Consider the following 60948-nt stretch of genomic DNA (forward strand, 5'->3'; position numbering starts at 1 on the left):
TTGTAAGAATGGGGTACCCGACAAGCACTAGGTGTTTCCAGCCTGTCCGCCTCCTTTCCCTCCTCCTCAAACAATTTTAAGTCCCTTAAACTCCCAACTAACGCCAACGCCCACACACCACCCTTCCACGGTCTGGCCCGGCACCCTCTGACCTCTCTCCCCTGCTCGCTCTCGGTCAGCTGCTCCAGCAACCTGGCCTCCTCGCTGCTCCCTGAACACACAGCGCCTGGCTCTCGCCTCCACCCCGACAGGGACGCCCGTGCTCCAAATCCCTCACCTCCTTCTGCTGCTTTCTCACATATCACCTTTTCGGGAAGGCCTTGCCATTCCCCCTCCCCAGCGGGCCCTGTATTTTCTCTGCTTTATTTTCTCCTGGGCACTTATCCCCACCAAACCAGCTACTCTACTGGTTTAACTTGCCTCTTTTCTTTCTTTATTTTTTTATTTTTTTATTTTTTAACACTTGTTTATTTTTTGAGAGACCGACAGAGACAGTGTGAGCAGGGAAAGGGCAGAGAGAGAGGGAGTCACAGACCCCAAAGCAGGCTCCAGGCTCTGAGCCGTCAGCACAGAGCTCGACGCGGGGCTTGAACTCGTGAACTGCGAGAGCATGACCCGAGCGGAAGTCAGATGCTCAACCAACTGAGCCACGCAGGCGCCCCAATCTTGCTTATTTTCTGCTTCTGCCACGGAAATGTAAGCGCCGTGAGGATAGAAATTTTTGAATGTTTTGTGCGCTGTCATTTTTGAAGTATAGCAGGTGCCTGAAAGGTATTCGCTAAATGAATGAGTGAAGGAAGGAACGAGAACAGGGTGTGAGTGGACAGTGGGGCAAAGCGAAGCTGGAATGGCCAGCCAGGCCTGGAAGGCCTATCAAGGGCAATGGGCTCCCTCTTGAGAAGCAAGGACTCACCGCACAATTTCAACCACATGAGGGGAGCAACACGATCACATCTTCCTCTTGGGACAGATCAGAGGGGAAGAGTGAGCAGAAGTGGGCAAGTTGAGGCCACGAAGGATGAGGGCAGCCAAGACAAGGGAGAAGTGGGCGTACCAAGAGATAGGCAGGCAGTACGCGCAGATGAGTTTGGTTGGGGATGGCTTTGGACGTGGTGGTGGGAGAAGGGAGGAGTCAGGCTGGTGTCTGGCTTGGGCAGCGGGAGGAGGTGAGGGTCCTGGAGCCCATGAAGCTCGTGAGGCTGCAGAGATCTCAGGAGTCCAGTCCGGACCCAGGTGCAGGAGGGGTGGGGGCGGCCATCTGGCCATGGCTAACACGGAACCTCTCGCCTTCTGCCAGTTCTTCGCCTTTATGACCACCCTGCTCTACATTCTCCATGCCTTCAGCATCTATTACCACTGAAGAATCGGGGAGCCGTGCCGAAGGGAGAAATGCCCTGTGAACACCTGGATGATCGGCTCCCAAAAGTAGTTTTCAACATCCACCATCTGGATGGTAAACGGAAGATCAACAAAAACATCGATGGGATGGACAGGCCAGCTTTTCAGGCTGAGTGACCAGATCGCACTCTGGCGTCTGTTTGGACGTTGTAATTCGTTATGGTGAATATGCCAAGGCTGGGGGAGGGGGGTTGTTTGCTTGTGTGTCTGTTTGGCTTGGCTTTTGCCTGGGAAGGTAACTGTCTCATCTGACAAGGAACCTCGCTCTATTGGAAAACTGATATCCGAAGCCCTCGCCGCCATTGAGAATCCCACATCTGCCATCGTCACGTCTGTTTGGGGACTCCGCCCCAGCACTGAGTGAGGTTCCCTGGAGCAGGTTCACGGGGACGTTCAGTCTTGTTTTCTTAAAATCAAAATGGTGCTGTCAGTGCCTTTCAGATCTGAAGATCCACAGACCTTGCAAGTTTGCATGGCTCTGCCTTTGCTTTCGAGCTGTGGTCCAAACCCGCCCTCCTTGCTCCCCCCCGGGGGAAGCTGACAGGGACGAGCCACACTGAGCCCCCACTCCACTCCCCCTTCCCTTTCCGCCCCATCTTCATAAAAGCAACGTTGAGGGTAGATTTGTGGGGAGAAATAAGTCACTGACTCTACAGTTATACAGTAAGACCTGGCAGAGGGGAAGGAGGGTGGGTCCTGCTTCTACTTCCCCGTAATCGGGCTGTCAGAAAACTTCCAGGCCACAGGACACCTGTGCCAGAGATCCAGAAACCCACCCCTAAGGACTAGAAGCCTCCTTCTCCCTCAGGAAAGACCATCAAGGAAGGAGGCAGAACATTCCACGCAAGGATTCTCCTGTGGAATTCTGTCCCACCTCGTGGGACATCTCAGGAGGCAGGAAAGGACCCCATGCCAGGGTCTCTGTTTTTCCACATGCACCTGTTCCCCCTGCGTCCCCTTGACTGGTGCCAGCAGGGGCCTCATGCGGCAAAGACATTGGTGATTTGGGGGCATTCTCAAAGAAAAGGCTGGCGTTATGCACACAGACACATAAAATCGAGGTGCTGTTTTCAAAGTGTTTTCCCGAAGAGAGCCGTGCTCGCAGACATATCTTCATCTGCGCAGGGGTCCAAGCCCCGTCCTCTGTCTCTGCACTGGGTTTCCTGACCCAGGCGAGTCGGGCGCAGCCCCATAACTGCATGTGTCTGCTATGGTTTTGACATGAAATAAATTATTACGTGAAAGGGACTAGTCTTAGCCAATTCCAGGACTTACGGTTTTGTACCAACTTTTTTCTGCCCCCGGGGGCTGGGGGTGGGGACAGGGAGCCACCAAAGAGAACTCTCTGGCTGCAAAATCCGGCATCGTTGACCACTCCCTTTCTCACCACGGTGATATCTTGAAAAGCCACCATTTATCTCTCACTTTGTTGCCTGGGATGATTACTGTTCAATATTTACTGAGTAGCCGTATCCAAATAAAAGCTGTTTGTACAGTAAAAAATACTGATGGTCACTTTCATGACGTTAGCAGCTGGGACCGGCCGCCATCACACACATCCATTCCACACCCGGCCTTGCTTCTGGGGCCGCTGAAAGGGAGGCCCAGCTCGTCTCCAGGGCTTGGGGCTCATGTCATTCCAACTTCTGTAAGGACAGCTCAAGAGCAAGTTCCAGAAACTAGACGCACAGCTTGGGCACAGCTGGGGGTGCACTAGCTCGGCCTGGGCGGTGAAGAGGCCTTCATAGGCAGAGTGGACCCCTCGCCCAGCCCTCTGCCTCATGTTCCCACTCTCCCTGATGGAGTGCTACTTTTCCCCCTTGCCACACTGCCAAACACCCCACCCATGACAGACACTGGACATGGCCCTGAGCCCCGCTCCCCCAAGTTCACCAGCAGCAGCCGCAGGGCCCAGCTTGCCACCACCTTCCAGCCTTAGGGGGCAGCTCTCCTATCTGTGAGGGGTCTCCCCAAGCTCAGCGACCCACCGGTCCCTCTTCACTGGGTATCGCGGGACCTGGGTCCCCAGAGCCAGGCACTGCCTCCAGGAACATTCGGCCAGTCCTCCAGCCATGGATCAAATTCTGTCCCTCCCTGCCCCCAAATCCTTTACTACTGTCAAAAATAAAGTCCAAGACCCTTGGGAAGTGGCTGCCTAGGCCCTAAATGCAGGTGTCTTACCCCACGTCCAGCTGCTCCCCTGCCCTACCCCAGCCCAGCGCTCCTGTGTCAGAAGAGCTACTGTGACCGGCTCAGTCCTGCCTCCATGCATGTGCTGAACATTCTGTTCCCTCCTCCTGGGAACACGAAGCTCCTGTCCCTCTTGTCTACATGAAAAACCCTTGTTAATCTTACAGGACATCTTTCTCATCCCCCGGAGTTAACCTCAACCCCTCTGCACCAGGGGCATGTCCCGCTGCCCACTGAGTCACCCCGTGTGCTACGGGGTCTCCCTGACTAGACCATGAGATTTCACGGGCAAGAGTTTGGCCCTTGGGTATTTTACCATCAGGACCTCCCTGGCCGGGCCTCACCAGCCTCAGCGCTGAGCGCTCTGCCCCACACTGTTGACAAGGATGGGCACTTGCAAAGGCCATAGCTGGTCCGCAGGGACTGAAGGCCGAGCTGGCTCCCGAGCCGTCCCTGTCTTCACCTCCAACCCACAGTCCCATATCCTGAGCAGAAGGCTGTTCTCTGCTCGGCCCTGACTCCCAGACTACCATGTGGCAGTTTCGCTCCTGCCATCCTAGAACCCTAGGCCAGCTCTGGTGGCTTTGTGGGGCCCTGCTGCAGGCGGCACACATATAACCCGAGCTACCTGGGGCGGCTGCCTTGTTTTCCATCCGTTCCTGGTTCTGAGCCCAACACAGAGTCGGGCTAATGAAAGGTATTAAGGCCCCTGTAACAGGGAGCTCTTCTGAAGCAGCTACTAAAATCTTGCCTCCAAAATGCCTGAGCCAAACTTGAGAGGCACCTAGCCAGATTTGGGGGCCGGGATGGCAGCTGTGGCCTTGAGTATGACTGGGCAGGGGTCCTCTTTATTCTCCGCGTGGAGAATGCCGGCAGCCAGGCCGCCTCCTTCCTCATGCCTTTGTTGCCTTATGTGGGCACCCACTCTGACCTCTAGGAAGAAGGAAATGCAGGGGACAATTGTCTCAAGGCCAATTCCACCAGGCAGGCTACCTGCCCGGGACCCTGAATTGGGAGATCGTGGAGGTCAGGGAGGAGAGTCCAGAGGATGCTGCGTCCACATCTTTCTGTGAACTCGGGCAAGACGTGCCACAGTTTCGAAACATGTTCTGTCCATAAATAGGGACGCACGGGTTTCCCCACCCTATAATATCTAGGTGCAATACATCAAGATAGAGATCAAGGTGAGGTCATGTCAAGGTGAAGTTAGGTACAGGTCCTGTTAGGTCAAGGTGTGATCATACCAAGGTGTAGTAACGTCAAGGTGCATTTATGTCAAGGTATGTCAAGGTGCACATAGGGGACAGGTGCAGCTGTGGGGCACAGGTGAAAGCAGGGTCAGCAGTAGGTTTGGGAGCCTATGAAGTGTAATCATTCCTGGCTTGTGTAATGGAATCTGGCAGGAACCCATGAGGCACCCCTGAGATCATGTCAGTTCCTTCTGCAATGATAGAAAACAACCTCATCATCACCAGAATGATAGAACTATTTCTCCTTTTGGAGTTAAGACTCCTTTTAATGCATTATCATTCAAGAGCCCGGCCCCACTGAGGTGGGTAACAAGTTGAAAGAGTTCAGTGCAGGGGCTCCTGGGTGGCTCAGTCGGTTAAGCGGCCGACTTCAGCTCAGGTCTGTGAGTTTGAGCCCCACGTCAGGCTCTGTGCTGACAGCTCAGAGCCTGGAGCCTGTTTCAGATTCTGTGTCTCCCTCTCTCTGACCCTCCCCTGTTCATGCTCTGTCTCTCTCTGTCTCAAAAACAAATAAACGTTAAAAAAAAAAAAAATTTTTTTTTTTTAAAAGTTCGGTGCAGTTACCCAAGTATCCCACTGGGTGGCGTGAGGGCTCCACTCGAATGAGGAGAGGGCCTTCCTGAGGAGAGCAGGTGGTCAGAACCAGAAGTGGCAGGTGTGGGATCTTTGGAGATCTCGCCAGGGAAGACTTCTCCTGCACAGGGAGTGACACAGAGGTGTCCCCTGCCTTCAGAACTCTGCCCACTGCCTCACACATGGGGAAACCGAGGCCCAGGACAGACTGTGCCTTTGCAGTTTTTATGTTGAATCAGAGCCCAAGGGAAGGGGCTGGGCATTGCATAGAGGTCCCGTCTGTCCCTCCACTGTCACTGTGGTGAGATGACGGCTGGGCCCAAGCCATGAGAAAAGGTCTGTTCTGCCTGGAAGGGGGGATGAGGGGCTCCTGTCTGATGCCCTTCCTTGGCCATCACCACCCCCTGTGCCCCCTTTTTGCTCTGCTATGTTCACCGAATGCCCAGAGCCCTCCTGGGCCCCTGGGTGGCGAACCTGCACTACAGAGGGACACATGCTGGGCAGGAGCTGAGCTACCCTGGCAGCTCCCAGGAGCAGGGAGGATGTCAGATCACAGGCTTATAGGAGGAGAATTGCAATGTCATAATACGGGTAAAAACTATCCTATTCCTTTAATCAGCTTCTGTGTATTCGGTATACGTCCGGGTTTCCAGAAGCTACCAGTGGCACCCCCAGCCTGATGAGCACCCCAGCCTCCCCCTGCTGCGTTCCTGAACAGACACGTTTATGCAAGTGGTTCAGAGCCCGCACCTTGCTATTTGGCCATACCCGTTGCTGACATTCTGTAGCCGAATCCAAAAAGTGTCCACCCCAGCATGCACTGATTCCCACAGTCTCAGGCATGTGCCTTCTGTCTACCTCAATCTACTTCGTATCTTGAGGGGCATGCAGAGATGCCCTCAGAGGCCCTCTGGAGCCACTATTTCGACAGGGAGGGTGGAAGGGAAAATCAAGGAGGGAGACCGCCAGGCCACTTTTGCATAGAGAGGGCAGGTCATGAAGCCCAAGTCAAGCCCAGAGGTCCCTCCAAGCCAGGCTCCTCTGGTATGGATTCAGGAGACACAGAGGTGGAGAAGCTGGGCAGAGCCCTGCCGGGGTACAAGCCTTCTGGGAGCAGCCGTGATGTCTGCTTTCGGCGAAAATTCAGGTTTAGTTCCATTACGTGCATGTTTGCTGTACCTCTGCTGCATGACCGGCCCTGGCCTGAGCCCCCTCACTCTCAAGAACTCAGGAATGGGGTGTGGCAGGGGCCAGAGGGCTCATATCCTTTGGTGACAGGGCACTGACCCCAACTGGAAGCAGAGGGGAGGAATTTACAAGGGGTCTCCTAGAAAATGGGACCCCTAGGAAGTTTCCAGGACGATCAGTGGACAACCACATGCCCTTCCCTGGCCTAGGGTCACCTGGCTGGACTTCTAAAGGATATGATGCGGCCAGGTAGGGAGGGCAATTGGGATAGGGAATGCTGTAAGGAAGTGTAAGCTTCGGGAGCCAACAGCAGCCAGCTTGGCTAGGGTGAGAACAGACTAGTAATCCCTCCCATGCAATCCAGCAGACGTATGAATGCCCCTGGCTCTGGGGGGACCCCTGTCTGCAAAGTCGTAGGCTTCCCACAGGAAGTGGCTGGCTCCCCTCGGGCCTAAAGGGCAGTCACAATTCCTGACAGACCTTCTGTGCTTTCAGGGCTCAGTTAGGCCAGAATATTCTACAGCTCCAGGTCAAAATACTTGTGTGGCTGAAACCAGCCAGACTCCCAGGATCTCTGACCGGTACAGTTGAAATGAAACATTTGGCGTTTATTTCACAAGTAGAAGTGAAATAATGCTCTAGAAATAAGTTCACGCTAACGTGCAAATGGTTAACACCGGCCATTCGTTCCTTGGCAAATGTTTGTTGAGAACCAGTTGGCTAGCGGTCAGAGGCTTCAACCTGGGCAGTTGACTCCTCCTTCTGGTCCCTCTGTTGTGAGAATGAAGTAAAATACTAAAAGTATTAGGGGACACATTACATGTAGAATTCGTATAAAACATCGACGTAGAGTCTTTTCAAAAGAATTCGTGCTTGCATGTATGTCCATACTTTTCTGCGGAAGTTTGTTTGCCTGAACTGGCTACCACCAATTCCTCCCCAAGACTTTTAGAACATTCCTCAGTTGAGTGAATGGAATTGTCCCCAAGGTCTGCAGGTGTCTGACCTTCCCAGTAGGCACCCAAGTGTCCATCTCGGAAGGGCTGCACACGAGGTCAGAAATATTTAGTTATTAGGGTCTAAGTGTCCAGAAGGAATCTCATAAGTGGAATTTTGTGCATGTGATGTATTCAAGATTTGGGATTCTCAGACGCTTATGTATAATTGCATTAACTGCTTTAGACCGGAGGCTTTAGGCAGAAATCTAAGTTTCTAAATAGCGTTGGAACATTCAAGAGAATGTAAAATTCACTGTATGTCAAATTCAATATTTGAAATTAAAAGGCTCAAAATGACTTTATGAGACCATTGAAGTATTTTATTTTATTTTTTATTTATTTTTTTTTAGTGTTTATTTTTATTTTTTGAGAGAGAGAGATAGAGTGTGAACAGGGGAGGGGCAGAGAGAGAGGGAGACACAGAATCCGAAGCAGGCTCCAGGCTCTGAGCTGTCAGCACAGAGCCTGACGCGGGGCTCGAATCCACAAGCCATGAGATCATGGCCTGAGCTAAAGTCGGCCACTTAACCGACTGAGCCACCCAGGCACCCCTGAAATATTTTAAAATGAGAACATGTATATTAAACTTAGAAAGACAGTTTAAAATACTGGAAGGTATTAACTAAGTTTCCTTAACTAAGTTTTCAATAGAAGCCAAATGCTGATAATCCAAAATTACGAAAATAATTCCATGTACAGTATTATCAAAAAAAAAAAAAACACTTAGGAATAAACTCAAGATTTGTACACTGAGGGGTGCCTTGGTGACTCAGTCTGTTAAATGTCCAACTTCAGCTCAGGTCGTGATCTCACAGTTTGTAGGTTCGAACCCCACATCAGGTTCTGCATTGATGGTACAGAGCCGCTTGGGATTCTCTCTCTCTCTGCCCCTCCCCACTTGCCTCTCTCTCGCTCGCTCTCTCTCTCTCAAAATTAATAATCTAAACAAATTTTGCACACTGAAAACTACAAAACATTAGTGAAAGAAAAATTTTAAAACCTAATAAATGGAAGACATCCCATGCTTAATGGGTCAGAAGATTTAATATTCTTTTTTTTTTTTGAGAGAGAGGGAGAGAGAGAGAGCAGGGGAGGGTCAGAAAGAGATGGGGGGGGGCAGAGAGAGACAGAGAGAATTTTAAGCAAGATCCATGCCCAGTGTTGAGGCCAACGTGAGGCTCAATCCCACAACCCTGGGATCGTGACCTGAGCCAAAATCAAGAGTCAGATGCTCAACCCACTGAGCCACCCAGGTGCCTCAGAAGATTTAATATTCTTAAGATGACAATATTCCCCCCAATTAACTGACAGATTCCATGCAATAAAAACCCAATGGCAGTTTCGGCAGAGATTGGCAAGCTGACCCCCAGTTCATATAGAACCATAAAGGACCCAGAATAAACAAAACAATTTTGAAAAAGAAAAACGGAGCTGAGGACTCGCATTTCCCAATATCAAAACTTACAACAAACAATAGTAATCAATAAAGGAGGGTGCTGGCAAAGGTTAGACATACAGATGAAAGGAATAGAATTGAAAATGCAAAATTAAAACCTCACATTTATGGCCAGCTGATTTATGATAAGAGTGCCAAGACAATTCAGTGGGGCAAAATCATCTTTTCTTTTTTTTTTTTTTTAATTTTTTTTCAACGTTTTTTTATTTATTTTTGGGACAGAGAGAGACAGAGCATGAACGGGGGAGGGGCAGAAAGAGAGGGAGACACAGAATCGGAAACAGGCTCCAGGCTCCGAGCCATCAGCCCAGAGCCCGACGCGGGGCTCGAACTCACGGACCGCGAGATCGTGACCTGGCTGAAGTCGGACGCTTAACCGACTGCGCCACCCAGGCGCCCCCAAAATCATCTTTTCAACAAGATGCTGGGACAACTAAATACCCACATGCAGAAGAATGAAGGTGGAGCCCTACTTCGTACCAGATACAGAAATTGACTCCAAAGGGATCAAAAGCCTAAATATGAGAGCGAAAACTACCGAAGTCTTATGAGAAAACATAGGAGTTAATGTTCATGACCTTGGACTAGGCAGTGGTTTCTTCAATGGGGCACCAAGAGCATAAGCAAAAAAATAATAATGTTAAAAATAAATTAGACTCGGGGCGCCTGGGTGGCTCGGTCGGTTAAGCATCCGACTTCGGCTCAGGTCATGATCTCACGGTCCGTGAGTTCGAGCCCCGCGTCGGGCTCTGTGCTGACAACTCAGAGCCTGGAGCCTGCTTCAGATTCTGTGTCTCCCTCTCTCTCTGCCCCTCCCCTGTTCATGCGCTGTCTCTCTCTGTCTCAAAAATAAATAAACGTTAAAAAAAAAATTTTTTTTAATAAATAAATAAATAAATAAATAGACTCGAAAATTTTAAAGTTCATGCTTCAGAGGACACAATTAAAAGGGGCACCTGGGTGGCTCAGTCGGTTGAGCGTCCGACTTCAGCTCAGGTCACGATCTCACTGTCCGTGAGTTCGAGCCCCGCGTCGGGCTCTGTGCTGACTGCTCAGAGACTGGAGCCTGTTTCGGATTCTGTGTCTCCCTCTCTCTCTGACCCTCCCCCGTTCATGCTCTGTCTCTCTCTGTCTCAAAAATAAATAAACGTTAAAAAAAAAAAAGCCTAAATATGAGAGCAAAAACTACCAAAGTCTTATGAGAATACCTAGGAGTTAATGTTCATGACCTTGGACTAGGCAATGGTTTCTTCAATGGGGCACCAAGAGCATAAGCAAAAAAATAATAATATTAAAAATAAATTAAACTCGATGAAACTTTTAAAGGTCATGCTTCAGAGGACACAATTAAAAGGGGCACCTGGGTGGCTCAGTTAGTTAAGCTGCTGACTCTTTTTTTTTTTTTTTTTTAATTTTCTTTATTTTTGAGAGAGCTCAAGCAGGGGAGGGGCAGAGAGAAAGAGGGACAGAAGATCCAAAGCAGGCTCCGTGCTGACAGCAGTGAGCCTGATTGAGGAAAACTGGGCAAAGGGCACACACGATCTCTCTGTAGCATTTCTTACAACCGCGTGGGAATCTACGATGATCTAAAACTTAAAAGTTTTTGGTTTCCTTTTGAAGGGCTTTGCATCAGGAGACGGGAGACTGAGATCTGGCCATGCCGTTCCTTTAAGTCATTGTGTGACCCTGGGCAGGACACCTCTTCACTTGCATTTCCCTTTTGGCTTCTTATGTGGAAGATACAGGTTTATGTGTCCCAAAGGCGTCCTTCATAGCCGTGGAGATGCTGTGCCCTGAGGCCACAGATGATAGGCTGCACAGAACAGACAGGCCCCCCCGGGGTGTGCCCTGTCCCCGCAAGGGTGAGGGGTGGTCTCGGGACCAGGCAAGGCACAGGATGTTAGGTGCTGGGGGAGTCCTGGCCTGGGAGTCGCTTGCTACTGTAGGGCTCAGGGACAAGCTAGCCTAGGGCCAAGCCGTTGGCATGCCTGCTCCCTGTGGGAGGCAGAGAACCCGGCCCATGGCAGAGCCAGCCGGGAGCCACAGAGCGGAGAGTGACAAGAGGGCTGCTGTGGCCACGTAGCTGCGCATGCCGGCGTTGGCAACGTGCTTGACTGAATTGGCCAGAGTCCAGCTGGAAAACAGAGGCCACATTAGGTATTTCACAGAGAGAGGACTGAATTCAGCGACTTGTGACCAGTGGTGGGGAGGAGAGGTAACCCAGAGATTAGTAGCCGCAGGAGGTAGGCACAGCCTGGGGGCCAGAGGAGGGGGGGGGTGGTGGTGACCCCGCAGCCCAGGAGGGCATCACTGCTGACCCTGCTGCAGGGGAAGTACCAGAAGCCCCTGGTGCCCACAGCTGCCTGTGGAAGCCAGAATGACTTCCCTGACAGAGGGGGAGAACAATGGCTTCCCCGCCATGGCCACCACCACCAAAGCCTGAGAGACAACGCAGAGCAGAACAGAGAAAGGCAGGAGAGTTGCTGTTTGAGAAGTTGTAGTCTCCAAATATACAGCATCTCGTTTACACACGTGGGTGTGCAAAGACACCCCCCCCCCACATACCTGCTGTTTACTTCACTCTGGATGTATCTGCTCTCTAGAATATTCATCTTCTTGGGGTGCCCGAGGCGCTCTGTCGGTTAAGTGTCAGACTCTTGATTTCAGCTAAGGTGATGATCCCAGGGTTGTGAGCTCTGGCCCCGAGTCAGGCTCTGTGCAGAGCCTCCTTGAGATTCTCTCTTTCTGTCTCTCTCTGCCCCTGCCCGACTCACGCATGTGTGTTTGCTCTCTCTCTCTCTCTCTCTCAAAAATAAATAAACACTAAAAAAATTATTCAGAATAGTCATATTCTTACCTTACTTGACTCCCAGGAGTCACTGGTTTTCTCAAAAAAAAAGTTCTCATTTAGAAACAATAAATTGTAGGCATTGTAAGAATATCTTAGAAAATTCCGAGACACAAAAAGTGAAATTAAACATCACCTGGAATGCTCCTACCCAGGGGCAGCCAATGTTAATATTTTGGTGCTGGCTGGCCCTTCCTGACTGTATTGTAAATGTGACAGAGAGACAATGGGGTCTTGGCAGCTCCGTGGAGAGCAGTAGGGGTCAAGAATCTGCACGACAGGAAGTCTAGCCAGTCTTCCTGTCTCATCAAAGGGGAGTTCTGCTGCTATTATTAGTCTGTTGCCCACTTTGATGGCAGAGGGGAAAGGAGGAGGGTGCTCTCATACCAAACAAAGGGGGCATCAAGAGACTTGCCACAGAACTTGGTTGCCACAGAACTTCTCCTGGAGTGGGGGGCGCGGGGGTGGGCACCAGGCAGGCAACACCAGATCTGTGCCTGGAAAATCTAAGAGCAAGAGCTGTGGGCAGAGCTGCCTCTCCAGCAGAGGCAGGAGAGAGCAGTGCAGGGAACACCTGGCTTTGGTGGGCACCAGAGGCAGCGGCAGGAATGAGATCTCCAAGGGGCCGGGGAGGACCAGAGAGGCACAATGACCTCCCCCAGGGGAATCCAGGGTGGATGGACGGCCAGCAGCCCAGAGCTGAGCTTTGCTAACAACCAGCAGAAGAGGAAACCCCACTGGGGAACCACAGGTGGAGTTTCCCAGCACAGATGCACAACATGAGAGAACGGCTGCCCCGGGGTGGTACCCTGACGGAGAGGACTCTGGTGGCCTGAGATTCTGTCTTTGTCCTCTGCTTCCCATGCACACTAGTCTTGGGCGGACGAAAGGGGGTGGGGATTGGTGGGGGGAGGTGCAGAGAGAACAGCTATCTGGTAGAACAGCTAAAGTGAGGAAGAGAGAACATTCGTCCCCCAACCCAGCGGACCCGGCAGGCTTCCACCTCCAGGTCCTGCCTGGGCTGGGGAGGCAGACGTTTTGAATTGGGTAAAGGATTGCAGCTTTGCTTCCGGACCGGACTGGATTTTTTTAATCCCTGAAAACTAAACCATTCCTTGCTCTCTCAGAGCCACATGCTGCTATGGAGCAGTTGAAATGAGGCTGGTTGGAATAGAGGTGGGTGTGCAATAAGAGAAAAGGACACACTGCATTTCAAAGACTTAGAATGGGGGGCAAGAGCGTAAGATAGCTCAATAATTTGTATATTAATTACAGGTTTAAATGTTAAGTTAGGTATATATTGGGTTGGATAGAATGCATACATTATTAAAATAAATTCTACTTGTTCATTTTACTTTTCCTACTGTGGCTACGGGAATGTTTAAGCTCCTGTTCTCTTTCTCTGGGGAGGTGCTCCTGGGAAGAGAGAAGCCAAGAATTCACCCGGGAGTGGGGAGGAAAGGCTGGGTGGGCATTCGGAGGGACAAACAGGGGAAGGAAGCAAGTTATCCCTACTTTTCCTACCAAGCCCAGCTCTTCCTACAGACGGATGTTCACTGAGCAAAGAGCAAAGCAATTGACCAGCAGCCACGTTTTAATTTCCCTCTGTCCCTTTCATTCACTCTTTGGGACTAGTTCTTAAAAAATTTTTTTTCAACGTTTATTTATTTTTGGGACAGAGAGAGACAGAGCACGAACGGGGGGGGGGCAGAGAGAGAGGGAGACACAGAATCGGAAACAGGCTCCAGGCTCTGAGCCATCAGCCCAGAGCCGGACGCGGGGCTCGAACTCACGGACTGCGAGATCGTGACCTGGTTGAAGTCGGACGCTTAACCGACTGCGCCACCCAGGCGCCCCTGGGACTAGTTCTTACCCGGTTGAAAACCCCCAGCAGGTTGTCCCGGTCATTCTTAGGTGATAAAGCCTGGCTCCAACCCCTCCCCCACCCCAGACTCCCTGCCCCAGCCTGCTGCAGCCTTGGAAGGGATGGCCTGGCAGGCTTCTCCCCTTTTCTTCATGCCCCTGCTTACCAATGCACTTTCTGACCCAGGAAGGAGGACAGAATGGCCATGGGAAGGACTTTAGGGGACAGGCCCTGTGGTGTGATCTGGCACTGGCAGAAGTGGGAAGCCACCTTTTTCTCAGACGGGTGTTTTCGCAACTTCTATGGAGATGCCCTTCAGGCGCACCTTTGGCCTGCAGACCCTGACCGAGGGGGATGTGGCTCTGTCCACACCGGCTGCTTTCTAAGGAAACCTGGGCCGCCAGTCTCAACCCCAGCCCCTCCAACTCAGTCCTCTTCCGCAGGAGCTGAAAACCACTTCAGCCCCATCCCTTGCTGCCTAGCCCGTCTGGTTCACGGCAAACCTTTCTGGCATCCTTTGCCATGACCCACTTGGGCCCCCACGTGAAAGCAGGCTGTCAGTCTGTCATTCCCTCTCTGGATTTTTCAGTCTGAGACCCGTCTGTATGTCCCTCACACTGTGGGGTCGCAGGTTAAACTCTTCGGGGAGGGGGCACCTGGTGGCTCAGTCCGTTAAGCATCAACTCTTGGTTTCGTCTCTTGATCTTAAGGTTCATGGGATCCAGCCCACAAAGGGCTCTGTGCTGACAGCATGGAGCCTGCTTGGGATTCTCTCTCTCCCTCTTTCTCTGCCCCTCCCCCACTTGCACTGTCTCTGTCTCTCTCAAAATAAATAAGTAAACTTTAAAACTTAAATAAATAGGGGCGCCTGGGTGGCTCAGTTGGTTAAGCATCCGACTTCAGCTCAGGTCATGATCTTGCGGTCCGCGAGTTCGAGCCCCGCGTCGGGCTCTGTGCTGACAGCTCAGAGCCTGGAGCCTGTTTCAGATTCTGTGTCTCCCTCTCTCTCTGCCCATCCCCTGTTCATGCTCTGTCTCTCTCTGTCTCAAAAATAAATAAACGTTAAAAAATGTTTTTTTAAATAATAAAAAAAATAAAAGATAAAAAAACTTAAATAAATAAATAAATACAGTCTTTAAAACATATATATTTGAAAAAACTTAAAACACACAGCATTTCTAAATTTAATTTTTTAGGCTTATGAAAGTTATTTAAATATTCAGGAAGATTTTATAGAAACCAAATAACTAAAATATGTAAAAAGAAAATATTATATTTATAGGTACTGCAGGGGGCTGGTCAGAGACAGCCAGACTGACCCCAAAGCCATGTTTAAAACAAGGAAAGCCTAGTCAAGATAAGAACTGATTTCTCACCGGGAGTCACGATTTTTATATATGGCTCTTAATTTGCATTATGAAGGCTTTCATTTCAAAATATCCTATTTAATAAACCTACTCTTCAGCTATTTGTAAGGCTTGATTTCTCACCGGGAGTCACAATTTTTATATATGGCTCTTAATTTGCATTATGAAGGCTTTCATTTCAAAATATCCTATTTAATAAACCTACTCTTCAGCTATTTGTAAGGCTTGATGGCCTAGAGCGCCACGAAGCTGCGAAGCCTCCGCTTCTAGGCCCTTCCATGCCCTGGGAGAGAGCTCTGGCAATACGCATAGCTAAGTGTTGTGTACATTTTGCAAACTGCGAGTATACAAATAACTATTTTAAATTTGATTAATGAGACCCAGGGACAACTTTGCTGCTTTGCAGCAGAATACATAGCTCTGCGGTTAAGGCAGAGAGCCTGGAGCCCAAGAGAACCAGGAGCAAATCCTTGTTCTGCTGTTTTCCAGCTGTCCTGTCATCTTCCTGTGCCTCTGATTCTTATCCTGACGACGGGCGGGCGATAAGTATCCCAGCAACACTTCCCCGACAGAGCAGATGTGGGCTTTAACACAGTGGTTCCTGCACAGACCGCGCTTAAACATTGTTGCTGGTTCACAGCCAAAGACGAAGGGTGGAGGTCCTCTCCCTGCCTGTTAATCAGCTCGGGCCACTCACCAAATAGCATAGACTGGGTGGCTCAGCCAGCACACATTTATTTCTCAACAGTTCTGGGGACTGGAAGGTCCAAGACCAAGGTGCTGGCAGTTCCAGTCCTTGGAGGGGGCTCTCACCCCTGCCGTAGCCAGCTGCCTTCTCTGTCCGTCTCCACATGGCAGAGAGAAAGCAAACTCTGATTTGTAAAGATACTAAGCCCGTGGTGGGCCCCCACCCTCACGAGCTCAGCTAAACCTCATTACTCCCAAAGTCCCCACTCCGAATGCCATCGCAGTGGGGGTCAGGACTTCACCATAGGGACTTGAGGAGAATGCAGTCAGTAGCACCTTGGCAGCAAAAGGCTTCATGGAGGGTGGGCATGGAGGGAGGGTACGTGGCAAGGGGCAAGATCTTTGCTGAGCAGAGGCACGAAGCAGAGACAGCGGGAGCCGGCCCGGAAGATACCAAAGATACTCTTTGACTGCTGCATCTGGCTCCCACGGTGGGCTAAATAACGTCTCAAATGAGTGTCTCCAGTCTGTGCGCCGAGGCTCCTGCAGGCCGGAAGCTTCACGGAGGAGCTTGCAAGAGAAGCAGGATTTGGGGAGTGGAGAGGAAGCTGTCCTGGGCCGGGAGAATGCAGCTTGGGTTGGTTATCGGAGCGGGGAGAGATGGGGAGGCCCTCCGGATCGTAGCTAGTGCCTGAGGCTCTCCTTTACCAGCCATTCGTAAGGTATGGGCACGAGACGGGAAGACTTGTCCAATCCCTCAGCAACCCCACTTCACAGGTTGGGAGACTGAGGTTTAGCGGAGAGGAATAACTTGCCACAGCTTCCGGGCCACGGAAGTGGGCTCGAGCTCCTGCTCTGTGACCTGGTGCCCAGCAGGCCTCGCGGCGTCCACTGAGGACCAATTCCTAGGGCCCCCTTTGTCCCTGCCCCCCAACCACCACAGACCCTGTCCATTCTGGGAGGCTGGGAGCTAGAAAAGGCCCTCACGTGAGTGCTTGATCTGGTGCTGCTAGAGTCTGCAGAGCTGGAGGGGTGGAGACCCAGCCCTCCCCCGAGTTGGTCAGTCCTGCTGTGGGTTCCCTGGGCTCCAGGCCTACCCGTCCAGCACCAACAGCGTATTAAAGGTACCCAGTGACCAGCGGTCCAGGCCGGCGTGGGCTGGTGATGGCCAGTTCTGCTCCAGCTGTAGAGCGATGGAAACTCAGATTACATTCCAGGGTCTGTCGCCAGGCTATAAACCCTGGAGGCTGTGGGCAGCCCCACCCCCGTGTGCACGTAGTCACTCTAGCTCTCAGCATATCGGGGACCGGGAGGCCAGAGGCCTTCCGTTGGGGCCTGGCAGCAGGGGAAACAAGATGATGCAAATCTGCAATTTGCCCGAAGGCCTTGGGCCTGACTCCCTGATGCCATCATCAGCTCTGCCTCCTCTTTTTCTTCTGATAGACGGGAATTCAAAAGAGGCGGTCCGCCGGGAGGTAGGTCATGCAGCGGTCAAGGGTTGCTGTGCGTCGGGCACCAGACACATCCACCCCCACTTTACAGAGGGGGAGACTGAGGCTCAGGAGCCAGGTAAGGCCGAGCCTGCCCTTGCCCCACGCTGGCCACTGCGGACACTGCCCAAAGCTTTGGATACCCGGGATGGTGGCCAGGGGGTGAGGGCAGGTGGGTGACAGGCTCTGCTTTCTGGGTAGACATAGATTTAAACGAAGCTTCACCACTTCTTCCCTTGTGTCCGGGCTCAGGAAGACCCTGGCATCTCTGACCATCCCTTTCTTTGTTTATAGGATGGTTGTGAAGATGCGCCATCATGGGTAAAAAGCCCTTGGTGCTTAATACGTGCTCAATAAAGAGTCACTTCCACCTTTTAATTCTCAGCAGGAGAGGCAGGAGACAGCTCGAGACACCACCTTCTTGCACCAACAACCTTGCCTGCAAGTCATGGGCTGCAAGGGAGCACCCCCAAACACCAACCAGCCCACGGATGAGTTTTCTCTGGCCCTAGGACAGGCGGCCGGCCTCACCCCTCACAAAAGCTCCCCTACCTCCCGGGGGCTGTGGCCCAGGGGTCAAGTCATTGGTGCTTCTTGGGTCTTCAGGTCATTAGTGACAACAACAGAAAGGACACTCCCTCTTCTACAGTTTCCTCTTGTCTGGTTAAGTGTGGTTCACCGGATCGGAACTCCCCCTACTGCCAGGATGGCCCGTGACCTACCTTAGCCCTGCTGACCTCCAAGTCCTGTCCAACAGGGCACTTCCTTCCTAGAGGACCACACCCGGGCTCTCCAGGGCTGGGTAGCCCCTCACTGGACTTCTTCCCTCCAGTACCCTCCAGTGAGACATTGGGGTTTGTTGGATTTTTTTTTTTTTATAAATGGTGCAACAGATAACACACAAAGACAGAGGGAACCCATAACCGCTTGCAGTTCCTTGGTGTCGTAGAGTCAGGGCCCCTGACATGCACGCAATCGTGCAGTATGACCACTGAACCACGCTCCTTCTGAGTGCGAGGAACAGAATCCCCAACCCCAAATGGCTCAGACTGTAAGGAATTTAGTGCCATTCCTCATATAATGAAAAGACCGGAGCCATGGCAACTCAGGGTTGATTAATTCTGTAGCTCAATCATAGCTGGGTCCTAGGTCAGCCTCTCTGTTGTTTCCATGGCTTTTCCCTCATCATCTCAGGGAGGCTGCCACAGCTCCAAGCATCATATCTTCCATAATAAGGTCCAAAGACATAAAAAGGTCACATCGCAGGAGCATCCTTCTGCAGTTTAGTGCCTAAAACTAAGGCCTAAGATCATGTGCCACCTTGGCATCTGGTCAAACTGGGAAGGGACTTCAGTGGCCTATCTGCTCGATCCCCACTCTAATCCCGTAGATAAGGCCTCCGAGTCAAACAACCCTCCCAAGGAGGGGGCCAGACCCAGCTCCCGCTCACCCCCGAGCATCAGGTGTCGGCTCCAACAAGATGAGTGGAGGGACTCAAACACCCAGCCTCTTCGCAGGAGACCTCTCCCACTAGGGCGTAAGCTCCGCGAAGAACGGACCTTGTCCTGTCCACCGCAAACTTCCCAGCGCCCACAACAGTGCCTGGGAATGAAGAAGGGCTCGATAGCTATTGGTGGAATACATGTACAAATGAACGGAACAAATGAATTTTATAACTGACCAGGGCTGTGGTACGTGTCCAGACCTCCACTCATAACTGGGAACAGCTTTACCATGACTGAGCATAGACCATTCCCATCTGGTCTGTTTCAGTGAGCACGTCTCAGGGGTGCTGAGATATTCCTCCCTCAGCCCTGGAAGAGGCCCCAGCCACCCCACCAGGTGTAATGTAGTTTGTTTGTTTGGTTTTTAATTCTTTTCAACGTTTATTCATTTTTGAGACAGAGAGAGAGACAGAGCATGAGCGGGGGAGGGTCAGAGAGAGAGGGAGACACAGAATCTGAAACAGGCTCCAGGCTCTGAGCAGTCAGCACAGAGCCCGACGCGGGGCTCGAACTCACGGACCACGAGATCGTGCCCTGAGCCGAAGTCGGATGCCCAACCGACTGAGCCACGCCGGCGCCCCTACAGTTTGGTTTTTTAATGCTGTCTTGACCTGGGCTAGAGGCTGGTCAGATGCCCTACCTGAGCAGCCAAGGCCCCACCACTTCCTTTATGGGGCTGTCGCACCCTGGAGCCTACATACCAGCCCGAATCAGACGGCCAGACGCAGCCCTCCAGCTGTCCTGCGGCCTGTCCTTGTCAGAGCCTGAGACACTATTCAAATTAGCCAATCCACAGGGCGCCTGAGAGACCCGCTTGCCACACGCCCGCCCGTGCACCCTCCAGCTCCACTGCCTTTTTTCACCTCGTCCCTGGCGCGAGCCTCTGTGTGGCCCTGCTTGGCAGCTTGCTCTGGTTTGAAGCTGTAAGTGACAAAGAGTCCGCCTTTCATCTGTGTGAGTGTCTTTGTGTTGTGTCCACCATCAAAGGAACCTTTACATCTTAGAAAACAATTGGTGCTCTGAGCAGGGTGGCGTGGCCGTGACCGCTGGCCCTTGGGTGGTTTTGTCGGGAGACTGCTCTTGGTTTCTTATTTGGTTCCAGACCTCGGTGAAGGGGTGCTTGGGACAGAACTCGGGCCTGTGCGTGAGCCCTGTGGCCTGCTGCTCTCTACTTACCCGAATTTCCTCAGCATGGGAATGTTGCTAATGGACCAAACTCTGGGAACTGCGTAGGAGCTCAGGCAGGGCCCGCTTTAGGGCAATTGGCCACCTGAGCCATGCTTTTCCGCCTTGGGGGTTCCAGTGTGTTTCCAGAACAGCCAGGGTTTAGTGGAGGCCCTTTTCCAGGAACTTATCACTTCTTCCATGTCCTTTATTATTATTATTATTAATATTTGGGGTAGAACCCTGGTTTGTCTGTGTGTTTCGGGTGACCCTGTGGAAGAAGGTGTTGGTTGGACTTCGCACAAAATGAAAGAAAAACAAGAACCAATGTCGGGGTCTCACTATCAGTTTGTTTCGGGGTGGGGGTGGGGGTGGGGCGGTGCAGTCTACCTGTCTTCTCTGCTGCTCCATACCTCGTCGTCATCTGCACACTTCCTGCTTCCCAGACCCTCAGGGGTGTCATGGGTCACACTCTCTCCCCACCCCCAACTCCTGCAGAAGTTACTGAATTGCTTAAATAACGCGAGCCCTCTAGCCCGTGTGCTTGGGCCCAAGCGCCTCCTGCCATCGACATGAAGAGCGACTGATTCCTGGGACATGGCGGCTAACCGCACTGCCCCAAGGAGAGGCTGCTACCTGTTTTCCTGAGTGCAAACCCTGACCTCTGGGAGGGGACACCTCTTCCCCTCCTTTCTCTGTAACCTCCTAGAAGGTCCAAATGATCAGTTAACAGAGACAAAAACCAAAAACCACACTTTAGGCTGCTAGAAATTTCCCTCCCACCCTGCCAAAGAAAAGAGAGAGAGAAAGAAAGAGACAGAGAAAGAAACCTGGGTCCATTTAATATTTATATAATTAAATTATACACTTCAGGGCGCCTGGGTGGCTCAGTCAGTTAAGCATCCGACTTCGGTTCAGGTCATGATCTCACAGTTCATGGGTTTAAGCCCCGCGTCGGGCTCTGTGCTGACAGCTCAGAGCCTGGAACCTGCTTCGGATTCTGTGCCTCCTTCCCTCTCTGCCCCTCCCACTCTCATGCTCTGTCTCTCTCCCTCTCAAAAATAAACATTAAACAAATAACAAATTATACACTTAGACATATACATATGTATAATTAAATTGAAACAATGACCCATAATGTGACTCAATTGAAAATCCAAAATTTGCTTTAAAAAATTATGTAACTTCAGGGGCGCCTGGGTGGCTCAGTCGGTTAAGCATCCAATTTCAGCTCAGGTCATGATCTTGCGGTTAGTGAGTTTGAGCCCCGCATCAGGCTCTGTGCTGACGGCTCAGAGCCTGGAGCCTGCTTCAGATTTTGCGTCTTCCTCTCTCTCTGCCCCTCCCCTGCTCACGCCCTGTCTCTCTCTCTTTAAAAAAAAAAAAAAAAGAAAAAAAGAATAAAGTTTAAAAAAATTAGGTAACTTCTCTTGGGAACTGTGAGTAGCAAACTGTCTTTTCAACGGCACTCTGAAAACAGATCTTTTGGCCTCGCTGTACCTGAATAATAATAAAATCTATGTTGTTGTTGTTTTAATTTTTTTAATGTTTATTTATTTTTGAGAGAGACAGAGACAGAGCATGAGTGGGGGAGGGGAAGAGCGAGAAGGAGACACAGAATCTGAAACAGGCTCCGGGCTCTGAGCTGTCAGCACAGAGCCCGACGCAGGGCTCGAACTCACGGACCGCGAGATCATGACCCGAGCCGAAGTCGGGCGCCCAACCGACTGAGCCACGCAAGTGCCCCTAAAACCTACGTTTTAAAACGCTGCGAGGGGACACAGCCCCACACCCGTGGGGCACGGCAACAGCTCTGCCATCCAGCAGTCTTCACAAGCAAGATCTTTCCAGCATCCACCTTCGGCCAGTTGTGACATCGCACCGATAACATCCTCCTCCCCGGAGATTTGCTAGCACCCACTAAGGACACCAAGTCCGACTTCTTGCAGTCCTTTCTGAGCTCTGCAGGGAACATGCTCCTCATTGAGGGGTTCTACCGAATCTCACTGACGCTGCTACGGAGACATCAGCTCCCCTTAAACGGGGCTTTCACCAACAAAAGGCTCTAAAAAGCCGTTCGAATGAAAATCAACAGGCACCACCCTCAGAAATTCCCTCATTAGAGAAGTTTAGCCACCTCCCCTTGTATCTCCTGGGCTCTCTGGACGGCCCCTGCTGTCCAGAAGCTGCCCGTGGGCTTTTGATCCAAAAAAACTGCCTTTTCAGCTCCATGCTCTGTCCCATTAGTTGCCGTGAGTAGGCCCTCTCCAGTTTGGAGGTGCAAGTGACCAAAGATTCCACTTTTCATCTAACCGACTGTGAGTGTATTGGGTTCACCATCAAAATAATCTTTAAATTTGCTAAGAGACCAGTGCACCAAACGCTTTCTGACCCAGGAGAGGCTGGGAAGCACGGGGCCTGGGAAGATGCCGGGCAGCTTATGGGGACCCAGGACCCCCCTACACCCAGCGTCTCGAGTAAAGAAGAAAGCAAGTTGGGGCTGAGAGTGAATAGGCTGCTTCCAAGGTCAGCCACAAAGGACACACGTTGCTGCCCACCCATATCTATCCCCTGCAAGTCCTGTGTCAGAACCACCATATGCTCGCCATGACAGCCAGGAAGGACCGACCATTCATTCACTCACTCACTCATTCATTCACGGACTCAGTCATTCCCTTGTTTCCCAAACATGTATGCTCTAGGCCTTAAGGAAAGAAAGACGACTAAGATTGTTCTTTCCTTGAGAAGTTCCCAGGCCCTTCCCATGGGATAACAAATACTGTAGGAGAGAGGCTGGGTAACTAAAGCACCATGAGAGCTCTGGGAAGGAGGTGCCCTCGGGGGTGCAGGAAGGAGAGGTAGTGGGGGCCACACAGGTGGTACCTGGAGTCGAGATGCATTAAGTGGAAGAGAGGGTGAAAGGCAAATGCACAGAGACAGAGAAGGGAGAGGAAGGTTCTAGTCACCGTGCAAAGGCCTGTGGGCACCACATCAGACATCTAGGGCAAAATGAGAGCCGACTGAGGGAATTCTCAGACCTGCCCACAGACCTGTGGGTCTCCATCCCAGGACACAGCCACGGCGCTGGCTCCGAGCGCTCAGCATCAGGTGCCCACCACAGATTAATTCTCGTCCATAGAAACAACGAGGACCAGCAACGCTTGATGAGTTAGACTGGCTTCCTATTTCTCAAAGGATCTCACTATATCACCTTATGGGATTCATTTACTCGCTCAACAACTATTTTTGAGGACTTTCTCCATGCCAGCGTTATTCTGGGCTCAGAGAACAAGGCAGGCATTCCAGAGGGCAAGTATTCATTAAACAAGGGCTTATTGGACAATTTTCTGTTAAAGAAAGTTCCATGAGACATGATCAGGGAGACATAATAAGGGATGTGGGGAGGAAGGGGCACCTGGGATCGGGGGAACCGTAGGGAAGGTATAAGAGGAGATCATGGGACTGAGCCCTCCAGGTGGAGGGAAGGCAAAGGCCCTGACTTGTGGGCTTTTGAGCCAAGGGTGGCAAGGTTTTTGGTGACCAGCCACCTGATTATCCCTGCTTTCCCATGCAAGTATTTGGTGACAGGAAGACCATAACAAAGTGCAAATATGCCCTGACATAGCAGCAAAGCAATCAACAAAAGAAAGCAGTAAAATTGCTCTAAGCCTATAGCCATCAACACAAATGGAGTAGCAGTTAAAACGCATGAGAAACTCAGGACAACACTTGCCATGTGTTGACCTTTTTCAGAATTGTAAAAATAGTAACCACCAGCACGGTATTCAAATTGGAAAAAAAAGAAGCAATACTATCTCCCTAGACCACATGATCTTATGTGTAGGAAACCCTGAAGGTTCCACCAAAAACAACTATTAGAACTCAAAAAGTGAATTCAGAAAAGTAGGAGGATCCAAAGTCAACACACAAAAATCGGTTGCATTTCTGTACATGAACAGCGAACAATCCGCAAAGGAAATTACAAAAGCAATTCCATTGACAAAAGCATCAAGGAGAATAAAATACTTAGGCATTAACGTAACCCAGGAGGTAAAAGTCTTGCACAATGAAAACTATAAACATGGCTGAAAGAAGTGAAAAAGGCATAAATAAATGGAAACAAGTCCTATGTTCATAAATTAGAAGACTTGATATTGTTAAAATGTCAGTACTACCCAAAGTGACCTATAGACTCCATGTAATTCCTATCAAAATCCTAATGTTTTTTTTAGATATAGAAACACCTACCCGAAAATTCATATAGAATCTCAAGGATCCCCAAATAGCTAATGCTATCTTGAAAAAAAAAAACAAAACTGGAGGACTCACTCCCTGATTTCAAACCTTACTACAAAGCTACAGTGATCAAAGTAGTGTGATATTGGCAAAAATGCAGACACATAGACCAATGGGATAGAATCAAGAGCCCAGATTTAAACCCCTGCATTTGTGGTCCAATGACTTTTGACAAGAATGCCAAGACCATTCAATGGGGAAAGGACAGTCTTTTCAACAAACGGTGCTTGGGAAACTGGATGTCTCTGTATAAAAGAATGTAAGTGGACCCTTACATGACACCATATACAAAACTAACTCACACTGATCAAGGATCTAAATGTAAGACATAAAACTCTTGGAAGAAAACATAGGACAAAGCCTCACAACCTTGGGGTCACCTGGGTGGCTCAGTCGGTTGAGCATCTGACTCTTGAATTCGGCTCAGGTCATGATCTCATGGTCGTGGATGGAGCCCTGAGTCGGGCTCTGTGATGACCGTGGAGCCTGCTTAAGATTCTCTCTCTCTCTCTCTCTCTCTCTCTCTCCCTCTGCCCCTCTCCCCTGATGCTCTCTCTCTCTCTCTCTCAAAATAATTTAAAATTTTTTTAAAAGAGCTCAAAGGGGGCGCCTGGGTGGCGCAGTCGGTTAAGCATCCGACTTCAGCTAGGTCATGATCTCGCGGTCTGTGAGTTCGAGCCCCGCGTCGGGCTCTGGGCTGATGGCTCAGAGCCTGGAGCCTGTTTCCGATTCTGTGTCTCCCTCTCTCTCTGCCCCTCGCCCGTTCATGCTCTGTCTCTCTCTGTCCCAAAAATAAATAAACGTTGAAAAAAAATTTTTTTTTAAATAAAATAAAATAAAATAAAAGAGCTCAAAGTTAGGCAGCAGTGACACTCACACATTGTCATCCTTTGGGTTTTTTTGTTCATCACCTGCTGACCGTGGGATTGGCTCTCGTGGCCTTCCCATCTTCTGAGTTAGAGGAATTCATGGTTGGTGGCTCCTGCAGGGACTAGAACAGAAACTTCTACTTGCTGTAAGAACAAGGAACAGAAATTGCCTCAGGCCCGGGAGGTGACTGCCAGGAAATGAGGCGGTGAGGCAGGTGTGTGAGGAGAGCCAGAATGTTCTCCAATGGCATCTGCAGCTAAGTAGGGGAGAAAACGTCTAAGAGTGAAGGTATGTGAAAGGCACACACAGGTCAGTGATGAACCCAGGGGGATTGTGTGAGCACAGATTAATACCAGCTTTCCCATCTTGAAGTTTATCTCATGACAGGCGCTGAGAGCACTCAACACACATCATCTCACTTAATCCACACACAGCCCTGTGAGAGACGGATCACTATTGCCATCTTATAGACAAGGAAACCAAAGCACAGAAATCAAGTAACTTGTCTGAAGTTGAACAGTGAGGAAATAGCAGAAGGGAGATTTTTAACCCAAGTCTCAAGTGCACTAACCATAATCGGAGGACTCTCCAAGGTCTCTCATTAAACGTTGTGTATTCAACATGGGACCAGAGGGAGGATGACGTTTGTGATAACATTAGGGGCACAGCCTTGACCCCAGCCGTGGCCATCTTTGTGGGAGGCAATTTGCAGAAGAGAAAGGCAGAGACCAAAGTTCAGAAGGTCAGATGCCGGAATGTTCGGTTTCTTCTTGTGGGAAGGAAACCCCAAGGCAAGAGGGCTGTAACGACCAGATGACCTGGTCAGCCCAAGCAAGACCTTGGCAGGTCAAGCAAGCAGACCTTGACCTTGACCAAGACCTTGACCTTGGCAGCCCAAGCAAGCAGAGAGCGTGGGGTGTTCATCGGCCAGGGGCCTCCAGGGCATGCCTCCCCATCCCTGACCTCAGATGTGCAACCAGCCCTGTCCAGCCACACCTCTAGCCTGTCAGAGGTTGCGGCCATTTGAGGGTAGGGAGAAAACAATGACATTTCTAGAAGTGGGGAGCTTTGAGATCCTGCCCCCAGCTATCTGGCTCTGCAGCATGCAGGAGTTCCCAATGTGGCAGAGACCTCCACACAGAGACCTCCACGGGTCAGCAGGCTAGAGCCAAGACGTGCTTTCCTTTAATGGGTTTTCCAATTACAAGTTCATTTGCTATGTCCACGATTTAAGAAAAAAGTGACGTCTCTCTCCTACCCCAGCCCCATCTCACCCTTACCCACCAATTCGGCCCCCAAAGGGAACCACCGTGAAAAGTGTAACTTCTGTCCTTCCAGGTACTTATTTATCTCTGCATTTACAAATTTATACGTTCTTAAAGGAGCAACATGAATTATGCTTTATGCATCACCTGCAATTTCCTCTTTTCACCTCCAAAAGAGACTCTCTTGGCCATCTTCCTATGTTAGCACATGGATGTCTACTCTCTGTTTTCTGGCACTGGCATGACATCCTATCTACGTTGGGAACACAAACCTTGTGTATCCGGGTGACGTGTCTTATGCTGAGTGGACACCTTGAGACTGGCTCATTCTTTCCCATAGAGCTGCCCCCTCTGAGCAACTGATGAGAGGTGAGAGGAGGTGGGGAGGGGATGCCGTGTCTCAGACAAACTGGTAATACCTAGATCCTGGTCTGTCTGATGTTTGTGGGGTTTAGGGGAGATGAAGGATCTGAGAGACGATGGGGTCTGGGGAAATGGTGAGGTCTGGAGGTGATGGGTTTGTGAGGAGCTGAGTCAGGGAGGTGATGCAGCGATGATGGGGTCTGAACCATCTCCCAGGATGTAATGGCGAGCACCGCACAGTCAAGACTACTCCCCAAGCCAGTTGGGCTGGTCAGACAAGGGTCCAGCCCTCCTCCCCATAAGCCGTGGCTGTTGCCCATTGTTTCAGCCAGGCTGTTTCCTGCACACCTCCGGCATGCACCTCTCTGGAGCCTCCTCGTCTGTCATCAGGGTGAGGAAGCAGCAGATCCCCTCTCTGCCTTCCAAGGTCTTGGTTGCTCTGGGTCATAAAGACCCAGGGCAGCCAAGAGCTGGAAAAACAGGTCTGTTTGTCATGATAGGAATCAGTTTACCCAAAGGACACACTTTGTGTCAAGGATGGCAAGTCGAAGAAACCAATGGAACACCAGTGGAACCTAGAAGAAGTTGAGAACAAGCAAAACAGCTCAGTGGAGTCTGAGGTTCCCCTGCTTTCCAGAAGCCTGCCTGAATGCCAAATTTTCCCTCTCCCTTTCCTTCTCTCCCCTTCCCCCACCCTCTCTCCCTGTCCAACAAACACTCACTGCCCCTCCCGTGCACCAGGCACTGGGCTAAGCACCGGGCACCCAGAAATGAATTCGCAAGTTCCTACTATTCTCCAGAAGAACATTTATTCTTCTGGGGTGCCTGGGTGGCTCAGTCGGTTAAGCATCCAACTTCCGCTCAGGTCGTGATCTCGCAGTTCGTGGGTTTGAGTCCCGCATCAGGCTCTGTGCTGACAGCTCAGAGCCTGGAACCTGCTTCGGATTCTGTCTCCCCCTCCCTTTGCCCCTCCCTCACTCATACTGTGTCTCTCTCTGTCTCTCAAAAATTAGATAAATGTTAAAAAAAATTTTTTAATAAAAACAATTTTTAAAAAAGAATATTCATTCTTCTTCTGCACCAAGTTTCATATTCTGCTTAGTTGATGTTTTATGATTTTATTGTATTTTGTGATCTCATGCTCTTCCAGATCTCCAGGGTCCTTAAGCCAATTCTGAGACCTCTGGGCTGGTCCCTAGACCCCTGTTTCTTTTGGCTCTGTTCTGCGGAGTGGGTATTGATCAAGCATTCCAAAGGCTGAAGGAACAAGAGCACATGCTGGACTCCCCTCTCTTTGTCCAGAAGAAAATTCACACCGGCCTTCACTAAGGCCTTGATGGCTTGCAGGTACATTGGCTTCACCTCCACCACCGAGGCTCCCACACCTACCTCCCTTTCCTGCCTGGTTACCTGTGCCCAGACACTTGGGCCTCTCACCGGGAAGGTACGTTTGAAGCTGGATGAATAGACAAGTCGCCACATGGAAATAGAAACTCCAAGGGGTAAAAGTCCGCTTCTTCATGAGTTCTAGGAGATAAGATGCAGAAGTGAGAAGAGTTGCCTTGATTTAGAAGAATCAAGGGGTATTCGTACAATGCGTTTTCTTTTCTGCGTTTTCTATCTGTAAGCATATTTTTTCCCAACGGAAAACAGAAATGCTAACGGGAGAGAGCAAGTCAGGACCCATTGACACGGCCAGTGGGAGCTTAAAGGTTTCCTTCACTGTCTCAAAGGCTGGAGGGCAAGCAGCTTGTCTAGAAGGTGGGGTCCTGGTCATGCAAGAGGGGATCACTTCCCATGGGGAGGACTTTGGAGAAAGCCCCGCGGTGGAAGTGAGCTTGCGAGTAAAACGCCTGGGGAACAAGGTTGTTCTGGGAGGCATCTGCCCAATTCTGATATTTACTCAACAACTGCTTCCCCGTCTAAGAAACACGTTGTGTGGCAAAGGCTATCGGAGGGGTGTTGTAAGTGGAACCTCGAAGGAAGTGCTAAGCTGGGAGCAGGCCAGCCCCGGACCTGCCGAGACGACATTCCAAAGAGCCACTGGCCCAGCCCTGTTCTGTGCATCTGAAGTTCACTGATCTTTCAGGTAACTTGGGCCAAATTCTGGGTGCAACTGCCCAGGCAGATTGTGAGCTCTCATGGAGAGGTGCAGGGTCCAGTCCCACTAAGGGGCAGAGACAATGAGCCCAGTCACTCTCTGGGCTGAGCGGGAGGAAATGATGAAGCTTGATGTATGCTTTCGACCCTCTGAATTTTGCCTCTTTTCTCCGATGCCCAGCCTGCCCTTGGCCTTACCAGCTCTGCCCCAAGCGCCGACCTGCTCCCCACGGAAATCAAAGGACTCAACGGGCCTCACAGGACTCATTCTTGATGCTCCCTTAGCCTGCCCTCTTCCCCCTCTTCTCCGCAGGGGCTCTCTCCTCACTCCCTTGTTGGCTTCCGTCCCGCCTTCCTCTTCCAGAACTTGCTGCCTGTGCCGATTTCCCTCTGCCTTGGACTCCTGCGGCTGTTCGCATTCTACCTCCCGTGCCTACCTCAGTACCTTGGACTCGTCTTATGGATTTCCTTATTTTTACCTACAGCCCTGTCAGTGTCAGAGAGTGCCTGCGACCCCTCCAGGAAACAGCCAGGGGCCTGGCACCCGCTGTTCCTCAGCAGAGAAGCTCTCTTCCCCTCTGCCTAGGCAACCACTGCTCACTCACTCCTTCACCAGCTCCCCTGACCCCCAGGCCCAGCCAGGCGGCACTGGTACGTGCTCTTGGGGCTCCCTGCACTGTCCTTCCAGCCCCAAACTTCATTACACATTTATTATGCGGTGTTTGGCTGGTCTGTCCCCTGTGCTACAGAAGCTTCAAAAGGGCAGGGGTCATGGCTGCCCTGCTCCCATGCTATCCCTGTTGCCCAGTGCTTACTGAACTGGTATTAATGGGACGACCGAGGGTAGGGGCCTTTATCCACTCTACTGTTACATCTTCAGGACACCCAAGAGGTGCTCAGAAAGGGGAGGCTGTGTCCACCGCACCCTGGCTGTGGGGCAACTGTCCGGCATGCCACCTCTCGGGGTGGAGCCTGCAGGGACAGGAAAGGCGCCCAGTGCTGGCCCAGTCCATTACATTACTTTGAATGTAATGAGGTCCCTTTGGGTGGAAGTCACATAGGGAGCAGGGACTTTACCTCCCCTCTTTTTTAAAAAAAATTTTTGATGTTTATTTATTTTTGAAAGAGAGAGAGAGAGAGAGAGAGAGCACCGGAAGGGGAGGGCAGAGAGCGAGGGGGACACAGAATCTGAAGCAGGCTCCAGGCTCCAAGCTGTCAGCTCAGAGCTCGACGCGGGGCTCGAATCCCTGAACCATGAGATCATGACCTGAGCCAAAGTCAGACGCTCAACCGACTGAGCCACCCAGGCGCCCCTCTATCCCCCCTCTTTAAAGACAGTCCACCCTCCATGCCTGCGCCCTTGACAACTAGACAATGCCGGCCCCTGCTTTGTGCTCAGAATCTCAGAGCCTGGCGATGACTCTCTCAGGTGGTGGGGGACCACCACGTCTCCCTGGCGCTAGGAAACATGGACCTAGAAGAGGTTGGGAGCAAACAAAAGAGATCACAGGCCGTGGTTTGTTGTCACCGGAGGCAACGGAGCACAGGTGCCCATCCGCCCACCAAAGGACAGCTCTCTGATGGGCAACTGCCACCTCTAGTTTCGAAATGTGTCGATTTTATTCAGTAGGCGTGGAGGTAGTGGGGACAGTCTGCCTTCTAGAGTCAGGACGTCCAGCTGCCTTCCGTGTGGTCTGGGCACATTTCCTGTCCACTCTGAGCTTTTATAGTTGGGATGACACCTGCTGGAAGGGCTCGGTGGGGTCAAATGGAGGTCAAGTGGGCAACGTGCACATGGCAGGGCTGGGCGCTTAGTAGGCCATCAGCAATGATAGCTCCCTCTGCTCTCCTGGGGCCAAGGCAGCTGTGACTGCCATTAATTCCTCCACCCAGGAGCTGCCCTCATGGCTTCATGCCCTGGGTGGAAATGTGGGGCGGTGGGGTGACTATGAAAATAAAATCCCTTGAGATAAGCGCTGGCCCAGGGGGGCTCTCTGAATTCCGACCTTCATCCAGCTTTTCTATCCATAAACCCGGATCAGGACTTCCATTCTGGTATACCCAGTCAGGGAGGAAAAGTCCAGAGCCCTGTCAGACAGGCAGAGATCCCCCAGGGAATAGGTGCCCACTGCCACACTCAAGATGACCGCTAAGACTGGATTTGGGTGCCTGCACGGAGCATGGCATTTGGTTGGCAGTTGCCCATCTTAAGTACTGTCTTAATCAAATGTTTGCAGCATTGGAGACACAGCATCATTCAGGTTCAAGGCTGAGTTCTACCAGTCACCAGCTGTGTGGCCTTGGGCGGCTATTAACTTCTCTGAGCCTCCATACTTCATCAGTAAAACAGGAGTCATTCTAAGTCCTCAACAGCAAATCACATTGCTTACTGGCAATTCCTGTCCCATGAATCTTTCCCTAAAAATGTCCCTCACCTTCCTCCCGATTCCTTCCCCTGGCACACAGGCTGGAAGTAACCTCCTGTGCCCCCAGGATGGTGTCGCAATTGTCATTTTCTACTTTGCAGAAACCCACTCTAGGCCATGTTACGATTTTGACAGAAGCCCCAGTTCTACCCAGACTGACCCCCACATTCACACCCACTGTGCCACGACCACAGACATTGCAGTGAGTTATTAGTGACCGAGGTTGTTTTTTCATACCCTGCTGGGAACCAAAGTACGTCCTGGGCTTCTTATAAATATGGACCACCTAAACCATCAGCAAGCAGCTCAGAGCACCCTCCAGAAGCTCTGCTGCGAAATGAAGACAGACCTGTCTCTACTTACTGATACTCTTTATGTTCAGAGTCATTTCATTTCCTCCTTGGGCAGTCAGCACAGAGAAGGCTGGGTCCATCCTGGCATGGGATAAACATTTTTGGGGCACTTACCATGGGCTGGGTTCTTGGCTAGGCACCAGAGATATGATACAACAGGGAAGGAAGCAGGCAGATGGGGGATGGGGGTGGCGGACGCCCTGCAGAAGGTAGAGTGTGGTCAGGAAAATAAACATCAAGCAAAGGACTACGGGTAAGATGAGGTGTTCAGAGAGGTCAGAGGTTCAGAGAGGTCAAAGCCTCTTCTTGACCTTGGCCGGGAGAGGTCCTGGCCCTGGGGGACCTGGCGGAGGCCACAATGGCACCCTGGGACTCAAGCCACCAAAGTCAGCAGCCCCAAGGCTCACAGAGGCACAGTGGGATTTTCTCATTTCAATTGCCTGGTGTCTCTCCATGAATAGTCAGAATGAACAGCTCATGGGCATGGCTTTTGGCTTTGGAAAGTGTGTCCAAGAATTTACTTCTCCCCGTAGGGACTGGGAGAAAAAGCTGTATAGAGGGGAAAGACGGAAGGTCCCACTGGGAAGAGGGAGCCCTGTGCCCTGCTGTCTGCTGTGGGTGATGCACCGGGAAGTCTGAGCTGGAGCCACGTCCTGAACTGCCAGCAGATTTTGGACTTTAGGATTTGGAGAAGAACACTCAGTATCTAAATTAAAATAAATGGGCAACTACTGGAGTCTGATACCTGTTTTAAAATAAAGGCAATAAATAAATAAGTAAATAAATCATAATCCAGAAACACACACACACACACACACACACACACACACACAAACACACACACACACAATCCAGGCAGTCAGAGGACATGGGGAGGAGGAGTCCTCCCACCCACAGAGCCCCGGGATTCCTGCTGCGAGAGAAGGGGAAAAATTTGCTCTAAAGGGCTCCTTTCTGTCCTTAAATTCAATGCGGACTTGCCCCAGCACCGCCACCAGCAGCCCTCCCCCAGGGGTCACACGGCGGAGAGCAGCCCCCTACGCTCAGACGGGAGAAGGGGTGGGTGGGAGAGATGGTCTGACGCCTCTGCAGACCGCCAGCCTGCAGCCGAGGGTTACTCTTCCCACCTTGAGCCTGAACGTGAAGGTCGCGCGTATCAACGCGCCCAGAGTTAAGATGAAGGACACCAACTTAAGAACAGGTAAAAGCAGAGGTGGCCCTAGGGGTGTCACAATGGGAAGTTTGCGGGGCCTAGTTATTGACGGTTGTTTTTCTCAAGGGATGGTGACCACGTGCAAAGCGTGCAAAGCGCCTCGCCAAAGTGGCTCTGTCCCCCTCCGGGTGGGGGGTGGCGCCGGAGTGGGTCGCAGGAGTCAGGCTCCCGCCTCCAGCTCCTCACGCCCGCGGCGCGCTCTCCAGGTGGGGCAGGGCGGCGCCCGCGGCGCGCACCGGGGACCTGGGCGGGGACGGGGCGGGCGGTGACCAGGGCTCCTCCCTTTTCGACCCCGAGCTCCCTACTCTTAACCCGCGCGCGGGGGCGCCCGGGCCACTGGGTTCCGCAGAGCGAGCTAGCGGTCAGTGCAAAGCCGGAGCCGCGCGCGTCCAGACCCGAGGCCGACGCCAGCACGCCGGCATGGCCCCCGCAGCGGCGTCGGGTGGCAGTACCCTGCCCAGCGGCTTCGCGGTCTTCACCACCTTCCCGGACCTGCTCTTCATCTTAGAGTTTGTGAGTCGCCGGCGCGCCCGCGCCTGTGCTAGGGAAGGGGCGGAATGGTGGTGGCTGCGCGGGTCCCCGGAGCACCTGGGTAGCGAGGCCACAGTAAGGAAAAAGTCTCTCTCCTCCCACCTTCCAGTCGTTTGACCCCCTCTAGCCAAGGGCAATGGGGTAAACAGTCCCCAGGACCTCGGTGGAAAAACCAAATTCCCAGGATGGGTCAGATGTTGGAAACAGGCCCCGGGTCCACTTGTAGCGCGCCCGTTCCAGAGCTGCGCTCCCAAACCGCTTCACAGGTGCCGCGCCGAGTATGCCCTTCCTGGAGGGCGACGTCCTTGTAGAAGCGTCCAGCTTTTCCCTGGGTTAGGATTCCGTTTAAAAACAAACAAACAAAAAAAAAAAATCAAAAGAAACCCGAGTACGTGTTACCAGCCGAGGTTTGGAGATTGGGTTGGTGTCGTAGGAGGGGCAGAATCTGGATTATTCTCTTCTGGCTTTTCAAAGTTTCTGGCGAGTGGCCGTACTTGCCACAACTTTGATCGGGGAAATAAACAGGCGTGGTTTGCTCCGCTGCAGTCGTTCTGCCCTGCGCGACGGGTGGGGGGAAGAGAGAGGGACTGGCCTGGAGCGGTCCTGTGCCTCGGCTGACCTTGAGCAGCGGGAACCCCCGCTGCACCCGCGGCTGGCCGTTCCTTAAACCCCAGCCGCACAGCCTCCGCCGCCGGCGGCTTCGGAGAGCGCTTCCCACTCTAGGCTTCTGGTAAAGTGATCACCCTGTGGGGAAGTTCCGACCGCCCTCAGCCTAACCTCCGCAGGGGCTGCGGCCCCTTACCTGGGAGAGGGCATGGTGTGTTTACTCTGTGGGTGTGGTGCGTTGAGGTCACAGAGACTCCTTCCCTGCACCCCGACCTCAGAAGTGGCCGCCCGGAAAGTTGGTCGAAAAAGAAACTGCCCACACCTGACTGTGTAAAAATAAACGGGACCCCGGCTTCTTTCTGTCTGATTGGAGGCAGGAGGGTGTGAACAGCAAAGGGAGCAGGTTCTGGTCTCCGTGGAGATGGTGGAGGAAAGGGCCAAGGGGGCTGAGGTTCCCTGGGGCACCGTATCCTTGCAGTTGTGTGACCTGGGTTGAGCCCAAACCTGGATGTATCCAGAATGACTTCAAAACCTGGAGCTGGCCAGAATCAAGGAAGTGACATCTAGAAGGAACTCTGGACACCACTAAGCCCAGCCCTACCTACAATTTACGGATAGGCCCAGAGGGGAGGGGCTTGCATCCCCTGGAACATTCTTTTTCCAGATGGCTCTTCTGAGTGCTTCTTCTCAGCAGTCAGCCTGTGCTTGCCAAACGCTGGATTTCTGAAAAGAGCATATAGACCTGCGGCTTGGGAATAAGTATTGGGTGGTTCCTTCAGAGGCTACTCTTTACAAAGGCAGGAGTTTCGTAACCAAAAGAGATGAGGGCTGATGCTGAGGTGTGATGGGGCAAGGGAGATTTTTTAAGCAGCAGAAGGTCTCCTTAGTTTCTCTTACATTGCCCTCGTGAGTGGCTGATTCTGCCTTTGTAGCTCTTCGAGGAACACTAAAACAAGAATCAGGAAAGAGTGTGTTACTTGAGCTCCAGGCAGAAGACCGGGGCCCCATCCTCCTGCCGCCCTGACAAGAATGGGCTCAGGTGGCCGCAGGGGGTGGCAGGTGGGGGCGGAGGGGTGCTGGCCTCACCGAGGGGACAAGCCTCCCAATGCTTCCTCTCGGTATCACAGCGTAGGGAAAGGAGTACTCCCGAGGGTAGGAACCGCCCAGCCAGGCAGAGCCAAACAGGGCGATCTGCTGGGTGGGGACAGGAGGATACCCCACTGCCAAAACCCACCAAGTGAAAGCCGAAGGCTGGAGGTGGGAAATCTCAGAACCATGGAGTAGTGGAAATTTACTCCTCCCGGGGCGGTTTTGTGACCTGACATAGTAGGGGCTTCAGGAAGAAATAATTCTTTCCTGCTTGGAACTTTCCTCTCGGCTGTCTGAGAAGTGATTTTTTTTTTCTCCTCAACCCTTGCCCTGCTCCCTCACCTCCCTCCTTTCCCCCCAACTTCCTGAGAGATCTAGGGTGCCTCAGTGGTCTCTCTCAACCTCTATCCAAAAGGACACACAACCCAGTTAGAAAATGTGCAACAAACTTGAATAGGCATTCCTCCGGAGAAGCTGTACAAACGGCCAAGGAGCGCATGGAAAGATGCTCAGCATCATTCATTATTAGGAAAATGAGATAAAAACCACAATGAGGTACAATTTCACATGAAATTATGGTGATTATTATTAAAAAAGAAAAAAGGAGGGGCGCCTGGGTGGCGCAGTCGGTTGAGCGTCCGACTTCAGCCAGGTCACCATCTCACGGTCCGTGAGTTCGAGCCCCGCGTCAGGCTCTGGGCTGATGGCTCAGAGCCTGGAGCCTGTTTCCAATTCTGTGTCTCCCTCTCTCTCTGCCCCTCCCCCGTTCATGCTCTGTCTCTCTCTGTCCCAAAAATAAATAAACATTGAAAAAAAATTTTTTTTTTTAAAAAAGAAAAGAAAAGAAAAAAAGAAATAGCAAGTGCTGGCCAGGATGTGAGGAAATTAGAACCCTCACACATTGCTGATGGAAATGTAATATGGCTCGTCTGCTTCTGGAAAACAGTTTGGTAGTTCCTGAAAAAAAAAAAAATTACCATTTGACCCAGCAATTCCATGCCTAGGTTTTTAACCAAGGTGATTAAAAGCTGGGACCTGAACAGGTACACGTACACGCATGTTCTTAGCGGCACTGTTCACAATAACCAACGGGTGGAAACAGCCCCAGTGCAATGGCTGGAGAGACAAATTGTGATATATCCATACAGTAGAGTATTATTCAACCAGAGAATGAAACAAAAAATACTGATACATATTACAAAGGTGATCAACTTTGAAAACACAATGCTAAGTAAAAGAAGCCAGACACGAAAGGTCACATATGCTTCCATTTATATAAAATATCCAGAATAGGTAAACCCATAGAGACAGAGCACAAACTGGTGGTTTTCCAGGGACTGAGATGAGAGGGACAAGGGGCCCGGTTTCCTTTTGTGGTGGTGAAAATGTTTTGAAGTTAGAGGCGGTGGTTGCACGACGTGAATGTATTAAATGCCACTGAACTGGTCAATTTAAAATGGGTAATTTGGGGGCACCTGTCGGTTGGGGGTCTGACTTCGTTCGGCTCAGGTCTTGATTTCGAGGTTCACAGGTTTGAGCCCCGCGTCAGGCTCTGTGCTGACAGCTCAGAGCCTGGAGCCTGCTTCGGATTCTGTGTCTCCCCCTCTCTCTGCCCCTCCCCTGCTCATGCTCTGTCTCTCTCGCTGTCAAAAACAATAAATTAATTAAAATATATATATATATATATATTAAAATGGTTGACTTTATGTTATGTAGACTTAAATTTTTTAAGAAACAAACGTCAAGAAATATTTCATATTACAGGAACGGCACCCATATAATTATGATTCCACTTTGTCAAATCTTAATAGTTGGCCTTATTTTCTTTTAGTATGAGGGAAATAAAGCTTTTCAGATGGCACCACGCCCACTGGAAACTCCACCATTATCTTCGCTTCCCTCCGTCCTTGGGGCAATCTCGAGGCTAAATGTAGTAGTGTTCATTACCCCAGAGCAGGGTTTATTTAGACCTTCACTGCATACCTAACTATGGGCAGATTACACATGGCATTATTTTAAGTTTTCACGTTTCATAAAGTGAAAAAAGAACACACACACACACACACACAACACACACACACACACACACACACACACACACACACATTACCTATCCCACTGCAGCAGGCTTTTCATACAAAGTTGTCTTGAGGCTCACACAGGTTGCTACTGTTTATCCCGTCTGCTGTTCATGGACATTTTGCTATTTTCGATTTGTTGCTTTCTGCCGTTGCATTGCCAAGAACATTCTTGTATGTGCCTCTTTAGTTACCTGCTGGGGATTTCTTCCCAAAGGGAGGGTTTGACCTCCTGGTTCATAGGGAACGCACCTCTTTTGTTTGCCCAGAGGTCGCCGCATCCCTGTCCAAAAAGGGTAATTCCTCGGGGCGCCTGGGTGGCGCAGTCGGTTAAGCGTCCGACTTCAGCCAGGTCACGATCTCGCGGTCTGTGAGTTCGAGCCCCGCGTCGGGCTCTGGGCTGATGGCTCGGAGCCTGGAGCCTGTTTCCGATTCTGTGTCTCCCTCTCTCTCTGCCCCTCCCCCGTTCATGCTCTGTCTCTCTCTGTCCCAAAAATAAATAAACGTTAAAAAAAAAAAAGGGGGTAATTCCGGTTTCCATACTCCAGAAGCAGAGGGACCTGGAGGCTGATGAAGCATAATTAAGCTCAGGTCCCTTCCAAGACCCTGCCTTATTTTGTATTCTTTAATAAAGAAGGGCCCCAAATTGTACAAGTTTGGAGCCAAACAAGCCCCCATTGTTCCTCATCCGTGCCACACTTGATAACATCAGAATTTGTAATTTTCAGCGAACCCAGTGGGTGTGAAATGCTTGGGTATGTATAAAATCTGTAGTCCATTGAATTGATTAGTCATAGTTCACACGCCCACGCCTGACCTCCCAATAGCTTGGGAGTCACAGATGCCAGCGTCCGAAGCGAACAGGGTGGAGCCCCACCCCCCTCCCAAGGCAAGGAAACTGCCCACAGGGACAGGGAAGGGTGGTGGCTCCGGCGAGGCACGGGTGGGGGTGTATGGCAACCTCACCCTGGCCCAGCGCCCCCATTCCAGACCTCTGAACGCTGCAGGGTCGTCGCAGGAAGTGGAAGGCAGATCCAGCGAGGTGGCGGGACCCCGCCTGTCCGAGTGCCAAGCACCATCAGAGTCACACTGGCCGTACGGCTGTTGTATGCCACAGGGACACTGGTGTCCCCCTTAAGGGCAAGCTCGGGGTGGGACGTCCCCTCTCCCAACACGGGAGCAAACCCAGGGCTTTGCTTCTGGCCTGTTCCCCTGTCCCCACCCAAGGAGGATTTTTTCCTCTGGGGACCGCAGGCTGTTTCCTCTTCCTCCTCTTCTCTCCTAAGCCAGGGCCTTCGTGACACTTGGTCCACCATTCACAGAACAAAGGTTAACATAGGATGCTTTTTGTCTCAGCTCTGGCCAGGGCCGGAGGAAACTTCTCTTACAAAGTGCCAGGAGAGATAACAGCCACACCCCCGCCCCCCCCCCCCCCCCCCCGCCCTTTCAGAACTTGTAAAGGAAATGCCAGAAAACAGGTTATGAAACCATTAACTCGGCTCCCTCCTCCCCAGCCTATAAAAAAGGAGAAACTGCTGACAGAATGGCTGGGAATGAAGAGAGGCTTGGGGAGCGCAGACAAGTAGGGTCAACTGCTGAGAGCCACCGCTCCTGGGGTGCACCTTGTGGGGTGGAGCAGGGCGGGGGCCGGGGGGTGGGGCACGCGGGTTGGGCTTGTCATTGTGACTCTTCCAGTGAACCGGACACAGTAAAATGAGGCCGTTTCCCTGACCCAAAGTGACTGGGGACTTTCATTATTTGAGAGTGACCAGACAAGTCCCGAGACCTGCCCTAGATTTTCACCTGCCTGGGAACAGCGGCCCTACAGAGCCGGGATTGGGCGGTGCGGGTGGGGTGGGAACAGGATGGGAAAGCAGTTTTCTGGTGGGTGGTCCACCTTCTGGTTACGTGGAGAAGACAGCAGGAGAACTCACAGGAGATAAGAGATGTAGAATCACAGAAACCTAATTTGTCGGAGCTGGGAGGAGACTGAGGCTGGGCGAGCCGGATTGGGGGGGGGGGTGCGCAGCTTACCCTGGTAACTCAGTCTCCAGAGTGGCACTTCTTGTAGTGACAGCAAGTCACATCCAGGTTTCTGCGTTCACCCAAACACCCACGAGGAAGTTTTGCCTGCAGCAGAAAGGATCGTGAAAGGGCGATCCATCTGGCAGCCCTGGGCAGGCCTGGTTCCCTTCTTCCCTTCTCTCCCCCAGAGAGTGAAGGGGCAGCTCAGAGCCACTGGGGAGCTCACAGCCCCTGGCTCTGCTTGTCACAAATACATCCTGAAGGATCTGGGTCACTAGGTCGAGGCTGGGCCCAAGAATCTGCATTTCATAAGCCTTTGATTCAGCAAGGTTTGGAGGGGCAGTCGGTAAGCCAGCCCACCCCCTCGATGTTTTCACGTCGAGGACAGGGTAGTGGAGACAGTTCTCAGTGAGAGGCTGGGGCAGGGAGCCAGGTGCCCTAAATATTCTCCTCGGTTCAAGGCAGGCACCCCCTATGCTCCTGTGGAAAGTTCCCTGCTGCCCCAGGCAGGGACCTCTTCTATAGTCACCAGGCAGTGGGGGCTGACCCTGCTGACCAGCTCAGGACAACGGCTGAGCGTGGCCTTCACTGGCTGTGCCCACTGAGCCTGGCCCTGTGTCCTTGTTTTGCGTTGGGGGCCCCTCTCTGTAGCTGTTTAGAAGTGGGTAAGGATATTGCTTTTCTCCTTTCCTCCTCTCTACAGGGAGGGGAAGAAGTATAGGTAGAGGGGTTTGTTCTTGGAGTTGAGAAGTGACTTTTCTGGTTTTTCAAGAACCAGAGGACCAGAGGACTGCTTTGATCAGGAGAAAGTGACTTTGAGCTGTTCTCTGGAAACTGCCTAGCGTGATGATGGGGCTCAGCCGCCACGTGGTCACGCATGCTACACTGAAAAAGGTTGCTTTCCATAGGTCCTTCCCCAGCTTGATGCAGATGGGGTCATACCCAGAGTGATGTGAGGCATCCTCTCTCTCTCTGAGTGCTTTCGGGGAGAGAGTGGGAGGATCCCAGACGCCACTGCAGGGGAGAGGGAGAGCTCTCACCGGGTCACTCAAGGTGGGCCAGGGACAAAGGCTGACTATTTGCACCTACACCTGCCGTGCCCTGCAAAGGTTGTGTGTCGGGGGGCGGGGGGGGGGGGAGTGCCTTGTGCTGCCAGCCTAAGCCAGTTCTGCACAGCCTTTGGAATGGCTTGGCTTTGCTCTGGGCTTAGGCACATCCTCAGGGAAGGGCTGTGGGTGGGGCAGGGCGCTGGGGATTGGACCACACGGGGCCTGCCTTGAGGTGGGATGGGGCCAGCCAGTGGAGATCTGCATCGGGCTAGGGGGCTAAGTCCTAATGGACTCATCGTTGAGCCCCACCTCCACCCCCAACACAAGCCTGTCTGGGGCTTCCTTCTGGGCTCTCAAGTTGCGGTCCCTGGACATAGTGGACATTGTGGTTTGGACCAAAGGCCACCAGAGAGGGGCACTAAAATATTCCAGCAGGTGTTCTCTTGCGGTGCTGATGGATGTGAGGACAGTGAGTGAGTGAGTGAGTGAGAGACGCCCCTAGACCCTAAAGCACTAATGCCATGGACAAGTATAGACTGACCCCTCACAGGCTTCAGATTATTCCTGGGGTCCTGGAGCAGGTTCCTGGTACTCTCTGCATTGTGGGGCCTCGACTTACCTTCTACATTCTGGTGGAAAGGTTTAGCTCCTAGTTGGCTCCTGCTGGACACCAGCCGCATGATGATTTTCCAGGGTCATGTACGGGCATTGGTTTTCCGCCATGCTTAGCCCCAGGCTCTCTACCACTCCCACCTCATTAATAGCTAATGTTCTGCCCACATCGGGGCAAAACAACTCCCTAAGGCCTGAGAAAAATATGTAGGAGCTAAAAGAAAAGCCTTGTCGTGAGCCATCACACATTGATATGCACGGGCAGTGGGAAGAGGCACGGCCAGGCTCAGCTGACCTGAAATTCCACACCACAGCCCCGGATTCCTGTTAGAATAATGCAGTTGGGCTGGGAAGGAAGGGGCAGGAAGAGGGGAAGGGGGAGAGAGGAGAAGGATAGCCCTAAAACTCCTGGATCCAGCTTTGAAGAAGGCCTAAAGAGAACCCAGAGTCCAGGCTTTAAGGGGCAAGGGGGGCGGGGAGCAGGTAGACAGTCCAGGAATGGAGCAAATGGGGAAGGAAGTGAAAGCTGGCATGGTTGTACCTGTTTAGTAGGGGTCGGGGAGGGGGCGGGGGGGTTGCAGGTCATGACAAACATCCTGTTGATGGACCCGGGGATGAGAACCACGGGCCTGTGCCTGCAGAAGAGAGTGATGTCCTTCAGCGTTCTGACCTTTTGCTTGTTTTTTGGTCTTAAACACAAACCTTTGGTATTCTTTTCCTCTGAAAGAACAGAGCCCATTGAGCAGGCAGAGGAGTGGGGGAGGGGAAGCCTGCTTCCAGAAGCCACCTCCTTTGCAATTCTCTCTGGACCCAGGGCAGCTGGGAGGGAGCAGGGTGAAGGCTAATGGGCTAGTCTCCTATCATTCTCTGAGACTGTTCTCCCGGCCATTTCCAAAGGGACCCTAGACATGGTGGGTGGGCGGGATTTCATGGTGACCTGCTTGTGGGTGGGCTTGGGTAACTGCCCTAGGCTCCCCAGCCAGCCTGTCAGAGCTGGTACTCAGCAGCTGTGGGGATGTGAGCCTGTGACTGCACCTCAGTTTCTGCATCACTAAAATGGGGATATAACAGCATCTACCTCAAGGATTGATGTGAGGAGTATTATGCACAAAGCTCTTAAGATAACATGATGCACGTAGTAACTGCTGAATAGCTATTAAGTACAACTCTTATTAATTTTCTAATGACTCAAACACCTGCTCTGAGAGCAACTAGCCAATCCCTGCTAAAATAACTGCACGGTGGGGGCCATAAGACCCATCCCACGCCACCTTTTGCCTTCGATGCCCTTCTCGGGCAGTGTAGAGGCAGAGGGTGCGTGAGATTTGGAAGTGGGTGGGGCTGTTGAGGGCCCACTTGCCGTGTCTCGGGGGTCATCAAGTACTGCATAGACACCACCCTCTGTAGGGCCCTCCTAGCAGCGTGATTATTTCCGGCTCCCCTGCTCAGAGCTGCCCCTGACCAGCCTGATGGGGTGGCCTGGGGGACAGGAGGCCCCGGCAGTCCTGCCCTGCCTTCTGCCTCAGAGGCGGGGGATATCTTAAGCCTCTCTCATGTACCACCCTGCCAGCTTGGTGCCAGCTTTGTGACTTCTCAGTGCCACACACATTGCTGCGCCTGCCCAAGGGGAAGGAACCAATTACCAGTGAGCCTGGGATTAAGCCTTCCCAAAATCTTCAGTGTCAGTGTATCACCATTTGGAAGGGCATCGGTTCAGGAAGAGGGCAGCCTCTGGCACAAAAGTGTGCCCTCACCTCCCCAAGCCTCCATCCTGCCCTGTGGCTGGTGATAAGCCGAGCACAGTTGGGTGGAGGGGACTGGCAGGAAGGATTCCACCTTGCTTTTGTGTCCTAGGACTCTTTCCAGAACCAGCCCGTAGTCCTCCACTGGTCTCCATTCGAGGTCTCCCTTTAGTGCAGATGGCATGGTGGGACTAAGTCCTCTATCCTTCAGGCCTGGGCTTTCCTCATACCTCCACCAGGGGTGCCCACCCTGAGAGCACCCCGATGCTGCCATATGGCACCTGTATTGCAGGCCATTGCTTGGGGTATGTCTCCCGCCTGGACCCTAAGTCTGGCCATGTTCCCAGCACAGACTGTGCATCCCGAAGCATTTGTCGTTAGCCTGCATGGGTAGGACAGGGGCTAACTTCTCGCCTCCCACCTGGCTAATATTTATGAATCACAAGAGGAGTCAAGGACAGATGGAAGGTGAAACTGACAGTTACCACCGATTCCCAAGGGCAGATGGAAGGTGAAACTGACAGTTACCACCGATTCCCAAGAAAGAACCCCCAGGACCCTGAAAAGAAGCCCCGGGCCCTGTAGGTGGCCGGTTCCTTCTCCCTGCCCTGCATAATCCACACCTGTTTTATTCGGTGGCTCACCAAATTGCTATCCTCCTTGGTGATTCCCATTAGTACCTTTTGTTTTTCTTGCACTGAAGCCACTCCCGTCTGGTCTAGTAGTTGCACGGATTTGCTGCTCTTTTATAGGTAGCTTGCTGGTACTTTTCATGGAATCTCCTAGTTTCTGTTTATCCCGCTGGGTAAAGCCCCTGGGTGTAGGTGTGGTTAGGAAACTTTTCCGTTCGCACGAGGACATGCTTATCTGAAAGCCCCTAGCTTTGTGGACCCGAGAGAACTTTTCATTCATTCAGGAATGAGTGACTGTCCTCCGCATAGGGAAGGAGGTAGCATTAATCAGTGAGCAGTGGCCAGTGCCTGAAGTACAGGGGTAATGGGTACTGTGGAAGAGATCTCCCCGGGACTTGAGAGAAGTGGGATCGAAGGCCTGGACAGGGGCCTTTTCTCAGTCCACACCCACCATGTTAATGTCGACGGCAGACCTGAACTCACCCCCATCCCTTTGAATCTCAAGTCTCTATCTCCCTCTTCACAAACCGACTCCAGGCCCCCTGAGTCCCGGCCTTACCTCCAGATTAGACAAAAGGACACCATCTAAGCCTGCCTTGGGAGGGATAATGGCACGATGTGTCGCTCTGGAAGGATGAGCCTGCTAATGAAGGGGCCAGGAGGGCAGAGCAACTTGCACTAGTAAACTGAGTCAGGTGGCCTCAACACCACTCCCAGTGTTTGCCTTGGGAGTAGCCTCAGAGGTCAGATTCCCCATAAGCTGCCTTGTCAGTTGACAGAGGGGGGCAGGGGTCTGCACATGGAAAACCTTCTGATCCCTCCCCCCAGACACCTCCTTATAGGGTAAGAATAAGGGATCTGTTCAAATTGCTGGGCTCTGTCCCTCTCCCAGGCAGAGGTGTTGAGCTGGTCACCCTCACTGGGGTCCCGATACTTTTACCTGGACCTGACTCTGCCCCTGGCGGACCAGAGCCGCTCCAGTGGAGCCTGGCAGCAAGACTGGAAGGGAGGGATGGACTCTGTTTTTAGTGCATGTCTTTGGATAAGGTCTACCTCCGTAGGTGTACCTGCCTCGGTGCTTACTGGCCACGGTCAGGGGCGCTCAGCATCTGTTACGTGCATGAATGAACAAATAAATGAGTGGGTGAGCAAGGGAGCAAGCGAAGGGAGCTTTTCCTTCGACTTGCTGGGAGCCGAGTTCCTCTCCACCAGGCAGGTGGGGCTCACACCAGAACCAGAGAAGCTGGCATAAGCCCCACGTGTGTGCCTCTGGCCATCTTGTCTCCACAGGAAAAGAGTCCCTCGTCTTCCTCTCAGACCTGTTTTCTGAGGAGCCAAGGGAAGTATGGGAAAGGCTTCAGGGTCTTGGGGTTTTGGTCTTTCCCTCTGGCCTCGCTCTGTGCCCTCTCCTACCACTTGGTGCTTCTGTCCCCTTGACTTCCCCTTGCTGCCACTCCCCTGCTCTCCAACAGCTCATCCATAACCAGCCTGTACACACACTCACACCCACATGCACACACACACACACACACACACACACACACAAATACCCTCTGCTCTAACTCACAGAATGATGAATCTTTTTAGCCACCCAACCCTAGAGCTGGTTGAGTCTCTCCTCCAGCACAGTCACTGTACTGGTCAGACCACCTACACAACATGCCTGTCTGGCATTGCAATCACCCCTGACTACTGAAATAGTCCAGTCGAGTATGGACCTTTCCAGAAACACAAACTGAGGTTACTTTCCGGCCTGTTGGCCAAAGTGCTCGGAGCTCACAGCAGCTGGGACCCGTCTCCTCTGGTGTGGCCATCTTTCCTTTGCCTTCCTGGGGAGACGATTTGTGACCGCCTGACCAAAGTGGTAAGACAGCTCAGTGTCAGGTGCACAGTCTGTGTTCGGTAATAAGTTTCCTCTCCTCCTCAAGAGTTTGAATTACAAACTCCTGTCCAGATGTGCCTTCAGGGCACACACACCATGCCCTCAGAGCCATTGGGAATTCCGATGCGGGGCTCCAAGGCGTATGTGTGTATGTGGAAAGCCCTGAATGGGAAGTCCTCTTTAGTTCACACCTTGACTTGTTACTGGAAAAATGTCTGCTTGTGAAGACCCTGACAAAGCAAAATATCCAGAAAAATATCCAGAGAATTTGAGCAATTCTTCTGAGTTGACTTTGGTTATCCCAGTTGTGCAGCAGAAACACTGCACAATGGTGGGTGCAGAACTCTTTCATCCCTGGTCAAGCAATGGAAACACCACACGAATCTCAAGAATGTGCTGGAGGATTCCTTTCCCCCCCTTTGGAACCAAGGCTCATTGTTTGAAGGAAGCCTCTCTCATATTTTAATGTCCTTTGTGTTTCCTTCCACAAAGGCAGACACATTTTTCTCAACTTCAGATTTCTAGAAGATCACCAGTTTTTCTCTTTTTAATGGTTTTGAAGTTATTTTATTTTATTTTTACTTGTGCGAGAGAGAGAGAGAGAGAGAGAGAGAGAGTGCACAAGAGGGGCAGAGGGCAAGAGAGACGGATCCCAAGCAAGCTCCACATTCAGCCCTGAGCCCGACATAGGGCTCGATCCCACGACCCTGGGATCATGACCTGAGCAGAAATCAAGAGTCAGATGCTCAACTGACTGAGCTACCCCAGGCACCTCTGAAGTTATTATTAAATTCTGGGTCCCAGTAGGGTTCGGAGTGGATAATTGTGCATGTTGAGATCCTAGACCTACTGGAATTTTCACATGGTGACAGACAAGGCTTTGCCTCATCATCCGGCAGTTGAGACAGCGAGCGCTCGGACTGCATACCATCTATCAGGCACTCCACAGACATAACCCCATTTCACCCCCATCCCATGAGGTAGGCACTGTTGTTATCGCTATTTTTCAAATAGGGAACAGAGAGGTTAAGTAACTTGTCCAGAGACAACAGGCCATCCTGTTGTAAGTGGCAGAGCTGAGACTGAAACGTGGTAACTCAGTCTCTGAAGTCTACACCCTTAACCATGCTAGCCTGCTAATCCTGTGGATTAATTCCGAAAGAAAAATTGAGAAGCTTCTCTGAGTTTACACAAGAGCTCCCCTGAAGACTGTCTCCTGAGGAAATTTTTTCCCACAAAAATCATTGGATTGGGCAGGCCACGATTTATAAACTCATTTAAGTCTTTGCAATTTTTTGGTCTGGTTTTTTTTTTTTGTTTTTTGTTTTTTTTTAATTTTTGTTTTCAACGTTTATTTTTGGGACAGAGACAGACAGAGCATGAACGGGTGAGGGGCAGAGAGAGAGGGAGACACAGAATCGGAAACAGGCTCCAGGCTCCGAGCCATCAGCCCAGAGCCTGACACAGGGCTCGAACTCATGGACCGTGAGATCGTGACCTGGCTGAAGTCGGGCACTTAACCGACTGCGCCACCCAGGCGCCCCTTGGTCTGTTTTTTTATATCACCTCTGGTTCTTAGGGAACCTCGACCCTGCTCAGCATCTAAAACTGGACTGAATTAAAAACAGGCGGTTTCCAGTCCGGAAACAGCAGGCGTAGGGGCCTCAGATCTCCAGCGCATTCCCATTCACAGATACATCTGCCTGACACCCAAGGACCAGCTAATCTCATATTCAAGGCAAGACAGGGATTGAAGCTTGAGGAGAGGGGAGGTAAGGGAGCTTTCCCCCTGGGCTCCCAGAGCCCAGTCAGGAACTGGAGAGGTGTCTCAACTGGCACCACGGGACAGCCGAGCTGGGCACCGGAGACAGGAGCCAGCTGGTATTCTGTTTGATAGGAATTACCAAAACATAATCTAACGGCTCGTGTTGTGGAAATGGGTTCTCAGGCGTTTGGCAAACAGCCTGGGACGTCTGTTCCATGTGCTATAACTCTCCTTCTCTCCACTTGAGAGTCAAGCCCTGGGCATTACTGTGTTTTCAGGTTGTCCCAGGCAATTCTCGTGTAGAGTGAGGATTGCAAACCGTGTGCGTTAGCCCAGACCCACCCCCATTTTCCAAACATGTGGATCGGGACCCCACAGAGAGAGCTCAATGCAGATGACTCCCGGGCCGCCCAATTTAGAGACCGTTTTCTGCCACCACCTTAGCCAGCGGCACCATCTCAGTTATGGGAGACGGTGACCTGGGTGTAGGCGGAGGGTGGTGGGAAGTCCAGCCTGTTGACAGAGACGAATGGAAACTGGGGTCATGCCTGCACTTGTGTTTCAAAATGACTGCTTCTCAGCATTGGGAGCTGGGAGCTGGGAGCTGCTTGGAGTTTTCTTTACAAAGGGAAATGCTTGAACCCTCACCTACCCCTTTCTCTTGACAAATATTTGGCCAGTGGGGTCCTGAGGCCAGGATGGGGTGGACTGCTCCCTGCCCAGGATGCCTTATCTCCCCGGGTGTGGGTGCTCTGCTTGCTCTCTCTGTTTGCTCTCTGCACACTCAGTAGGTGAAGTGGGGCGGGCACTGGCTTTGCCCCATGATTCACACTGAACCCCAGCTTTCCACGCAATGGGGCCTTAAAGGCCTTCACCCTGGCCTGGCAATCAGTTCTGTCTTGAGCCTCACCCCCTCTTGAGCCCCATCTCCAGCCACTCTCCCCTCTCAGTGCCTACCTTATGCCCAGCTCCCTGGTTTTCTGAAGCCCTCACTGCTGCTTCAGCATTCTCTGGACTTGGCATATTAATTATATTATATTATATTATATTATATTATATTATATATTTATTATTTATATTATGTTATTTATATTATATATTTATTATTTATATTATATTATATTATATATTATATATTTATTATTTATATTATATTATATATTATATATTTATTATTTATACTATATTATATTATATATTTATTATTTATATTATGTTATATATTAAATATTATATATTTATATTATATTATAATTTATATTATATTATATATTTATTACTTATATTATATTATATTATATTATTATCCTTCCTCCCTCCAGAAAGCCACTCCTTGTTGACCCTTAGGCCCAGTTAACCAGCTAGTCTACCCCCCCCCCCCCCCCCCCCCCCCCCCCCCGCCCCTTCAAGACTCGACTGAGGCCCTGCACCAGTCCAAGCCGCTTTGCCCACTCAGGGCTGGCTGCCACCCTGCACTGTAAACTGGCTGCCTCCGCCTCTGTCTCTGAGGGCTGTTGGCCTCCGGGGTGAACAGTGTCTCACCCCCGCTGTGGCTGGGCACAGAGCCAGAAGCTTCGCACTCACACCCGCAGTGCCGGCCAGTGCGCCCCAGCCTGCAGTGGGGAGACAGAGCTGCAAACTGCCATTTGCAGACAAGGAAGCCGAGGCCCAAGAGACTGGCTCCTGCTGCGGCCTCCGCCAGCGGCTTGGGAGGAGCGCCCCATCAGCGCGAGCGAGCCGCTGGCGGTGCCAACGCGGCGGGGTGCGGGGTGCGGGCGCTGAGGGGCGCTGGCCTTGGCCGGCTGAGAGCGGAGACCTCCACGCATGCGCAGCTGTTGGCTTCTCATGGGCCCTCGCAACGGACTTTTCACGAGAGCGGGGCCCGTTTCCACAGACGTGCCTCTGGGAATAGACTCCCTCCTCGGCTCAGCCTCATCTTTTTCCACTTACCCCTCCTGTCCTCGCGATTGTTATGCCTCCCCCCCCCCCCCCTCCCAGCCTGCGGCCCCTTCCTGCAGCTGCGGCTGCACCTTTCTCACCACCCCCCCCACCGCGCCCCGGGTACCCCAAGGGGCAGGGCTGTGAGGGGTGCAGGACAGGCCCCTACCAGTCTTCTGCCCCCCGCCCCCGGGTTCTAATCACTTCATCCGTGCTGTGAGGACCTTACCTTCACATGATGTGTGACTTAAAATACATTCCAGGGACAGGCAGGACCGCCGCATGCTTGCTTTAGGAACCTCCCTGCGAATCAGTGCTTCCTCAGTTGTTTGCGGCTTGGAGGCTCCAGAGAAATGGGACACATTCACTCAGTGTCTCCCCCCCCCCCCAAATGGTGGGGGTCAGAACGGGACCGTGGGACGTGCTGTGATGGTGGAGACATTTTCTAAAGGTGCCCTTGAGAGAGCATTGCTCACCTTGAAAGACATTATGCTAAAGGAAAGAAGCCAGTTGCAAAAGCCCATCTTTTAGTATGTGATTCAACTCATGTGAAAGTTGAGAATAGGGAAATCTACAGAGGCAGGAAGTAGATTAGTGGCCTCTTAGGGATGAGAGAGAGGGAAGGAAACAATAGCTAAAGGGCACAGGGTTTCTTTTTCCTTTTTTTTTAAAAATGTTTATTTATTTTTGAGAGAGAGCGGGGAAGGGACAGAGAGAAAGAGAGAGAGAATCCCAGGCAGGTTCCACACTGTCAATGCAAGAGCCCCGCGTGGGGCTCAATGTCATGAACCGTGAGATCATCCCCTGAGCCAAAATCGAAAGTTGGACACTTAACCGACTGAGCCACCCAGGCACCCCTACCGGGTTTCTTTTGAGGTGATGAGAATGCCCTAAAATTGGTCTGAGGATGATGGCTGTACATGTCTGTGTATATCCCCAAACCATTGAATTGTACACTTTAAATGGGTGAATTGTATAGTATGTGAATTATATCTCCTTAAAGCTGTCTAAAAGAGAATTGCTTCCCACCATGTTACTATGAAACTTACTGCTATAGATAAACCACACAAAGAAATAAAAAGCATAGGGGCGCCTGGGTGGCTCAGTCGGTTGAGCGACCGACTTCGGCTCAGGTCAGAATCTCACAGTTTGAGCCCCACGTCGGGCTCTGTGGGGCTCTGTGCTGACAGCTCGGAGCCTGGAGCCTGCTTCTGATTCTGTGTCTCCTTCCCCTCGGCTCCTCCCCTGCTCACACTCTGTCTCTCTCTCAAAATAAATAAAGATTAAAAAAAAGAAAGAAAGAAAAAGCATAATTTTTAAAAAGATCTTTGAAAGGTAGTACACCCAAAGGCAGGGCAGGGTCCCGAGGTCTACCAAGGGGCAGGGGCTGGGATTGAACCCAGGGTGGGCTTTGCTCCTATGGACAGGTATTCTTACCATGGGCTCCAGGAACGTGCGAGAGGGAGAGAAGAGAGAGAGAGCCAAAAGCAGGTCAAGTGTCTGGATTACCTTAAAGCTTCCCTCTGCATTGGCATTGGGTGCCAGAACCTCAGCATCCAAGCTACCTGGTGCGTACTCAGGACTCCGTGGCAGGCCCTCAATGCGGTGGCTTCACTCTGACTTCGATCCCCGCCCCCCAAGCCACACAGGGAGACACCTAGATGAAAGAGGTTAAGTTTCATGAGCCTGCAGACCAGTCTGAGAGTCATCTTCTCAGATTTTGCCATTTCCAGGACCACCTGTGCAACAACTGACCTCATATGTTTTTTACACTTAATTGTGTCCGAAATAACTGTGTCATTACCTTAAAAATAAAAGCAGCGTCATTATCCAGTTCACCTTTGCCTACCCGTTCCTGGAGTCCACGCTCTCGGGGAGCTCCAGACCCCTGGCTCAACTCGAAGCCCTTCTTGCCTTAGAAAAACCAAAGAGAGTGAAAAAGAATCACTGGGGCGCCTGGGTGGCTCAGTTGGTTAAGCGTCCTTCGGCTCAGGTCATGATCTCACGGTTTGTGAGTTCGAGACCCGTGTCGGGCTCTGTGCTGACAGCTCAGAGCCTGGAGCCTGCTTCAGATTCTGTGTCCCCCTCTGTCTCTGCCCCTCCCCTGCTCGAGCTCTGTCTCTCTCTCTCTCTCTCTCTGTCTCTCTGTCAAAAAGAAATAAACATTAAAAAGAAAGGAAGGAAGGAAGAAAAAGAAAGAAAGGAAGAAAAAGACTCATTTCCTGATGTGACATTCAGTGTTCCTCACAGCCATGTCCACTGGCCACCCACAAGCACCTCTGAGGCACCCAGTCCCCCACCGGATCCCCTGACACCGCGCTCTCCCCTCCACATGCAATGCAAACTGTCCCTTTGGGATTGGTGCATAAATCGTATCAGTTTACCCATATATCTGACCGGAGACCCTGAAGGCAAGTTAACTAACTCAGACACTGAGGTACAGCTGGGAAGGTGTCCCACACCTGGGAGTTAGCCGTGAGCAAGGGGGACCTCACCCCCTCCATCACATGGTCGGGGATAGTGCCATATTGTCACAAGTGCATCTGTTTTGTGCTGGGCACTGCAAAGGAGAAGGGCAGGGCTCCCTGAGACCATATAAACAGGGAACTGAGATTGGTCCACCTTGGATGGTCAGGAGAGGAGCATCCCAGGCCCTTGCCTCTGCCCTCCACACAGGCGTGCCGAGTTCTCCCACTTTTCCATGCCACAATCGGGCCTCCTACATCCAAGTTCTCAGCCACCGGCATGTTCATGTCCCTTTGTCAGGGCCCGTTATGGAAAAGGCCAAACAATCTGTGTGATCTTAAAGGCAACTCTGGATGAAATCTGCACACGCACACACACACACACACACACATATCTTATGTTACAGTGGTCTCAGGATTTTTATTTACCTGCTGTATTTCTCTGTTTGCTCCAATGACTTCAAGTTGTAAAATGTGTCCCACTGCTTCTGCCGGGGCCTTCAGGCACCCTCGGGTTCCACAGTAGAGGAGGTTTTCTGGTCAGAGATGCCCATATCTGATTCATTAGGCCCAGCTTGGTTTTGATAACTCCAGATTCTTCATTGCTCGGACTTGTCTACTCAAATGTGATTCTCTCCTGATGCTTCTCAGCTGAGAGGCTCAGAGAACACCTACAGGGACGGTGGTCTCTTACGTAGCAGGTGGGCAGCAGGTACAGGAGGCGGAATCAAGGTACTGTTTGAGTTCACAAGGCAGGGGACATAGGACTAGGAGGGCAGCCCGTCCACAGCCCCGGATGCTCGAAGTACCCTGGAGACCTTTGACTACAGAGCCCCCTCCGCCTGCGTCCCGGCCTTATCTGGGTGAGGGACGGTGGACGAGGCTGACTTCCCGGGGAAGAAAGAAGTACGGAAGGTCCCAGTTTGGATTTGTGCGCCTTTGTCCCCGGGGAACCGGGACCCCTACACTGTCCTTACGAACCTCTTTGAAAACATGGGGCTCACTGAGCCTTCGGACATCAACAGGGGCGTCTTCCGGATAACGGCAGGGAAGCGTTTCTCCCAAACCCGTCCTAGGCCACCTGAAGAGACTCTCCACTCCAGCCCTGACCCTAGTAATCAGAACACTTCCTGGGCTTGGGGATCGAAGGGACAAATTAAGAAATTATGCTTATGACATAGCGTGACCAATCTATTTTGCCAAGTAAAGACCGAAAGAATCTGCTGGTCGCTAACCTTTTGTAAAAGAAACGATATTTCAGTGTCAAAATACTAGGATTTAATCTAGGATGTCACCTCAGAATAATGATAATACTGGATGAGGTAAGTCCTTTCTTGGGATGACAAATTACCTGGCGTCCACGTGCCTCAGTTTCTCCGTCTGACAAATGGGTTGGTACCTCGTTCATAGGGTTGTGAGAATGAACTGAGTTCATATTTGCCAAGTGCTTGGGGCAGTGCCTGGCATGTGAGTGTGATAGACGTTTTTGTTAAATAAAAAATTGAAATTATATTTAAAACAGGCATGACAAAGGCAGGCAAGCAGGGGCTTGGGAAGACTGGGTCAGTGCAGGCTAGAGCCTTGAGGGGGAAGAAAGTCATTTTTGGTGAGGAAAGTGCCCACTGCCATTCTCTGCCTCCTTCCTGTTCTGCTGCCCCTAATGCCCCAGTGTGACCTGTAGGTCTGGCCCTTCCTGGGTATGGGCTCTCCTGCTCTGTTATTCACCCCTGTCCTCCCTCCCTCTGCAGGTCTTTGGGGGCCTCGTGTGGATCCTCATTGCTTCGTCCCTGGTGCCCATCCCCCTGGTCCAGGGCTGGGTGATGTTTGTGTCTGTGTTCTGCTTCGTGGCCACCACAGCCCTGCTCATCCTGTACATAGTTGGTGCCCACGGCGGGGAGACTTCCTGGGTCACCCTGGTGAGTCCCAGCCCGGAATGGCTGATGTGGGTGGGTGGCTGGGTGCTGGACCCTCTCCCCTGGCAAGCTGGCTTTTCCAGTGCTAGGTGAGGCTGCCCATAGATGTCTCCTAGCCACGTTCCAAGGCTCAGCTGGCCAGCCCTTCGGCTCTGAGCTCTCCCCAGCAGCTCTCTGAGGGCTCCCCACAGCCAGGAGGTCAGGAGAAGGTGAAGGCAGAGCTGGATTGCCGCTGCCCAATTCCCACTGGGCTGCTCTGCTTCCTCCTGCATGACTGCCTTTTTCATGGATAACCAGCAGCCCAACCACCCCTCCCCATGCCACCTGCACCTGCCAGGTGCCTGCTGGCATCTCCCAACGTCCAGGAGGGCTGGTTTCCATCTTGGGGGTGGGCAGGGTCCCGGAGGCTGGCCTTGGCTGCCCTGTGTGAGGCCAGGCTTACTGGCCAGTGTCCAGTGATGACCTTCTAAAGCAGGGTCCCCAAGGAGGGGCTTGGGGGGTGGGGGGAAGGGATGGCCCGTGGACATAATACTTCGTAAATTCTGCCTTAAGGCCCACGAAGGGGGTAAAATGTATGCATGGGACACCTGGCCATTACTTACAATGGAAGAGGGCAGAGCCACTTGGCCAGGCCTTTACTCTCCAAAGGCCTCCTACGGAGACTTTTCGAAATCACCTCCAAATGCCAGCTACTCAAAACCCCCGCTTTGTATTTTCTTGCTTTTAAACATTCCTGGAGCTCCCCCACCCCCCTCCCCCCCCAAAAAACTGACAATAACAAGACGAAACCACAGTGGAAATGGCCTGGGCCTCTCACCCTGCACTGGTCACCGAGGCCACATCTAAACTGAGACTGGACCACATATGACACTTCTCAGGGCCAGAGCCAATTTCTACCTGTTAGATCCCAGGCTGCCCCTCCCTGCCCCCACCTCTTACTTGATCCCGAGTCAAGGGAAGGCAGCGTGCCTTCTCCCTTAAGTCCTGACTCTGGCCCCCAAACCAGTGAGATGAAACCTGCTCTGTGAGGAGGGGGCTGGGCTATGGTAATGGGGGGATGGGGCAGGGGTCTGGGGGGGCAGGCCCTTCCTTCCCAAAGGAAGTAGCAGAAAATGAGGGCGGGACCTGAGCCGCACCAGGAGGGGACAAGGCTGGTAGCCACGCCCTGCTGGGAACACAGCTGCCCATCTCTCTGATGGCCTTTCCTGACCCTGCAGGATGCAGCCTACCACTGTGTTGCTGCCCTGTTTTACCTCAGCGCCTCTGTCCTGGAAGCTTTGGCCACCATCGGGATGCAGGAGGGCTACACCTACAAACACTACCATGAAAACATCTCTGCTGTGGTGAGTCCCCCAGGCAATTTGCCCCCGTTCCCAGTTCCCACCGCCCACCGATGGAGGGTCAGCAGAAGGCTGTTTGGGCCCTCCCCTCTGTTTCTTAGCTCACTGACTTCCGAAGGAATGAAACCTTCCCCTTATTCCTGAAGAAACAAAGCCCTGGAGAAGGGAGGGCATGTGTCCAAGACTCACCTTGGCCCTCTCTGCTCAGTGCTGCGCTGCCCAGGCCTGGGCTGGCCTAGGAGTCCATGCCTTTGCAAAAGGGACATGACCGTGAGCACCAGGCACTGTCTGAGCTCTCCATAAACGATCTGATTTAACTCTCACGATAACACTAGGGTGTAGGTGTGCTTATTATACCCATTTCACAGATGCAGAACTGGGACACCAACAACATAGATACCTTGCTCCAAGGTGGCCAGGAATTATTGGTGTCCAGGGCAGGTGACCACTTTTTTTTTTTAAGTTGTTATTTATTTTTGAGAGAGAGAGAGAGAGAGAGAGAGAATGAGCAGGTGAGGGGCAGAGAGAGAGGAGACAGAGAATCCCAAGCAGGCTCCTCACTGTCAGCGCAGAGCCCAGCGTGGGGCTCAAACTCAAGAACCGTTGAGATCGCGACCAGAGCTGAAGTCAAGAGTTGGATGCTTGACCGACTGAGCCACCCAGGCTCCCCCATCCACACTCTCAGCACCTGTTTGGAGCGTGAGTTTGGCTACTTGGGTCTCCTGGCTCTCCCTCAAAGCACAGTCAGGCTCGGGGAAGCAGCGAGGTCAGGGATGGAAAATGGAGTAGCCAGTGTCTCCCCAAGCCCTGGCTCTGGAACTGAGGCTGTGGAGAAGCCTTTCTGGGCCCAGCGTGTCCAGACCCCCCAGCTGTGGGTGTTTGTCGCCGCAGTTAGGACTTCAGCTCTTCCCGATGATGCCTCCTGCCTAGCAGCTCTGAGAACCTGCTGGAGGAGGAGGGGCCAGAGCTCAGGCCTCCACCACTTTCTTGAGCAAGTGCCTCAGCTTGCTCATCTGTGAAATGAGACGGTAATTCCTGTCCGACTCCCTCAGGACTACAGACATATCGAACACCTTCCTCCAAGGCCTCACAGCAAGCAATGGGTGGTCGGGGGGCTTGAGCCTCATTCGCCCCGTCAGCAGAACAAATGGGGGTGCCAGCTGTGTGTGGCCAGTGTGCAGGCTGCACGCGGGCCTCTGAGCTCTAAAAGAAGCGTTCTCCAACTGTGGGACCAGACCCATTGGTGGACTTCGAGGTCCACCAATTTTCTTCTTAATGGATTTTCTTCTTAATGGGATGAATCGGAATGACAGAGAGGAGGAGAATGTTTTGATTCATAAAACCTCTTTCCAGAGTTCTGCACGTGTGGGCTCCCACCAGCATGCAAACTCGCGATATCAGGTGTATTTCTAGCCGTGAGTGAGGTGTAAAAAATAGGGAAGAAGCTTCAGGAAGTCGCGCTCCTCAGATTTCTAGAGGTCGACCTGTGAATCCTACAAATCCTGAGGTCAAATGTGATGATAGATCACAAGATGCCAGCTCCGGGTGCCAAAACTGTACTGTCCCCACTTTGTGGAAAGAGTAGAGTAGAGGGTGAGAGAAAACCCACAGGGACGGGCACTGTTGGGCTCTAGGAAGGGGTTTGGTGAAGGTGTTCCTCCTGCTTCCAGAGGGTGGGGTCTGGAGGAAAGTTACTGAAAACCTTGTCTACGGGTCCCTTGTCCCAGGGAAGCCACATGTTCCCCTTAAGCTCCCAGCCTACTCTCCAGTTCCAGAAACATGGCCACTGTATGGTCCCTGGCACCCTTTCAGCCGTCCCCCAGTGTGGGAATGTCTCCCATATTGGCTCATCTCCCAAGATGGCTGCTTTCTGAATAGTAACACAGCCAGGAAGCACCTTGGCTATTTTTCCTTCCCTTGGGAGGCTGGTAACCCGCTTCCTCCGTTATCCTTCAAATGACTCTCTTTCATTTCCTGTCACCTTAGAGAGCCTCATCCCTCCCCCTATCCCAACCCCAGAGGCCTTCTCTCCAAACAGACATCAGCAGCAAGGCGTTTGACAATTTCCATAAAATTATTGCAGATAATAGTGAAATGTGCATGGAACATGGCTAGTGGGTCAGCACGTGACGGGACGACCCAGATAGGGTGAATTAGTGCCTCTGCCCACTGGACAGATCTCTAGTTGAGAACCACTGTGATCTACTGTATTCCAACCTTTCTCTTTTTCTTCCTTCCTAAATGCAACGTACATCCAGAGAAGTTGAGTAAGATACAAGTGTCCCAAGTGATGAACCTCCATGAAGTGAACTCTCCTGTGTAACAAGCATCCAAACTGAGCAATAGGACATCATAAATAGCTCCCAGAATCCTCCTGTCCTGCTGCTGCTATCACCGTGCACCTAAACAAAAGATTACCGCCATCCTGATTTCTAGCTGCCTAGTTCAGTTTTGCCTGCCTTTGAACTTCACGTAAATGGAGTTACACAGTGTGTATTCTTTTATGTCTGGCTTCCTTCTTTCAACCTCAGATTTGTGAAGCTCATCTACATTTTTGGGTGGAGAGTAGGGTGTTTATTCCCACTGCTGTATATCATTCCACTGGTGGCTACACCGGCTTCTATTTGTCCACGCCACAAGTGATCGTGTCCCCCCGCCCCATTTTTGTTAGTTGAATGAGATCTACGTGGGCATGCCCAGGCAAAGTCGAGAGTGCCAGAATCAAGAATCAAGAATCAAAATGTTGCCAGCCAGCTGATGCACTGGGCCAAAGGGGATGTATAAGCCCCATTCAATGTAAAGTTACATCTTTCTATTCAAAATATCAGTTGTATGAATGCACAGGGGAGATCCTGCCCAACCACAACATGCCTTTCCTGGGGGTAGCCAGCCCGGGAATGGGGAGGCACCTCAAGACCTTCTCCCGCACATCCCTGGCCTTTGAGAGCATCTGGCCTGCCTCTCGCCCCTCTCTGTGATACTTAGTTGGACCCGTCTCGAAAGCTAAGCTTCTCCCTCTTTCCTCTGCAGGCAGCAGAGAGTCTGTGCCAGAGGGATCCCTGGGATTGGTGGGAATTAACTGAGGGCAGCTAGAAACTTCTGCAGAAAGCGGGAATAATAATGGCAGCCATTTAGGGAGAGGCATTTCTGAAGGCCTAAGTACATGCCTTCACGTCCCTGGCTCTCAGTGTCCCCAGGGTGCCATTGCTTGACCTCACTTGGAAAATAAGTGCCTGTTTCCTGTCACTGCTGGGGACAGCTTCTGTTCAGGGCTCTCGCATCCGTCAGCTGCTCCCATCTGACAGGGAGAGGTGTTTTTTGGGGGTGCTGCTCACTCAGGCACAACCGCTCCTCTCAGATGGTAGTTAAGGGTTCCCGGATGAGTTCCCTTATATTGGTTATTAAGTAACTCGGCTTACTCATTGCCTCTGGCCAATGAGGGTGAGGAGTTCGCCCATGTGTGGAGGCAGGGAGAGAGCAGGCATGATGACCGCTGGTGTTTATGGGCATTTTCAAGAGTCATGGAACCGTAGCTGCCCTAATGTTGTGCCTGGGTTGGAAACTCTTGACCCCAACACCCAAGGTCACAAAACCAGGTGCAGATATTTGACTTGGGGGCAGGCAAGCCTTCAGGGAGGCCAGCCACCCAGAGTAGGGTGATAGGAATAGGTGGGGCCCATGTGAACATCGCAAGTCAGGGCCTTGACAGGGACAAAGTGACCGTTTGCCCCATTTCCAGGGCCTTTGTTCCCAGTGCCAAAACACTGACTGGATCTTTCCAGAAGCTTTCTCAGTAAGCCCCCTCCTTTTTGCAGAAGCCTCAGTCCCTCCCGTCCCAGGTCCTTACTTCCTATGAGCCTGGCACCCTTGCTCATGCTTATGAAATTAAGATTCCTAGAATAACATTCTCGCAGGAGTCTGAGGATGACCAGACAGCATCCAGACCTTAACCAGAGCCAGCAAACCCAGGTGCTCATATTCTCTTAGCCAAGGCCAGTGGAGTCAGCTGGTGGATTCTGGCCTCACAGGTGTGGGGGAAGGAAGCTTCCCATGAAGAGTGGTATCATTTGAGGGGTCTCTGAGGGCCCCCATTTCCAGTTGGGTGGCACCAGCATGATGACGTGTGATGACAGATAATTGACCTTGCAGCCCCAAACCCAGTGGGCTGGTAGGTCACTTGGAGACCTGTGCTGAAAGCATTCTGGGGCCACATCTGGGCTCGGCAGGAAAGGATATCTGCGGGAATGATAGGAAGCAGCAGCGGCCCGCACCCTTCCAGTCTGTCACTCCCAAGCGCCATGTCATCGCTCAGTGTCAATGGCCCACGCGTCGCCCTCTCCCCATGCACTCCCACTAATGGCCATGTATCTTGGTTTCAGGTGTTCTCCTACGTGGCCACTCTGCTGTATGTGGTCCATGCGGTGTTTTCTTTAATCAGATGGAAGTCTTCGTAAAGCAGCAGAACTTTTGCCGCAAACCCCAGACGGTGTTAACTGATCAGCCCACCTTCCAGCGTAACATTTTCGACGCAGAAACACTCTCCTCTCGATGCTGGAAAGAAGAAAACAAACAAACAAGCAAAAGCAACGCTCTGTTTCTTGTGGGTGTTATGTTTACTCTCCTACGTGCCTTCATGTCAGGGTTGGGGGCTTGCCACGTTTGACCTCCAACTACGAGCTGTCTTTCTAGAATCACTTCCTATTTGGGAAAGGGGGATGTGGGGGTGGGAAAATGGGGAGTGTGACCACAAAACAAAGATCCCCTGCTGACTCCCGGACCGGATCTTTTGAACTGTCTTTTGGAATTTTCCACAAGCCTCTTTGAGTTCCCGCCCCCCACCCCACCCCACCCCCCCCCCCCCCCCGCCCCGGGGCATCCTTCCAAGTCTTCATGGATAGTCTACCTGTCATGGGGAGTAAAACTCACCCAACAAATATGTGCAGATGTCCACGGTGGAAGATGATAAACCTTTGAAATGCTTTATAAAGTGCCTTTATGTTCGATACTTTCGTGGGGTGTTTTTGGTGTGTGTGTGGGGGGGGGGGTTGTTCTTCTTTTCCCCGTATCAGGAACACCATCGTTTCAGCTTTCCTTCTGAGGAATCCTTTGGCTGAGACTGAACCTCTAGAGGCAGCATCAAATGGCAGTTCAGCTGTGTATGCTCAGCCAACGCACTGTCCGAGAGCCCGTCGCTGGGTACTCCACCCGCCCCAGCTACCAGGCGTCTCACGTGGCTTTGCCCCCTCTGGAAACTTGCCAGGTGCCAACCCAAGGGAACCCGTCTTCTTCCTACCAGACCAAGGGGCCTGCGCTCAATGAGAAAGTCCCTCAGCCAAAAGAAAACAAGGCGCAAAAATGTCCTCTCGCTCTTTGTGAAGCTGGGCAGAAATTCCCTGGGCACTGTGCTTTGCGTTCTGTTCCAAATAAACTGCTTTTAGACTCTCCCTAGGCCACTCCGTAGGAGAGACAGGGGACCAGGCTACTGAGGGAGAGGAAGTGCAGTGAGTGCCACGTTTTAAGTATGCGATGTCTGGATTGAGAGGAGAGGGGACAGTTAGGAAGGAGGACACTCAGGAATCCTGAAAGCCAAGTTTCCGTTTTCAAATGCTGCGTTATCTCTTTGCTCAAACAACGCAATGATCTTCCGCAGCTGGAACACCAAATAGGTGCCTCCGAAACTGGTCAGCTCCCAGCCATGGAAGTAAAAGGCCACTTTTAGTGAGTCCACTGAAAACAAAATTTAAGTAAACATTTCCTAGTAAATTAGGAGCAAAAGCGTTTTTAAAAAAAATTTTTTTAACATTTATTTATTTTTGAGAGAGAGAGCACAGGGGGGGAGGCGGGGGGGAGAGCGGGAGGGAGACACAGAATCCAAAGCAGGCTCCAGGCTCTGAGCTGTCAGCACAGAGCCGGGCACAGGGCTCAAACCCATGAACCATGAGATCATGACCCAAGCCGAAGTCAGACACTCAACCGACTGAGCCACCCAGGCACCCCTAGGAGCAAAAGGTTTGATTGAGGCTTTATCCTGAAAAAGCACAAATTAAGGATCATTAAGAAACGATAGACAGTTTGTTGTGTGTTTAGCAAAATTTGCAATCAAGTGTTGATTGAGGGAAGTCTCATTTGTTCAGCAAAACTGCCTGATTGCTTGCTGATGAGCCAGAAACATGCCAATAGAGGAGCGTTTTTTGACCCCCATCAAAAAAAAAAAAAAAAAAAAAAAAAGGCTTGGTTGAATTTCCCAAAGGTTCCTCAGTGTTTTGGAATTTTAACCACTCCTTTTATTTTTATTTTTATTTTATTTATTTATTTTGAGAGAGAGAGAGAGAGAGCAAGCACACACAAGCCAGGAAGGGACAGAGAGGGAGGGAGAGAGAGAATCCCAAGCAGGCTCCGTGCTATCAGCGCAGAGCC

At 51.7% G+C, this 60948-nt stretch overlaps 2 protein-coding genes and 1 long non-coding RNA gene across 6 annotated transcripts in view; 2 read left to right on the plus strand and 1 right to left on the minus strand.

The window, feature by feature from the left end:
- The window catches only part of MALL (mal, T cell differentiation protein like), a 27403-nt gene extending 24500 nt beyond the window's left edge, over positions 1-2903 (plus strand). For 2 of the 3 annotated variants that reach the window (XM_019827608.3, XM_019827606.3), the window contains one exon: positions 1345-2903. In XM_019827608.3, the coding sequence (XP_019683167.2) occupies positions 1345-1515 (171 nt within the window). In that variant the 3' untranslated portion in view covers positions 1516-2903. Of the gene's footprint in view, positions 1-1297 lie in introns of all 3 variants that reach the window. The other variant, XM_019827607.3, reaches the window with a different exon arrangement.
- Positions 2904-27792: 24889 nt separating this feature from the next.
- On the minus strand, positions 27793-33111 carry LOC123384539. The gene is made up of 2 exons (XR_006595774.1): positions 31662-33111; positions 27793-28299 (listed from the first exon to the last, which is right to left on the minus strand). It is a non-coding gene; the product is annotated as an uncharacterized LOC123384539 (long non-coding RNA).
- Positions 33112-33148: 37 nt separating this feature from the next.
- On the plus strand, positions 33149-59536 carry MAL (mal, T cell differentiation protein). Of its 2 annotated transcripts, XM_003984268.6 has the most exons (4): positions 33181-33377; positions 53027-53194; positions 54409-54534; positions 58911-59536. In XM_003984268.6, exons 1-4 carry the CDS (start codon positions 33285-33287, stop codon positions 58983-58985), a joined length of 462 nt encoding a protein of 153 aa, XP_003984317.2. In that variant the 5' UTR covers positions 33181-33284; the 3' UTR covers positions 58986-59536. The 2 variants fall into 2 exon arrangements, with proteins under 2 accessions (XP_019683168.1, XP_003984317.2); XM_019827609.3 differs by lacking the exons at positions 53027-53194; positions 54409-54534 and having other exon boundaries at positions 33149-33377.
- The last annotated feature ends 1412 nt before the right edge of the window (positions 59537-60948 follow it).

Source organism: Felis catus, chromosome A3 (assembly GCF_018350175.1).
Source record: "Felis catus isolate Fca126 chromosome A3, F.catus_Fca126_mat1.0, whole genome shotgun sequence".
In the NCBI taxonomy this organism is placed as follows: Eukaryota; Metazoa; Chordata; class Mammalia; order Carnivora; family Felidae; genus Felis; species Felis catus.

Bases quoted from the DNA above. Each gene is read 5' to 3' on its own strand.
- MAL (XM_003984268.6), top strand. From the start codon at position 33,285: ATGGCCCCCGCAGCGGCGTCGGGTGGCAGTACCCTGCCCAGCGGCTTC. The intron at 33,378-53,026 runs GTGAGTCGCCGG...CTCCCTCTGCAG, and splicing joins TGCTCTTCATCTTAGAGTTT to GTCTTTGGGGGCCTCGTGTG. The intron at 54,535-58,910 runs GTGAGTCCCCCA...TCTTGGTTTCAG, and splicing joins ATGAAAACATCTCTGCTGTG to GTGTTCTCCTACGTGGCCAC.